The sequence below is a fragment of the Urocitellus parryii genome, chromosome 6 (assembly GCF_045843805.1).
Source record: "Urocitellus parryii isolate mUroPar1 chromosome 6, mUroPar1.hap1, whole genome shotgun sequence".
Classification (NCBI taxonomy): domain Eukaryota; kingdom Metazoa; phylum Chordata; class Mammalia; order Rodentia; family Sciuridae; genus Urocitellus; species Urocitellus parryii.
Window position 1 is genome coordinate 117,657,244 of NC_135536.1, and position 61,533 is coordinate 117,718,776.

The 61,533-nt window shown below is 42.8% G+C and overlaps 1 protein-coding gene and 1 pseudogene across 1 annotated transcript; both read left to right on the forward strand.

Moving 5' to 3' along the window:
• The first annotated feature begins 11,430 nt into the window (after positions 1-11,430).
• On the forward strand, positions 11,431-59,010 carry Arid3b (AT-rich interaction domain 3B). The gene is made up of 9 exons (XM_026387799.2): positions 11,431-11,519; positions 14,266-14,896; positions 35,249-35,320; positions 35,514-35,586; positions 50,741-50,924; positions 52,498-52,781; positions 52,909-53,163; positions 54,711-54,809; positions 56,540-59,010. Exons 2-9 carry the CDS (start codon positions 14,342-14,344, stop codon positions 56,698-56,700), a joined length of 1,683 nt encoding a protein of 560 aa, XP_026243584.1. The 5' UTR covers positions 11,431-11,519; positions 14,266-14,341; the 3' UTR covers positions 56,701-59,010.
• Positions 59,011-59,336: 326 nt separating this feature from the next.
• Positions 59,337-60,076, forward strand: LOC144255482 (small ribosomal subunit protein eS1 pseudogene; annotated as a pseudogene).
• The last annotated feature ends 1,457 nt before the right edge of the window (positions 60,077-61,533 follow it).

The following is a 61,533-nucleotide window of genomic DNA, read 5'->3' on the forward strand; positions in this document are numbered from 1 at the left end:
AATACCTGCCTAGTGTTGTCCCCTAACTTTTCTGAAGTTTCTTAAGCTGAAATTGATTTTGTGTGTGGGTGTGCCAGAAAAAAGGAATCCCAATCAACCTTAACAATAAAAAAATGTTTGTTACTGTCATTCAGTATCAAGAGTTTAGAAATAAAAGATTTTTGATGTATGTAAATTCCCCGGGCTTGGGTAGGGGTCTGTGGACACATTTGCAGCAACTGGTTGGCCGCACAATTCTCCCAGTCAGCCAACTACACTGCCAGGCTGACTTTGGCTTGGGCTCCCTCTCCTTCTCCAGCACTTTACAGAATCTGGCTTATCACAGCTCTGTCAGATCAGGGGCCAGATGGCTCCCAAAGAGCCCCGACCAGAGGCACAGGTCTGTGACCAGATGTCTTGTTTAAGGACAGATGGCTTGAATTGCCTCCTGCTCCCTTTTGCTCTGGCAATCTGCGGGACTGCTGAGTGCTGGGGCCACCAAAGAAATCTGGATGGAGCTTTGCAAAGACAGCTTTCAATTAAGTATCACTGAGAGCAATACAATACAATGTTTTCAAAGATTAATCACTTTGGGATCAGTCCTTTTGCTTGTCCTCCAGGTCTAACCTCTTCTATTCTCAAGTGAGAAAAACAATAATAAAGTCAAGTCAGCTCATCAGAATGTTGGCAAGTCATGGATATGGGTTTGGAAAGGACCTTTGCTGTGAGAGCAGGTTGAAAGGGAATGTGGTAAAAGAGCAGCTACCTCCAGGAGAATTTACTCCCAGGACTCATCACTTTAAAAAGTTCTTAAAGTTTATCTAGGGCCTCAGGAACTAGGTGCTGGCATTTCCTCAATGTTAAGTGGCTAGTGGAAGCTGCCTTATCAAACAACCAGGTCATCAGACCCAAATATCAATTGCTGACTTAAAGTACAAACAGTTCTATGAAGAGGAGACTTAGAAGGCCGACTGATGGGCATATGCCCTTCTCTACCCTTCCCATAGGACCACACTCAGAAGCCAATCAGGCTGCATGTGACTTACTGGTTCATCTACCCCCACAACTAGCTGGGTCCCCTCAGGAATGTGTCTATTCCATACACCTCCTTTCAGGGACCCCTCCCGTCACATTCTTTCAATATACACATTTACTATTTATACCATTTCCTCAGCAGAGGCTTCACATATGCTAATAGAGGTTCCTGAGAGTATCCCTTGATCTAAGGACAATAAGAACCTTTCCTCATCTGGTTACATCTTAATTTTCAGTGACAACAAAAGGTACAGCCACCTCAGGACAGTCCTTTCCTGCTTTACTAGGGCAATTAATCCCGAAAAACCTTTGTGGAGCAGATTCAAGCGGATTCAAGTAGAAAATGCAATCATAAATGATTTTAGAGGCAAAACATTTTGTATCTTCTTTTGAGTCTAAGTTTCATTAAGACAGATACAATTAACACTGGCTATCAGAAAAACAAACTAAAGGAATTTTTTCCTCATTAGGACTAACTACATTAGTACTTGCTAATATAGTTATTTATCTCTTGCTTCTCAGTTTCTATGCACTGTACATTTAAGACTAAAATTATAATGAAACATACATAAAAAAATAATGCCTGGGGCTGAGGGTGTAGTTCAGTGGTAGAGTGTTTGCTTACCATGGACAAGGCCCTGGGCCAGGACCTAGCACCAACAATCCAAAACAAAAAAACAGAAAGAGAGAAAATGAAAGAAAGGAAGGAAAGAAGGGAGAAAGGAAGGAGGGAGTGAGGAAGAAGGGAGAGAAAGTAGAAAGGGGGAAGGAGGGAAATTAATACACAATATTTTATACAATTCAACTTGCTGAAAATATTTGTTGCTGGGCATGGTGGTGCATGCCTGTAATCACAGCAGCTTGGAAGACTGAGGCAGGAGGATCACAAGTTCAAATCCAGCTGCAGCAACTTAGCAAGGCCCTAAGCAACTCAGTGAAACCCTGAAGCGGGGGTGGGGGTGGGGTGGCTGGCAATGTGGCTCAGTGGTTAAGTGGTTAAGTGCTCTTGATTTCAATCCCTGGTACAAAAAAAAAAAAAAGAAAAAAATTTGCTGATATATATTGAAAATGCAGCGACTCTCTCTCTCTCTCCCTCTCTCTCTCTCTCTCTCTCTCTCTCTCTCTATATATATATATATATATATATATATATATATATATGTATCGACATTGTTTCAAAATCAACAAAGACATTGAAACACCACCACAATTCATAGCTAACTCGTGTAATTTTCTGTAAATAGATTTTGAGGTTCTTGGTTTCAGTTAGTGTCCTTAGAAAATGATGTGCTTGCTTTTTTCCTTCATCACTTTGTCTTTTTTTTTTTAAGATTTTTTTTAGTTGTAGATAAACACAATACCTTTATTTTACTTGTTTATTTTATGTGGTGCTAAGGTTCAAACCCAGTGCCTCACACACACTAGGCAAGTGCTCTACCACTGAGCCAGAACCCAGGCCTCTCATAACTTTATCTTAAACAGAGAGCTATAGAGAAAGTAGTGGGTGAATCCTGGAAAACCAGGATATCCCCATTTTTCTCTATGCAAAGGTGTTAAGCCTTCCAAATTTGCCTAGTGACTGCAGACTGCAGTTGAGAAAGGCCTGTCTTTTAGCCCCAGAACTTGCTAGCCAAGGCATGTCAAGTGCTTGATTTTAAATTCTAACTGTGAATTGGTGCCTAGATTTGTCTTTATAATGATATAAAGCAAGCCAAATAATTTGAAGATATCCTGCCCATCTGTACTTTCTTTCTTTCACTCTTGGCAGAGGTTTTGAATACACAGGGCAAAAAGAAGTTTGGCTTTTTTTTTTTTTTGGAATGGTACAATAGCCCCCCCTTATCCACAGGAGATACATTCCAAGACCCCCAATGGATGCCTGGAACCTTGGGTACTATAAAACCTTGTGTGTGTGTGTGTGTGTGTGTGTGTGTAAAATTGTTTTTCTATACAAATGTATCTATGATAGGTTTAACTTACAAACAGTAAGAAATTAACCATAGCTAATAAAATCAAACAAATATAACAATGTATTATAATAAAAGTCATGTAAATGTGGTCTCATTTTCTGTCAAAATAACATTATACTTTTATTTTTCACTCAAGGAAGACCTATATGGATTCTTCTTGGGGTTTCCAAATTTCCAGCATCATTACTCTTGTGCTATGGAACCATTATTAAGTAAAATTATGTTAATTTGAACATAAGGACTGTGATATTGCAACAACCAAACTAAGAACTGATTGGCTACTAAGCAACTAACAGGCAGGTAGCATATGCAGTGTGGATATGCTAGATAAAGGGATGATTCACATCCTGGGGGGCAGGAAGGAGAGGGATGGTGTGAGATTTTATCATGCTACTCAGAACAGCAATTTAAAACTCATGCATTGTTTATTTCTGGAATTTCCCTTTAATCATTTTGGACCAAGATTGACCATGGGTAACTAAAACCACAAAAATGGAAACTGCAGATGAGAGGGGACAACTATAATAAAATCAATTAAAACATGCAAATGATATTATCTTTACTAAACAAGTTAAATTAAAAAATATATATATATATGATGTAAATTATCCCTTACATGTATTCCTTACACATTTTTTTTTGCTATAAATGGGCAAAATGATAAGAAACTTGATGAGAGAACTTAATTTAACATATAAAGATGAAGTATGGTGGGTCTCTTCACATGCTCAGCAGTTCCAAGCAGTTCCAAACCAAATCCATCCTGGTTGATATAAAGAAACATCTTAAGTATCAGTTATCATTTGTTGCAAATAATCTCAGAATTTATTGATTTAACTTTTAAAACAATAAATATTTCTTATTTTTCATTTGTCTATGGGTTGTTGGGGAGTTCTAATCTTGGTTAGTACAGAATGGCCTGGCTCACATGTTTGGTGGTTGGCAGGCAAGTTGGTCTAAAGTTTCACACTTATATGTCTGGCACTTGGTTAGATGTCAGATGGGGTAATAATCATGTATCCGCTATCATCCATCAGGTTAACCCAGTTATTCACATGATGGTGGAAGAATTCCCAGCAGAGAGAGAACTAGGCCCAATTGTAATCACTTTTATAGACTCTCTTGCATCATGTTTGCTAATGCCCATGGGCCACAGCATGACATATGACCAAGCCTACCTTTAGAAAATGGAATAATAGACTCTACCTTTTGATGGGAGGAGCTCAAACCATTGGCTATTCTGTTCAATCTACCACACCTTGAAAGCTAAAATAAAGATTCTATCACATTCTTTGTAAAATGAATAGGTATATATCTCAGGACTTAACCATATTTATATGATGGAGAGAGAAGCACTTTCTGGTTTCAGCTACTGGGACCTGAGGCAAAGAGATAAAACCAAAGAGGTAGGTAAGAAGCTAGATCTTCCTAATGCCTGTAGGCCCTGTGAAGGAATTTAGGCCTTGCCCTCGAGGGCAATGGGAAGCCATAAAGCTGTCTAAGAAGAAAAAAGATTGGAGCACTTGGGCTGCAGTGAGAACAATATCGCTGGATACCGACTGGAAGGGGAATAGTGAATAGAACAGTCATGGAATGTGGGATCAAGGGAAAGATTCTCTCTCTCTCTCTCTCTCTCTCTCTCTCTCTCTCTCTCTCTCTCTCTCTCTTTGTAAAAGATACCCAGTTTGAATGCATCCCCCAAAGTTCATATGCTGGAAACTTAATCCTCAATGCAACAGTGTTGGGTGGGGGGGGGCCTAATATGAGGTGATAAGGTCATGGGGACTCTACCTTCATGAAAGAAATAATATTTTTTTCTTTTTAAAAAATTTGTTCTAATTATCTATACATGGGAGTAGAATGCACTTATTTATATATCATACATAGAGTATAATTTCTCATTCTTCTGGTTGTACATGATGTAGAATCCAACCAGTCGAATAATTATATATGTACATAGGGTAATAATGTGTGATTCATTCTACTATCCTCCTTACTTCCCATACCCCCCTCCCTTTACTCCCCTCTACCTAATCTAAAGAAACTCTATTCTTCCCTAGCCATTCCCCTGCCTTATTGTGAATTAGCATCCGCATATCAGAGAAAACATTCTGCCTTTGGTTTTTTTGGGATTGGCTTATTTCTCTTAGCATGATATTATCCAACTCTACCCATTTACCGGAAAATGACATAATTGTATCTCTTTTTATGGCTGATTAATATTCCATTGTGTATATATACCACATTTTCTTTATTAATTCATCTGTTGAAGGGCATCTAGGTTGATTCTATAGTTTAGCTATTATGAGTTGAGCTGCTATAAACATTGATATGGCTGTGTCACTGTAATACACTGATTTTAAAGTCCTTTGGGTATAGACCGAGGAGTGGGATAACAGGGTCAACAAGTAGATCCATTCCAGTTTTTCTGGATCTCCATACCACTTTCCAGATTGGTTGCATCAATTTGCAGTCTCACCATCAATGTCTGAGTGTGCCTTTTTCCCCACATCCTCACCAACATTTATTGTTGCTTGTATTTTTGATAATTGCCATTCTGACTAGAGTGAGATGAAATCTTAAGAGTAGTTTTGATTTGCGTTTCTCTGATTGCTAGAGATGTTGAACACTTTTTCATATATTTGCTGATTGATTGTGTTCCTTCTGTGAAGTGTCTGTTCAGTTCCTTAACCTATTTATTGATTGGGTTAGTTGTTGTTGTGTTTTTTGTTTGTTTGTTTGTTTGTTTTTTGGTGTTAAGTTTTTTTGAGTTCTTTATGTATCCTAGAAATTAATTCTGTACCTGAGGTGCAGGTGACAAAGATTCTCTCCCATTCTGTAGGCTCTCTCTTCACATTATTGTTTCCTTTGCTGAGAAGAAGCTTTTCAGTTTGAATCCATCCTATTTATTGATTCTCGATTTTACTTCTCATGCTTTAGAAGTTTTGTTAAGGAAGTCAGATCCTAAACCAACATGGTGAAATTTGGGCCTTCTCTCTCTTTTATTAGGAACAGGGTCTCTGTTCTAGTGCCTAAGTGTTTGATCCACTTTGAGTTGAATTTCGCACAGGATGAGAGATAGGGGTTTAATTTCATTTTGTTATGTTTGGATTTCCAATTTTCCCAGCACTAAAGAATTAATATTATTGCAGGAGTGGAAGTTATCTCAAGAGAGACTTGTTATAAAAGTTAAGTTTGGTCCTCTCTTACCCTCCAGCTTTCCACTGAGATAACACAGCAATCAAGGTTCTCTTCAAATGGGGCACCTCAATATTGGACTTCCCAGCCTCCAGAACTAATTTTTTAAAAGAAATTATTCAGCCTCAGGCTTTGTTATAGCATTACAAAACAGATTAAGGCAATGAGTGAAACAAGTTTGCTTGAAATTTATGGGAGGATCCAAATTCAAGAGACCAAAGGGAGATCCCAGAAAATTGGAAAGGGAAACGATCGTGTGTGAAAGGTTGGCTTTTAAGAAAAAACACTTCATACAATAAAATTAACTTTATTTTTCTTATATATAATCCAATGGATTTTAAAACATGTATAGAGTCATGTAACTACCACCACAATCAGCATTCAGAAAAATTCCATGATTGCCAAACCCTCCTTTTTACTATCCCTTTAAAAGCACCCCTTCATCCCCTTCTAGCTGCTGAGAATCACTTGACTTATGCCCCATTAATGCTTTCAAGAATAACTGGACCGGGTGCAGTGGCCTAGCCCAGCATACTACAGTGATGCAGCCACATCAATGTTTATAGCAGCACAATTCACAATAGCTAAACTGTGGAACCAACCTAGATGCCTTCAATAGATGAATGCATAAAGAAACTGTGGTATATATATACACAATGGAATTTTACTTATCTCAGTGAGACCCTGTCACTAAATAAAATACAAAATGGGGCTGGGGATATGGCTCAGTGATTGAGTGCTCCTGGGTCCAATCCCCAGCACAGAAAAAGAAAATGTAGCTGAGTGTGGTGGTGCATGCCTATAAGCCCAGTGTCTTGGGAGGCTGAGGCAGGAAGATTGCAAGTTTCAGGTCAGCCTCAACAATTTAGCAAGGCACTTAGAGACTTATTATTATCTTGTCTCAAATTAAAAAGGGCTGGGAATACAGCTCAGTGGTAAAGTGCCCCCTGGGTTCAATTCCCAGTACCAAAAGAAAAAAAATTTCAAGAATGTCATTTTTTAGACTGACTTGTTTCATTCCGAAAAGTGTATGTTATGTATTTGTGTATTTATTTGCAGGGCTGGGGATTGAACCTTGTGCATGCTATGCAAGTGCTCTACCACTGACCTATATTCCCAGCCCTTTAGTTATTTAGAATCAGGGTCCAAATCACTGAGGCTGGTCTTGAACTTTCAATCCTCTTGTCTCAGCCTCCTAAGTCACTAGGATTGCAGGTATGTGCCACTGTGCCCAGCTCAAAATATCTTTACCATGATGCTATAATCAATTCTGCATTCCTCTTTATTGCCAAGAAATAGTCAACTGATTGGTTTCTAATAGTATCCCCCTGGTCAGTGACACCATTATTCTACCAGTTACTTGGGCCAAAAACCTTGATATCTTCCTTGATTCTTTCTTCTAACCTATACAACCAGTCCATCAGCAACTCTTGGTAGCTCCACTTTCAATCTGACCACCTTTCACCACCTCCACTGCCATCATCTAGTTCAGGCCACCACCATCTTCTGTCAGGATTAATGCTTCTACTTTGACCCCTCTATCCTCATAGTCTGTTATACCCTGAGCTAGAATGGTCCTTTTAGACACTTTAATTTGATCAAATCATTCTTCTGCTTGAAAATCTCCAGTGGTTTCCGTGGTGACAGGCAAAGTTGTTGCCATGTCCTACAAAGCCCTGCATGATTGGCTCTGGCTATCTCTCAGATCTTATTTCCTACCACTCTACCCCTCACTCATTCAGCACCAAACATAGGGGTCTATTTCTATAGCATATTAAGCATGTTTCTGCCTCAGAATATTCAAATTTGCTGTCTCCTATACTGGGATACTCTTTCTCTAGATGTACACATGTTTCACCTCTATCAAGTCAATTCCAGTTTCTGCTTAAGTCATTTTTATCAGTGTGTTCTTTTCTACCATTTAAAATAGACGCTACCTGACACTACTATCTAATACCTTCCCTGCTTTATTCTTTTTATCACATATTCTTGATAAAACATTTTTAATTAATTTTTTTGTTTTAATTAGTTATATACGACAGCAGAATGCATTTTGATTCCTTATACACAAATGGAGCACAATTCTTCATTTCTCTGGTTGTACACAAAGTAGACTCACACCATTCAAGTCATCATACATGTACCTAGGGTAATAACATCCATCTTATTCCACCATCTTTCCTACCCCATGCCCCCTCCCTTCCCCTCCCTACCCTTTGCCCTATCCAAAGTTCCTCCATTCCTCCCTTGCTCACCTTCATTATGCATCCACTTATCAGAGAAAACATTGGTCCTTTGGTTCTTTGGGATTGGCTTACTTTGCTTAGCATGATAGTCTCCAACTCCATTCACTTATCCACAAATGCCATGATTTTATTCTTTTTTAGTGCTGAGTAATATTCCATTGTGTATATGTGCTATAGTTTCTTTATCCATTTGAAGGGCATCTAGGTTGCTTCCACATTTTAGCTATTGTGAATTGTGCTGCTACAAACATTGATATGGCTGTATCACTGCAGTATGCTGATTTTAAGTCCTTTGGGTATAGACCCAAGAATGGGATAGCTGGATCAAATGGTGGTTCCATTTCAAGTTTTCTAAGGAATCTCCATACTACTTTCCAGATTGGTTGCACCAATTTGCAGTCCTACCAGCAATGTAAAGAGTGTGCTTTTTCCTCCACATCTTTGCCAACACTTATTATAGCCTGTATTCTTGATAATTGACATTCTGACTGGAATGAGATGAAATCTTAGTTTTGATTTGCATTTCTCTAATTACTAGAGAATTTGAACATTTTTTCATATATTTGTTGATTGAGTTTCTTCTTCTGTTAAGTGTTTGTTCAGTTCCTTAGCCCATTTATTGATTGGGTTATTTGGTTTTTTTCTTTGTTTCTTATTTTTTTGCGGGGGGGGGGGTACCAGGGATTGAACTAAGGGGCACTGGACCACTGAGCCACATCCCCACCCTATTTTGTATTTTATTTAGAGACAGGGTCTCCCGAGTTGCTTAACACCTCACCATTGCTGAGGCTGGCTTTGAACTTGCAATGCTCCTGCCTCAGTCTCCTGATCTGCTGGGATTACAGGCATGCATCACTGTACCATGTGGGTTATTTGTTTTTTTGGTGTTAAGTTTTTTTAGTTCTTTTAAAAAAAAAGAGAGAGAGAGAGGAGAGAGAGAGAGAATTTTTTTTTAATATTTACTTTTTAGTTTTCAGCAGACACAACATCTTTGTTTGTATGTGGTGCTGAGGATCGAACCCAGGCCGCACATATGCCAGGAGAGGCTATGCTTGAGCCACATCCCCAGCCTTTTTTTAGTTCTTTATATAACTTGGAGATTAATGCTCTATCTGATGTGCAAGTGGTAAAATTTGCTCCCATTCTGTAGGCTTTCTCTTTATGTTATTGTTTCTTTTGCTGAGAATAAGCTTTTTAGTTTGAATCCATCCCACTTATTGATTCTTGATTTTATTTCTTACACTTTAGAAGTCTTGTTAAGGAAGCTGGGGCTTAATATGACATGATGAAGAATTGGGCCTACTTTTTCTTCTATTAGGCACAGGGTCTCTGGTCTAATTCCTAGGTCCTTGATCCACTTTGAGTTTTGTGCATGGTAAGAGTGGCTTAATTTCATTTTGCTGCATATGGATTTCCAGTTTTCCCAGCACCATTTGTTGAAGAGGCTGTCTTTTCTCCTTTATATGTTTTTGGCACTTCTGTCTAGATAACTGTATTTATGTAAGTTTGTGAGACTATGTTTTTGTTTTTCTGTATCTCTGACTTAGTAAAGATCCTGGAGGACAAGAAATTTGCTTTGTCCAGTGCTCAATAAGCACTGAGATGATTCCGAGGTGGCATATACTAAGAGTTCAATTAATATTGCTAATTGTATAGGAGGGAAAGACAGAATCACAACAAAATTTCAGGGCATTCTACATTTTATTACTTTATGGTAAAGTAATCAGGGGAAGTGGTAGGGGAAGTGTAGCGTTAGAGATTTTTAGAGATAGTAGACAGCAAGTTGACTAGATGAATATAACGAAGTTTCCAGTCAGTTCAGAATGATGAAAGAGTATAATTAATTTAATTATGTCAATCTATGAAACAGGACAATTTTCCACGACAAAGTACAAGCATGGAGAAGTACGTAGACCCATTCAGGATGGAGGTCTTGGAATACTGGGAGTGTTAAACCAGGACTGAGAGTAGAGCAGTATTGTAATTACTTATCATTGAATCTATGGTTAAGGAGGAAAGTGAAGACTGGAGGGAGTTAATGGCTAAGAGATAAAGTAGAGGCTTTCATCAGATTAGAGGTTCTGATAAGCCGAAAGAACAGTTATCTAAAATTCTTGAGCAGTTGAGAGGGTAACAGGCTGTGGTTGGGTAAAGGTATGTTCAAATTACTGATTCATGACGACACCGTGTTTCTTGTGACAAGATTTAGGATTAGGAGCTGATGTGTTGCTAGAGATAAGGCTAGATGTTGAATGGGTTGTCCACCTAGACTCTGAAACGATCAAGGAAGATGATCATAGAGGAAAAAATAATATAGGGAGCTCCATGCGCAAAATGACAAATGTTCATTACAGAGGTGGGTAAAGGAACAGCAATTCTTAAGAAGCAGCATCGGAGAAGCAAGGGTATTCGGCACACAGCCTCCACTTTTTGAAATCTGGTGAGAATACTAATCCATGTGAGAGGGTTCCAGGGGATGTAGCATTTTCAGGAGACAGGTCTCAGACCAAGACAGAATCATTCGATCTAAGAACGGAAATGACTAAGAACCACCAATTTGAGGATAGGAGACTGGGAGGGGACCTAAGCAAAAGAAAACTCCGAAGCCTCTTTGTTTTTACTAGACTTTCTCTCAACCTATCGCTCGGACCATACCAACCTCCGCACCCAGAAAACACCCAAGAAACACTAGGTAAAGCCTGGCTCTTTTCAACTCCCCGCGGAAGTCTCCCACCGGAACTCTTCTATGTCAGTGCTTTCCTATTGGCTGAAGCTTCCGCCCGCTTCAACTTGCTTCCCCTCACAACACAGGCGGGCCGAGCTGTCCCTAGAGTCACTTCCGCTTCGCCCCATACCCCCTCCTCGTTCCCTTTTTAGCCGCTTCCGGCCTCAAGCCCCGCCCCAGCCCGTGGGCCCCACCCTTCCCCGCCCCTCCCCCGCCCCCCGGCCGGCTGCCCGGCCCCGCGGCGCCGCTTCCGGTGCGGGCCCCGCCCCGGCTGTGGCCCCCGGCTGCGGAGAGTAGGAGACGCAGCTGCCGCGCTGGGCATTGAGCGGCTCCTTTGCCGCGGCGGACTGGGAGCGCCCCGCACAGGTACGCTGAGCGGGTCCTAGTTCTTTTAGCCGCCGCGGGCATGGGGGCTGTGGCAGGTGGAGGTGACCGAGGTGGGAGGGGAGGCAGGTGTGTAGGGGAGACACGAAGGCGCGGGCCGTCGGAGCGCGGGGACCGCTGAGGAAAAGTGAGAGCCCTGGGGAGGAGCCCCGGGGCATCCTGTGCCCATAGGCGTGATTTAAGATAAAGGGAAAGAAAAGGGTAAGGGGGCCCCTGGGAACCGAGAGGGCGAAGATAGGTGGGGTCGGGGCGATCCGAGAAGAACCAATGAATTGGCTGAGAGAGCTTAGTAGAGGTAAAAGTGATAGGGCTGGGTGGGGTGGGGGGACAAAGAATGGGAGGGGGCCATTGGAGTGACCTGGGAGGGGAGATTGGAGGGGCCCGGGGCTAGTGGGTCTGGCAGCGAAGGTAAAGGAATGGTCAGCAAGGCCAGACTCAAAGGCGCAAGCTGTAGGTTTTGCCTGGCTTAGTGGTCCCTGAACTTTAGGGGAAATAGGGGAGGACCTGTGTGAGGGGATGGAGTGGTTTAGATTTCTGAGACTAAGTTCTCCAAATGTAGGCAGGTGGTATTGTTTGGATCACTGGCTACTTAGGGGCTGGGGGAAGATGGGCTCTTGGCGGGGAGAATGTGTATATTGAGTTGTAGAACTGAGTCATCTCAGACTTACTGAAGTAGCTGTGGGACACCTCCCCCTCTGCTGGGGACAGCGTAGAGAACATGGTGCCACAAGACAAGAAGCAGTTGTTCAGTGACTGACAGGACTTGGTTGAAAAATTATTTCGATTGTGACTGATTGTAATGATTACAGGACATGTTTTAATGACTACCAAATCATTTACTTTATTCTTTAATTTTCTTTGACCCAAGTTTTTTTTTTTTTTTAAACTTTAAATGAACATTTTTGGGCTAGGGATGTAGCTCAGTGTCTAGTGTGTGCAAGGTCCTAGGTTCAATGCCCAGTATAGGGAAAAATAAATAAATAAACATTTTGCTAATTGGATTTATTGTGGGTTTAAATTTTTTCATTCCTTTTGATACTCTAAGAAGAGCTAAAGTGGAATGAAAGTATTGTTTTGGACATATCTCAAACTCACACTTTCTAAAAGTGCCAGGAGAGGAAGTAGAGACAGTGAGGGGCAAATTGGAATTTGAATCTTACAGACTACACAAAGCACAACCTGTGCTTCTAAGATGCAGAGAAAATGAGAATTTTTAATCTCTGCTTTTTTGCCTAGGTTTAAAGTTTGTACTTTTTTTACTCAACCTATTTAAAAAACTTAATTCAAACCATTTTTTATTGCTAGAGATGCAGTTACTTCCCTGTGAATTTTTAAATATGCTAAAGACATTTACTTTTCTTTTTTTTTGTGTGTGTCTTTCAAACTCAATCCCAAAACACTGAAACAATGCAAGCATCAAGTCCCAACCTGTACAGTGCAGCTTCTTTCATGTGATGACAAAATTGTACACCATGCTGCAAGTCCTGTTCACCCTAAAATTTGCTCCTGCATAGTAATTCAGTTATAGAGACTTGCTGAGAAAACAACTCAAGTGAAGAGTCTGGAGAGGAGGGTGGGGGTAGAGGTGGAAAGGGTGTGAAAGGGGTATGTTTGGAGACTGGTAAGAATGCAGATAAACCTGCCCCCACAATGCTTTTGGCCTGAGAGCCTTTTCTTTTTGTATTCGTGGTAGAATAAATATCATAATAGAAATTAACCATAAAGAAAGGGGATGTGAGGAGATTTACTTGGCCATTTATAAAAAAGAAGCCGCATTACCTTGTTTAGATAATATTGATACCTGTTTCAAATTAATTAACTTTAAAATCTCCAGAGGAATTCTCCCTGTTTGTTTTTGAGCAAGGATTGCAATTTGAGACTCTTGCCTCCTTGCATGTTTCTTTCTTTCATGTTGTTGAAATTGGATTCTTTCTGAGGCTATAATGTCCAGTTTGCCTGCCTCAGTACACTCAGCAAGCAGGCTGGCAATTTGATCTGGGAAATTTGCAAAGTTTAAAACCCAAGAGCAGTTTGCTTGGTTTTGCTTCTTCTTTTAAGAGGATGCATTCTGTCTGCTTGTGTCAACTTGAATGGTAATATCTTTCTTCAGTGGGCCTGGGAATATAAGCAATAGTCTCTCTTTTGCTAGCAGGCCTTCTTTTTTCCCCTCTATTATTGTGGTTTTCATATTCCTGTTTAGTACAAACCCATTTACCTTTTCAGTAATAAACAGATTAATGTTTGAGAATGTAGAGGGAGAGAGATCAGAACACAGATGCTAGCAGCTTAAATATCATCTGAATTGCTTCTTTTAAACTCCCCAGTAAGGTCTGGGGCTGTAGTTCAATGGTAGAGCACTTGCCTAGCATGCGTGAGGCACTAGGTTCTATCCTCAGCACCACATAAAAATAAACAATAGAAATAAAGGCATTTTGTCCATCTACAACTACAAAACCATTTTTTTAAATAAAAATAAAACCCTCAATAGTATACCACTATTAAAATTCACTCCATTTCCCCTCTTAGATCCTGTTCCTCTTCACACCTTTCCCTACCCACCCCTCAAAACCCAAATACTCATTGAAAATCAGGTTTAGAAGCACTAAGTTTATGTTTAGTATTCAGAACTTATGGCTCTTTATTGGAGGAAAGAAAGCCTTTTATATCTGTTTTACATAGGTTTTTTTTTTTCCCCCCCTCCTCTGTGGTTTTGGTTAATCACATAAAGTATAAACCCAGTGTGCCTGCTGGGCTATGCTTGGGTTTAGAGCCATGCCAATCTGTGGTCGAAGCTTGAAGCAGTAATGGAGCCACTGCAGCAGCAGCAGCAGCAGCAGCAGCAGCAGCAGCAGAAGCAGCCACATCTAGCTCCTTTGCAAATGGATGCCAGAGAGAAACAGGGACAGCAGATGAGAGAAGCCCAGTTCCTGTATGCCCAAAAACTAGTTACACAGCCAACTCATCTTTCTGCCACACCTGGGAGACCTTCTGGCAGCCCTGCTCTGGGTCCCTTAGCCAGAGTTCCACCAGCCACACCAGTGGCCCGAGTTTTTGAACGGAGCAACGTGAACTCAGAGCCTGAGGAAGAAGAAGGTGGTTTAGAAGATGAGGATGAGGATGAGGATGTTGCAGAGGTGGCTGAAAAGGGGGCCCAGGCTGCTTCCAAATATTTTCATGTGCAGAAAGCAACTCGCCAAGACCCCAGAGTAGCATCCATGTCCAGTCTGCTTCCAGCACCAGGGCTCCCACCACACGGACAACAAGCTAAAGAAGACCATACCAAAGATGCTACCAAGGCCCCACCTTCTGTCTCCACAACTGGACAGCCAAGCTGGAATCTGGATGAGCAGCTTAAGCAGGTCAGTCTTTCCGCTATAGGAGGCCATTTATTCTTCCTAAAGGCTAGCTAGAAAGAGTATTGGATGGTCTGGTGCTACACCAATCTGGGTCTGCTCACCCCACTTCACTGAACCACACCATAAACAGACTTTGAACTTTTTTTTTTCACTTAATATTTGTTTTCTTGGGCTTGGGGTATAGCTTAGTGGTAATGTATTTAGTATGCCTGAGGCTCCAGGTTTAATCACCAACACCACCACCACCCACCCTACACACAGAAATTAACATTTGCTTTCTTGATTAAACCAATAGAATGTATCAGTAACTCGATGTAGATTGTTCCAAGTTTGACCCGAAAGAATATCAGTATAATCTTTTTTTTTTTTTTTTTAAAGGAAGAATGAGATTGCAACTGTGTTGATGTGTTGAGGATGCATCTAAAAATGTGAGATGCATGACACTGGAGTTTTTCCAATAATAACGTAAAAGAACAATCTTGCCCAAGAACTTCTTATTTCCAGGCTAACCCAGGATCATACTCTTTAAGGGAGATTTGAACAGAGCCGACAAGAAGCTCTTGTACTGTGTATGTTTCCTAGTAAAGAGGCTTATAGACATGATTTCATTTCACCCTTATAACATCTGCTTAGAAAGAGAGAAGGGTGGACCTCAAAATTCCCTTTATAGCCAAGGAAAACTTCTAAACATGGCTGAAATGACTTCTAAATGTCAGAATCGGTTGGGAAACTTTTTTAAAAGACAGACTGGAGTCCTAATAAATTATCTTGGAGAGTAGAGCCTACGGAATTTGTATTCTTATTCCAAGTCTTTTAATTTTAATTTTAATTTTTTTTCTTTATGGTGTACAATGTATATTCTCACTCAAACAATGAGATGGTTTAGGTTGGGAGTTCATGATAAAGCCATTAGTACCTGGATACTCAGAATATAGAATGTCCACATGCTTGTCATGTGTTCCAAATGGTGCTGTTTAGAAATTATTTGTGAAGAGCCATGGGTTAACACAGAACAACTGAGAAATGTAAGAAAGGTCCTTTGGAACCTGAAAAATCAAGCATCTTTGGATCAAGGAGCCCTGTGCAGTTGACCTAAGTTTTACAACAACAGTGTGCAGTAGATTATAGAATGAGAAATAGGCTCAAATCCTATTTTTTTCCTGTATCTTCCTCTGTGGTCTTTTGGTAGCCACACTTGAATTGCTCTAAGCCTGTGTCTTATCATCTGTGGAATAAAAGTAATGAAGGTGCCTCGCAAGGATACTTTGAGGATTAATGAGCTAGTCCATGTGAATATCTGTGCAGTGCCAAGCACATGGTGGCTAGTAATGCTCCAGAAGCTGTCTTATGCAAACAGTGCCATCTTCTTCCTGCATCTACACTGACAGGCCTCTGAACCAGAGAAAGTAAAGTACTAAGATGTACAAAGGGTTTCCCTCACATGACCCAGGGAGATAGCAGTAGAGCTAGGACTAGAATCAGAATCCCAACTTCCACGACAGCAGCACCCTGGCTGCCAGCCCAGACCCGCCTCCTGGCTGATTGCTTTGCTTTAGCAAAACATCTGTGAGTTGCCGGCAGCCCCGCACTGCTGTACGGTTGGCAGAGTTCCATGCTGGCCGCTGAGTCAGCTCATAGGATCCCGCCCTGACAGCGCTGGGAAAGTTCAGGCTCTAGGCGGCTGGGCTGCCCCCGCCTTGGCAGCTGGCCAGCCTCTGCTTGTGTGCGGTCGTTCCTAGAAAGTGCAGCCGCGTGCGAGGAACAAGTGGAGCTCCAGAGCCTGTCTGTCTTCAGGAAGTGCAGCAGGTGTTGAGGTCAAGCCATTAGAGCTTTGAAAAAAGCGACTCTTCAGAACTGGCTTGTGTGTGTGCACACGTGTGTGCCATGGCAAGGCAGCCTGCCTCAAGTCCTGGACAGCAGCCACTGCGCAGCTATAGAACTCAGCACTCTTGGGGGCTGGCTGTTGGCATTTGACACCCTTTGAGTTCATTTAGGTGTCTGAAGCACACTCACTAATTATAGACTGCCTGGCAGAGCACCTGCCAAAATGTTTTTATAAATGTTGGAGTAGCTGAGGCCTAATCCCTGCCCCCTGAACTTGAAAATCAGGAACTGGGTCAGGGGGGCATTGAGTGGACAGTGACTTAAAATCTTAGATGAGCATCTCCTATTCCTCTTATGGATTTTATTTTTTCAAAATGGGTTTGGTTTGTATTCTTTGTCTAAAACTTGTATATATGTGTGTGTGTGTGTGTGTGTGTGTGTGTGTGTGTGTGTGTTTAAGTGTTTTATTTATTTATTTACTTTTTAGAAGTAGTTGGGCACAATATTTGGTTTATTTATTTTTATGTGGTGTTGAGGATCGAACCCAGGGCCTTGTACATACTAGATGAGGCTCTACCACTGAGCCACAATCCCAGCCCTAAACTTGCTTTTAAAGAAGTAATGTGCTTGGGGATTAAGATTTTTTTGTTGTGTTTTATAAGGAAGACTAAAAATCTATCCTTGAGTAGGTCCTATAGAAATCGTGGAAACCATGAGACTAGCTGTTTATTGTTTAGTCTTTTTTTTTTTTTAATGTAATTAACTTCTAGAGAGCATAAATAGGGCTGCCCTTGCTCCAGCAATTGAAAGGCTTTATGTGTTACAGTGTCCATTTTGTTCTTTTAAACAACAAACTTGTACAGAAGGCTTCTTTGTGCCAGGGCTGTGCTCCCTGAGGTAAGTCATGTCTTTCCAGGGAGCTGGTGTGATGGTACTGGGAAACCTCAAGGTGGATTGGAGTAAATTACATTGTCCAGGATCAGCTAAAGCCAAATCTCCAGTCTGTGCTATGGTGTAGATATTTCTAATAGATAGATGTTTATTTGTTGCAGTACAGGGGATTGACCTCAGAAGCACTTTACCTCTAAGCTACATTCTCCAGCCCTTTTTATTTTGAGACAGGGTCTTGCTTAGTTGCCTAGGCTGGACTCTAACTTGAGGTCCTTCTGCCTCGGCCTTCAGAGTCATAGGGATTTCAGGCATGCATGACCACATCTGGCTATGATGTAGGTATTAGTTTTGTTTCACTCACTAAAGTAAAAAAGTTAAGTGTTGTTTCCCCCCACCCTTAAATTAACATCATAGCATAGCTTGGCAAATCAACAAGATTACTCTATTTTGGAAGCTTTGGTGAATGTGGGTGTGGGTGTGGGTATGGGTGTGGGTGTGGGAAGGGGGTGTTGAGAGTAGGAGAGGTAGCTGCCAAGCAAAGAGCAAAACTAAAAAACTTAAGGGTGCCATAGATTATCCATTGTTTCTGAAATCCCTTTCTTAGAATATGTAAAGTCAAAACTATTTTATGAATTCTCTTTGAATTGAATAAACTCTTAGAAAATGTTTGTTTCTGAAGATCTAGATCATTATGAATATAGTATTCTGACACAAGAGCGATGTGGAAAATGAATAATACCACCTAGCCCAACATCTTAAAACCCGTCAGATTTCTATGGGCAGAGTAAATAATTGTAAAACAAGACAACAAAGAACTGAGTGTTTCATCTCTCAGAGGAAATCACATAGCCAATGGAGAGAGGGCTGTTGTTGGCCTTTTAGGGGTGGTCTTCTGTTGTCCTGGATAGAGGTCGTTCAGGCAATACAGTCTTTGTCTGTCTTGAGCCTGTTAGTTTCCAGAAAAGTCTTTGTCTGTTAGCCTGTTAGTTTCCAGAAAAGCATAGACTTCTTTCCACAAAATAGGAAGATGAGCGATGACTTGATGGCCTGTGGGAGCCAGAGTATATATGTCTGGATTTCTGCATACTTTGGCAGTCACTTTGGTTATTGTGTGTGACTTTGCATAACTCAGTGCAAAACACTACAAGTCGTTACTCAATAATGTAGGCCCTCTCCTTCTCCTCTTCTTGGATATTTTACAAGGTTTTGCCTCAGTTGCCTTCTAGGATCAAGAGTCTAATTTCAGAAAACTTGCAATTAAAGAATTCCTAACACTTCCTAAAGCTTGCTAATCACATGCATTAATGAGGAGAAGGTATTGCCAATTCTGAACACGTGGAAGTTGTTTGGCACACTCTCCACTCATGACAGCTGTGTAGGCTTTCTTTGAATTCATTGGAGCAGCATCTCTGCAGGACTGAAGCAGAGGAAGCTTCATGGCAGACTCAAAGAACCATGTTAGATGGGCACTGGGAGACAGGGAAAATGACGAGGAAATTTTGTCTGTTTTCCCCCAAAATAATTGATTTTCTCTAAAAATAAAAATTTTATTAACTACTTCAAAATCAGTCTTGTTTTACTGTGAGAGATGACTTCCTGCTGAGCAGTTAGTGGACAAAGATGTGTCTGCCTTTTTCTCCTAAATGTTGTGACTGTCTGGTTTTCCAGAATCTATTCCTGTAAATAAAATGTGGGTCTTTGGGCTAGGCCTCCTTTTCTTGGTACATACTGCATGACTAGAATATCTGGGACTTTTTGTAAAAATTGTGTAAAATATTGCCTTTAAAAAAAATTGTAGACTTTCCTCATTCTTTGTAAGGCTGTCTTACATGCCCTTGGCTTCTATAATCACAGTAGAGTCTGTCTAGATCAGTAGTTCTCATTTGGAGGTGGCCCTCCCTTTCTTCCCCCAGGATACATTTGAAAATGTCAGGAGACATTTTTGGTTTCTGTGACAGGGGTGTTGGCAGATGTGCTACTAGCATCTAGTGGATAGAGGCCAGAGATACAGCACACAGGACAGTTCCCCACAACAAAGAAAAGAATTACCCAGTACAAAACATCTAGGTTGAGAAATTCTTGTCTGTATTGTGTCACTGGAAAGAAAATTGTATGCTATGCTTTTCATAGACAATGCTCTAGACTTAGCTCCTTTGTGCTTCAGTCTTAGTAACTGAGGGCTTTAGCATCCTTGATTTTTTTTTTCCTCTATTTTTCAATGTATGTGTTGAGTTAGGTGTCTCCTGAAGTCATCTGAGTGAACAGACTACCACCTGGGAGAGGCCTAGGACCTAGAACTTGAGATCTCTTACTTGGCTCTAAGCAGGGTTCTTCCAGCCCAGCATTCCATTATTGTGGTGATTTGTGAGAGAGCTTGGTTGTCCTTCTAGTCATTAACCCCAAAAGATTAAGGCACAGTTACTTGGCAAACTTGTTACTTAGTAACAGATTTAATAATTGACTCAAAATTGGTTTGAGAGAAACAGAAGGTAGATTTAGATATTAGCTCTACCACTTGATTGCTGGACAAGTACTTTGGACAAAGGTCCTAACCTTCTAACCTTCCTCTTTCAACCTGTGCATCCATTTATTCCAGAGGATGATAATTCTCTCCTACCATCCTCAGGAATCTATTTTAAGATATTACAAACATGGAAGAAAAATGGTTTGAAATATTTTTGTAAAATGTATACACTATACAATAAAGATCAGGTTGAATTGTCATTAATGTGTAAATACTTTTTAAAGCTATATTTTTTTAGTTTTTATAACCTTTGTAGATAAGATGCTCCACAAATCCTAGACGGTACTCTAAAACAACTCCTTCTGTAAGTTTTCTGGAGTTGTGGCCAAACTCAAGTGTTCTAGAGTTCTATGAAACCTTTCAGGATTGCACTTTTGAAGATGCTGCTTTCCATATTAGAATAGGGGGCCTGGGGTTTGTGGCTCAGCGCTAGAGCGCTCCCCTTGCACGTGCAAAACCCTGGGTTCAATCCTCAGCACCACATACAAAAAAAAAATAAACAAGTGAAATAAAGATGTTGTCCAACTACAAACTAAAAAATAAATTTAAAAAAAAAGTTAAAAAAAAGAATAGGGATACATGCATATTTTTTCTTTAGGTAGAAGTAAGCTTTATAGATATTAAATCCTTATAAGTACATGATCACTGACTAAAACTCAGTTCTTCTCCCTCTTTCCAGAGACTAATCCCTCCATGCATGTCCTAGAGCTCATCCTCTCGTAGATTTTCAGGGACTTGTTCATCAGTGAACCTCTCCATTTCCTGACCTTTGGACTCATGCTCTTCTGGCGCCTTCTCCACATTAACAATTATCTAGCTCCCAAACTAAAAAAAAAAAAAAAAATTAAATTCTTCTTTAGTCTTAAAATCTCCCTCATTCAGTTACTATAAAGGAAATGAGAGATCAGGTTTAAAGAATTTTTCTTCTACACCTCTCCCTCAGGTTTTTCTGTATTGCTACCTCCCCCTTCCCCGCATCAAAGCTTCTCCAAAGAATTGTTTGTATTCCACAGTTCTATTTTGTCACCTCCTGCTCACTCCTCGGCATACTCAATCTGGATCCTATCCCTTAAATTGTTCGGGTTTCTAATGACCATCATGTTGCTTGCCAAGACTGCCCATATTATTCTTTTTTTTTTTTTAAGAGAGAGTGAGAGAGGAGAGAGAGAGAGAGAGAATTTTTATTATTTATTTTTTAGTTCTCGGCGGACACAACATCTTTGTTGGTATGTGATGCTGAGGATCGAACCCGGGCCGCACGCATGCCAGGCGAGCACGCCACCGCTTGAGCCACATCCCCAGCCCCCATATTATTCTTTTGATTTCTCCACATGTTGAATAGAGTAGACCACTTCCTCTTTGAAACGTTGGCTTCTTTCTGCTTATTTTACTTATCTCTTATGCTTTCTCTTCTATCTGGCCTCTAAAACTTAAGTTCCCCAGAGCTCAAGACTAAGTACTCTTCTCTGTATGCCCTGCATCTTTTACTTATGTGGCTTTAAATACCGTCTACAAGTCAGTGACTCCAATATATAATTTTTGGCTCACATTTCTAGTTTGAGCTCAGTGCATATATTCCCAGCTACCCGCTTGGCATTTCCATTTAGATATTTTACTTACATCTTAAGTTTAATGCTTGTAAAACTAAACTCTTGATTTCTAACCTCCTCCACATTATTTCCTTTTTTATTTTCCTTCTCAGTAAATGGCATTTTTATTCATTTAGTCAAGTATACCAAAAACCTTGGAGTTGACTCTTATCTCCTACTTTGTCACTCCTTGTGTTTGGTCATCACCATCAATTATCTGGATATCTAGAATCTTGCTACTTCTTTTCTTCTCCAGCATAACCTACCCAATCCAAGCCACTTTCCTACTGTTGCAGCTCTCAGCAGGTTTCTGTGTCCCCTGATTCTAATCCATTCTGTACACAATAACTAGAGTGATCTAAAAAACAAATCAAAAAATGTTACTCCTTTAATGGCCTCCAAGTATGATGTCCCACACTGTAATTTTAAAATCCCAAATCTTTATGATCTGGCCCTCCCTACTTCTCTAGCCTTATCTTTGACAATCTCTTGACCTATCACTGTGTTTCAATCACCCTCATTTTTGTATATGCTAGAATACCTTTATTGGTCACTTCCTCAGAGGCATTGTCATCACTTTCAGTGTAGATCAGGTTCTCCCTTTATATGCTGTCATTGAATGTTATTGTTTTACATTGGTGTGGTTGATTGGTTAGTTCCTAAACTAGATAGTAAGCTCCAAGAGAACAATGACACCATTTGATTTGCTTATTATTGTATAGTAATGTTACATTGTAAGCATTCAATAAATATTTATTTCTTCCATTTTCATTTACTGTCCTTTTTCATGTGAATTGCTTCATTTTTTTTTTAAAAAGACTATTTTTTTAGGTTCATAGCAAAATTGAGCAGAAGGTACAGTGGTTTCCCATATACCGACTTCCTCCACACATGCACACCTTCAAATGCTGTGCCAGAGGGTATATTTGTTACAATTGATAAGCCTATATTGATCCATTATTATCATTCAGAGTCCATAGTTTACAGTAAGGTGCACTCTTATTGTACAATCTGTGGATTTTGACAAGTGTGTGATGATTTGTATCCACCATTATGGTGTCATACCGAGTAGCTTTACTTCTCTAAAAATCTTCTGTGCTCTACCTATTTATCCTTCTCTTCCCACTAATCCCTGACAACCACTGATCCTTCTACCGTCTTCATGGTTTTGTTCTTTCCAGAATTTTGTATGGTTGGAATTATTTAGTATGTAGCCTTTTCAGATTTGTTTTTTTCATTTAGTAATATGCATTTAACATTCTTCCATGTTTTTTTATGGCTTGATAGCTGATTTCAGCTGAATAATATTCCTTTGTCTGGATGTACCATAGTTTATTTATCCACTCACCTATTGAAGGATGTCTTGCTTGCTTCCAAATTTTGGCAATTTATAAATAAAGCTGATATTAATGTTCATATGCATATTTCTCTGTGGACATAGGTTTCAGTTTGAGTAAATTCTAAAAAATGCAATTGCTGGATAGTATGGTAAGGATATTTTCAGCTTTGTAAGAAACAGCCACATTCTCAAAGTGGCTGTATAATTTTGCATTCCCATCAGCAGTAAATATACCAGTACCCACTTTTCCCATTTCCTCACCAGCCTTAAATGGTGTTATTTTTTTTTTGGATTTTGACCACATTCTTTTTTTCTTTAGTTGAAATTTTATTGAAGCCAGGCATGGTGGTACATGCCTGTAATCCCAGCGACTTGGGAGGCTGAGACAAGAGAATCAAGAGTTCAAAGCTAGCCTCAGCAATGGTGAGGTGCTAAGCAACTCAGTGAGACCCTGTCTCTAAATAAAATACAAAATAGGATTGGGGATGTGGCTCAGTGGTTGAGTGCCCCTGAGTTCAATCCCTGGTATCAAAAAAATAAATAAATAAATGAAATTTTATTGAAATAATTGTAGATTCACATGGAGTAAGAAATAATACAAAAATGATCATTTTTATACATTTTGTCTTTTTTTTCCCCATGGTAACGTTGTATAAAACTGTATAGTGTGCCAGTATAACCTGGATGTTGATTTTTATATGATCCTTTGATATTGAGATTTCTTTCTATTTTTAAGCCATTTGAGTTGGATGATTAGTACATTTTCTGAAATTCTTGTAAATGGGTTTTACAAGGCTTTGGGTTTTTCCTCTGCATCTCACTTGCTTGGTATCTCACAAGTTTTCATATGTAATGCTTTCATTGTTGCTTATTATTAAATGCCTTATAATTTCAGTTGTGATTGCATCTTTAAGCCTTGGGTTGGTTGTTTAGAAGTGGTTTTGGTTTCCAATACTTTTTTTTTCTTTTTTCTAATATTAATTTATAGCACACTTACATTGTTAAAGAACTGGCATGCTTCTCTGATTCTCTGGAATTTAAGATAATCTTTTGTGTTGGTCTTGTGTATGATTAGTTCAATAAATGATCCATATGTACTTGGAAAGAATGCATATTTGCTATTTGTTAAAGGCAGTGTTTTGTATGTCTAATGGATCAAGTGTATTGATTTCTGTTTGAAATCTTCTTTAAGTTGCCTTTGTGTGATCATTTTCAAAAAAAGGTCAGTTAAAATATTCCAGTGTAAGACTTGCTTTCTTTTGACTAGTATTTATTAGGTTAATTTAATTTATTTGGTTATTAGGATTGATGATACATTTGGATGATCTATTTCTGTCCTCTTATTTTGGATTTTGATTTATTCATACTTTTTCTTTTCTTCTTTTCTGCCTTATATTGATTTGACTAAGAGGTTTATTTAGTATCTCTTCTACTGTTTTGGATGTTATACTTTCTGATTTTGTTCTTTTACTGAGGGGGGGGTGTTTATTTTGTTTTTGTTTGGGGACCGGGGATTAAACACTAGAGGTGCTTAACGACTGGGCCAAATCCCCAACCCTTTTTATTTTTTATTTTGAGACAAGAGTCTCACTAAGTTGCTTAGGGGCTTCCTAGTTGCTGAGATTGGCTTGGAACTTGCAATCCTCCTGCTTCATATTCCCGAATTGTTGGGATTACAGGTATGCACCACCACACCTCTGTGTTTTGTTTTGTGATAGGGTCTTACTATGTTGCCTAACTGGTCTCCCACTCCTGGTCTTAAGCAATAACGGTCTTCCTACCTCAGCCTCCCAATTAGCTCAGGCTACATGTGTTGACTACTCTTTTTTGCCCAGGGAAGTAGGGTGCTGGATATTAAACCCAGAGACATTTTGCCATTGAGCTACATCTGCAGCTTTATTTACTTACGTTTTTGAGATAGGGTCTCACTAAATTGCTTAGGGCCCCACTAAGTTGCTGATGCTGGCCTCAAACATGCCATCTTGGGGCTGGGGATATAGCTCAATTAATAGAGTATTTGCCTAGCATGCACAAGGCCCTGGGTTGAATCCCCAGCACCACCAAAAAAAAAAGTCACCTGTGCAGTAAACATGCCATCTTCCTGCCTCGCCCTCTGAGTCTCTGGGATTACAGTCATGTCACCATGCCCTTCTTGACTGCTGTTTTGTACCTTCATAAATATATTCTAGATTTGTACTTTATTTATTCCACTTGGGGCTTTTTTTTCTTTTTCTACCAACATTTTCTTTTACTTGTGTCTTTGTGTGCTCTTTCAACCTTATTTGTGTGTTGTCATAGTGTTCCCTCTCTATCCCCCACTTGGCCATTATTTTTTTAATTATTTGGACCAATGTTCTAATAGGAGTAGTGGAAACTTCTCATGAAGTCTTCTAGATATCTTTTTTTTTTTTTTAACTAACTTTGTCTTTTATGGCATTCTGCATTCACATTCAGTTTTCCAATTTCTAATTCCCTCTTCAGTTCTATCTGCTCTATTTTACTAGTCTTTAAATTTTTATCTCAATTATTGTGTTTATTTATAAAAAAATTTTGTATTTAAAATTTTATCTGTTCTTGTGATTTCTATTCTTTAGCTCTTTGGGCATTTTTAACTTTTTAAACTTTATGTTGTGAAATTTGCTAAATTTTTTATTGTGAAAATTTTAAATACACAAAAGGCAACAAAGTATGCGTCCTTAATCCTGCCTTCTTTCATCAAGGATCAATGTTTGACCATTCTTGTAAATATGACTGTTTGAAAGATGCTTTTAGATTAGTCTATTATTTTTTCTTAATTCTTTTTTTTTTTTAAAGAGAGAGGAGAGAGAGAGAGAGAGAGAGAATTTTCAATATTTATTTTTTAGTTCTCAGCAGCCACATCCCCAGCCCTATTTTTTCTTAATTCTTGGGATGCATTCTCCCTTTACCATATTAGTCTCCTGTATAATGGATTATTTTATCTTGTGGTAGTTTGTTTTTCTCATTTTGAGAGGGGATTTGTTTCTGTGGAAGTACTTGTAAGGGGAATTTTTCCTTTCTTCTGGGGCTCAGATATAGCTTAGCTAGTTGCATTGGTTTGGCTGATGTGAATTTGAAGACCACATCTATGCCTAATGAAAGCATGAGTTTCTATGGACACTTTTTTCCCATAAATCCCCTAGTAGATGGCAAAGTTCCTTAATGCTTCTCTGGGCTAGTGGGCAGTTTTTCTGAGGTGATAATGATAAGTCTTTCAAGTCCTCTGACTTTAGTATAGTTATTTCAGTTCTGGTTCCTGACATGCAGGAGACTTGCAACCTGGACTCCTCTTCTGAGATGGGAGTATTTATGTGATACCAAGTCCACTCCTCAGCCCTGAGCTGAGGAGTGCAATTCTTCCTTGAGCCCTTCAGCTTTGGTGCTTGCTCATTGATTTCTTCCTTTTTGTTTCTGACACTATGGAATGCTTACACCATAATAACCTGGGAGGGAAGTGTAGGCTGAGTACGTACCCTAGAGGAAGTTCTGAAAGTTTGTATTTGGTCCAGGCATGGTGGCACACACCTATAGTACCAGTGACTTGGGAACCTGAGGCAGGCATATTGCAGGTTTGAGGCCAGCCTCAGTAACTTTGTAAGGCCCTAAGCAACTAACAAGACCCTGTCTCAAAATAAAAAATGGCTGGAATGTAGCTCAGTGGTAATGCACCTCTGGGTTCAGTTCTCCAATAAAAATTTAAAAAATTCCTATACATTTAAATTGTATAACTTGAAAAATAGTTTTGTATTTGTGGAGCAGTGATTGGGGCCAGTTTCTTTTTTTTTTTTTTTTATTCTCTCTCTCTTTTTTTTTTTTTTTTTTTTTTTTTTTTAAAGAGAGAGTGAGAGAGGAGAGAGAGAGAGAGAGAGAGAGAGAGAATTTTTAATATTTATTTTTTAGTTCTCGGCGGACACAACATCTTTGTTGGTATGTGGTGCTGAGAATCGAACCCGGGTCGCACGCATGCCAGGCGAGCGCGCTACCGCTTGAGCCACATCCCCAGCCCTCTTTTTTTTTTTTAATATTTTTTTTTTTAGTTCTCGGCGGACACAACATCTTTGTTGGTATGTGGTGCTGAGGATCGAACCCGGGCCGCAGGCATGCCAGGCGAGCGCGCTACCGCTTGAGCCACATTCCCAGCCCCAAGGGGCCAGTTTCTCTAACCTCTTCAGATCTGTTTTCCTGCTATGACACCTAGATGAGGGGCTCTCTTACTTGGCACAGAGAAAAGGAGGTAGAACTCTGTGGTTCTCAGATTTGAACTTGGTCTGGCCATTTCACCCCTTGGTATCAGGGTATCCTCTTCATCAGTGTTGCATTTTAATTTTTCTCCCTCCTTTTGTAAAAACACCTCATTTCAGCAGTCTGATTGCCTAGTAGAGTGATTCTGTGCCTAAATGGAAGGTAACTCCCCATTCCCCAACCCTACCCCCTTTCTCATACTTCATCAGTAAAGTGTCCCTTAGCTCTTTTTCCAAGCCACCGAATTTGAATTGATCTCTGTTGCTAGTAGGAGGTAGGCAGGCTCTTTCTGGTTCCTCCTAAAGTTACCTGACAGCGGAAGGTGTGCATCTGATAATTATAACTCCAGTGCTTCCAAGGCCTGAGTGATTTAGTTAAGAGCAGTAATCCTGATCTTATCAGGAAGGTTTTGTAGTCCAACAGTGTTGCTTATAACAGTATCTGTTTTGCTTCCTGGGGCTCTCCTCTCCTTTAGGATTCTTCTGTAATCCTGCCATTACCCTCATGTCTCATTACCTCCTGGAATCAGTTGAAACTAGTGAGAGGGCAAAGAATGTTTTTTTCTTTTCTTCATACCAAATCTAGAAATTGGACTATTAATATTACAATGTCACCAACCAGGTCACAACCAAAGTAGTCACAAATGTAGCACATATATTGTGTTTACAGAGCTACAGATCTATCAAAAGATAAGGTAGTTTATTTATTTATTTATTTATTTTTAATCCCTAACAATCATCTCCACATTCAGCCCAAACACTTTATTACAGTCTGTATTTCAGAGCAATAAATTCATATCTGGGAGCCTGTGATCAGCCACTTGGAAGTCTAGTGATTTTGCTAATGAATACTTTGACGTTCATTTCCTAGAAATTTACCTAAATCCTTGGCTTTGGGCTTCATATCTATCAGATTATAGAGAGTACAAAGAAAGGAAACACATTATCACTCTGTCTTCAGAGAGCACTCAAGAATCTCCATTTTAGGGCTGGGAATGTGGCTCAAGCGGTAGCGCACTCGCCTGGCATGCATGCGGCCCGGGTTCGATCCTCAACTCCACATACAAACAAAGATGTTATGTCTGCCGATAACTAAAAAAATAAATATTTTAAAAAAATTTTAAAAAAAAGAATCTCCATTTTAAGTTATCAGTGTGCTCAGTGGTGTTTAAGGATAGGATTATTTCTTAGAGGTTTCAGAGTGTGGGGAACCCAAGTGAAGAATTGGTAGCTTAGCCCTGTACATAACCCTAAGGAAAGGGTTAACTTTTGCCTTGGGGAGGAGTGAGGAATGGGAACTAAAATTGCTTTGGACATCTGAGCTGTGCCTTTAATAAGATATTCCAGGTGGTCAAGGAGTAATCCTAAAATAGCCTAGATACTTAATTGCTTTTAAAGTCAGGCTCCTGTCTCTGGGGAGGTACAGCTCTAAGGAATGCAGTGCTGGCTCCTGAGATCTTAAGGCCTGGTCTGGTTGGATCTCTTCCTCCCCTGGGTCCCCTCCACCCCTGAGTCTCAGTAAAAAGAAAGGCCCAAGGTAGCCGCCTTGGACCAGGAGAATTTGCATTCTCTACAACAGAAGGTTGGCAATAAGTCCTTTGCTTCTGCTGCTACTAGCTACTTTAACCTGTTTTTCTCCTGGCTTGGATTTTGTTACCCCGTCCCCTAGGCAGTGGTCTGTTTTCATTAGTGCTCTGAGGCTTCCTGCTTGATCCCTTGCCCAGCTTCTGTTTGCATAGGAATATGTTTTGTTCACTGTAGGAATTCAGAGTCACCCTTCTCTCTCTTTTTCATCCCTTTAACCCAAATCCAATTGATTCCCTGACTTGGCTGCCTCTTATGACAGTCATTTGTTCTTGGTTCTCTCTCAAAACCCAAATTCTCAGTGTGGGCACAGCCACCCAGTTCAGCGCTGGCTTTTTCTCAAGTCTTCAGTGCTGTTTATAAAAGCAATACATTGACATTGTAAATCACTGCAGAGGGATTAAAACACATTTTATTAAATGAAGAAACAGACTAGTCTCTTATCTGAGACTAAGTATTGTGAAGGAGTTATTTCTATAAATTATTCCATCCTTTCTTTCAGTGACATTCAAATGCAAATCTTTGTTGAAGACTGGGGAGAAAAATTGGTAGGTTTTAACAGAGGAGTCAAAGTCAAATCTAGAAAAATATAACAAATTTTTAAAAAATAGCACAAACATAATTTTTGTTTTGTTGGGTTTTGTGATACACACACACTGTGTGTGTATGTGTGTGTGAGTGTGTGTGTGTTTGTGTGTTTTGTTTTGTGATGCTGGGAGTAAACCCAGGACCTTGTGCAAGTTCTAAGCAGCTGTCCTACTGCTGAGTTTTATACCCCCAACTGCCATAATTTATTTATTTTGGGGGGGGGGTCCTGGGGATTGAACTCAGGGGCACTGGACCACTGAGTCACATCCCCAGCCCTACTTTGTATTTTATTTAGAGATAGGATCTCACTGAGTGAGTTGCTTAGTGCCTTGCTTTTGCTGAGGTTGGCTTTGAACTTGTGATCAAAGCCAACTAGGTATCTGTGTGCATTTGTGTGTGTTTTATATTTATTTCAACATTAAGGAGTTGTTAAAAACATCCAGAACATTAATTTTAATAATTTGCTTTTGTGTTCAGAAAACATCCTCTGCCTTCCCACTGGTTCACAGTTCAGAGTTTAAATTTCCTCCTGGTATTCAAGGCATTTCACAGACTATTTCCACCTTAACTATTCAGACTTGCTGTCCTTACATCCTCCCTGCCAAAACATGCCTCAATTATCTCCTACTCCATACTCATTTAAACTATAAACCTCCCCTCAGCCCATTCTTCAAGGCCAGCTTAACCTCCACCTCTGAGCATCCAGCATTTTCTTCCACCACTCAGGCACTTTCTGTTTTGATACTTGTTGCTTTGCATTATTAAATGCTATAGGTGTGCTTGTTTTTCTAACTCATGGTAAAACTTCCAGTGGTGGGACCTATATTTTTGAGGATGGGGTACTCTCCTCGGCAGCTTGCACAGTGCTATTCCTAGGTGGGTTCTCAGGAAATCTGTGTTGAATAAATTTGTCATCAGATCTTTGCTTCTCAGGGCAGAGAGGGCCCCTAGAGATCATCTTGCCCAACCCCGTTTTGTGTTGGATTCCACACTGTGACATCCCAGACAGATGATCATCTAGAGACAGGAAGCTGCTCACCTCCTGAGAAGGCTCACTCCATTACTAGGCAGTTCTAATTGTTAAGAAGAGGCTTCACCTGTAGGCTTGGAACCTTCCCCCTGGCAACTTCTGCCCAGTAGCCCTCGGTTTGCTTTAGGGGATAGGAGGTGGGGGAGCAGATTCTCTTCCACAGGCAACTTTTAGATTTTTCAAATGTAGTGAATCTTCATTTTCTTCTAAGATTGAGATGTTAGACTAGAAGCACTGTTTTATTTTGAGTAGCAGTTAGATTAGTTAGATTTAGGGTTTGTTGTTTTTAAAACCTTATATGTACTTGACAGGATGCTGGGTGCCATTTTTCTCTGGTTCCCTCAGAAGTATAATCTCCTTGTCTGCCTGTCAGTTTCTTTGTCTCCATCCCTTTCCCTCTCTCACCCCTTCTCTGCCCTCCCCTCTGTCTCTTATCCCCTGAGGGAATATAGGAGCTCATCCTACACTGGATAGATGGATTGTTTTGGAGGTAGGGGTAAATTCTTATTTCACTTCCCCCAGATAATTCTCAGAGCACATGTTGTGTTATTTCGTTTGGTTGAAATACCCAAAAGACACTAATGAGATGAATCAAGGATTAAAAGAACCTCTCATTGATGAGAGCCACCCAAGGCTGTGACTTGGGCATTCTGTGGACAGAGGATTTTATTTCCACATTTTTCCTCTTTTTTTCTCCCTTCTTGATCTCTCCAACCAGACTGTGTTCTAATACTCTTTCAACCCATGAGGCTGCAGTATGTTATGAAGTGAGACCTAGGTGTGAATCCTGTTGCTGCTACTTGGAAGTTCTGAGGCTTTGGGCTAGTTGCTTGAACGCATTGAGCCAATTTTTCCCCACCTCTTAAATAATCCCCTATACATTGTAGAATTAAGTAAGAAAAAGCTTCTCAGGTTCCTGGTCCAACCCTTAAAACACAAAAAGCACACAAATACTATATTCCTTTTCCTTCCTCCCCCTTCTTTCACTACCATTTTGGAGGGATTTACAGGCAAAACACTCTGACTTCCTTGGGGAAAATAGGCCAATGTGAGTGTAGAAGCCAAATCTGGTGTTGGATGGGTATTTGGGAGCAAACTGTCAGTTTCCTGTGAGCTCCTGGTGAGATCAAAGATGTTTAAAGAGTTCTAAAGTAGAAGAGGCTGTAAATGGCAATAAGTGACCACTCTGGCTACTGCTGACTTCCCACACACATTTCTGGGCTATTTAATACTGTGGTCTGCTGCTGATGGGGTACCCTGTTCCTCAGCAAGGTATACTTCCATGCAGCAGCCCTTCATCTGAAATGCTCTTTCTGTGGATCCCTTGTGAACCCGAAACGGTTGAGCTCTTTTTGCATGTGTGTCTCCACACTTCTCCTGCTTCCACCATTTCCTGTTTTCTTCCACCTCTGTAGCCTCTGTCAGCCAATACTCATCATCTTAGAAAAATTATTTTGGTGTTGGTAACTTTCTAGTTTGTTACACCCATAGCTCATTGATAGTCTAAGAAATTTCTTGTACATAAACTTGAATTGTGTAAGTAAGCCATGTTTTTATGGCAGTTGATCGGAGAACCAAGAGAATTACTGGTTAAGCTTATAATCTTGCCATTGGGAAGGGAGGGAGAGTGGAGACAGGAGTTATGAGGTTGATGGTCCTAGGAGAGCCCATGTCTGTCTTTTAGCATTTATGTCAGTGCTTTTTGTGTGCTGGAGACAGGAGATACCCATAGATGCTTTAAGAGTGAAGACATAGGGGTACAAATAACCAGAACTTGAGCTGAAAAGCGTTGAATCTGCCTGGTGGACAGGGTTCAGGAATTACTCTCACCTCAGCCAGAAAATCCTGTGAAGCAGGATCAAAGTTTAACTACCTCAAGACAGAGGCATTACTGCACATTAGACATTTTTCCATCAGCCCCAACTGAATATTTTAAATTAACGGGCCATCATTGACTTGGAATTAGACTAAAGAAAACATGCCCACACTGAGTCATCTGTTTTCCTTGCATTTTCTTTCAGTAGTAACTGACAATTCCTTTCTATGGAAAGCTTAAATAGTGGCATTACTCAAAGAGTTTGGTGTCTCATTTTTGTCCTCTTCTGGTCAGTGTTTCTGTCCTCTAGTCACTGAGTTGAAAGCCTTTTAGGCTAAAATTCTTTTACAAAGCAGATTTCTCAGCTATATCCGATGCACAGATTCCTTTCCAGTTTGGGAAGAGCTGGAATGGAGGCCTGGCGGGGCCCCAGCCCCCACTGTACCAAAACATTCTTCTCTGTCTCTGGAGCTGAGCTCACACTTGGGTGTTTATTTTCACACATAGTTCCATGGTGCTCACACTGGCATGCTTGTTCTCACACTCCTGTCCTGCTGAGAGAGCCCTGTCTGAGATTTCTAGCTTGTGGATTCTGTCCTCACCATCCAACTGAGTGTTAAATAGTTTCTGAATGAGCCTTCAGCATGTCTGCAAGTTACAGTAATTAGCAAAAAAACTGGAGTTTTCATCTCTTAGTGACCTATAGAGAAAGAATTATCTTATGAACAACGTAGGCCTCAGATCTCTGGCTATAGAGGGTTGGGAATTGAGCTGCCACCGTAAACAGCTGACATAACAGAAGCAGCAATGATCCCCCCATTAAATGTCTTTCAGCCAATGGGGGCTCCTGGGATAATTGACTTTCCAGCAGGAATTACTGGCTCAAACAAAATCACTGGGCATTAGAGCGACCTACTGCATCCTTTGAAAGCGGGAATGTAACAGTCTGGTTTTGCTGACCTGACAGGCATAATTCATCTTGATTATTCATTGTACTAGTTACCACCAGATGACACTATATTTCTGGTGGCTGTAATTACAATGTGGAGTTGAGGTTTAAAAAAAAAAAAAAATCAAGCTAGTGTTTCTCCAGCTTGGTTATTGGGTTCTCTGAGCTGAAGTTGTTGTAGGAACAGTTCTAACAATGTCTACTTCAGGATCTGATGAGCGCCTGGTATGATAGCATTTACCAAGCACTTCCTTACACACATCTTTTAATAGATAAGCAGGGAAACAATTTGGTGTAGCCTGTTTCATTTCAACTGACAGGGTGTCGCTTCTTTGTTAGATTTACTTTACCCTGTGCTGAATTGTTGCTATTGGGAAATGGCTTTGCATCTCAGAGCCCCCTTTGAGTAGAAAAAAAACAAGTATGGCCTCCAGATATAACTGATTGATGCCTCCTGCTTTCAGGCTAGCTTGATTAAAGGGAGAGCGGGGTAAACTGAAATCTAGTCAGGCTCTCATTTTTTGACAGAACTAGATCCCCATGCAGTCCAAAGAATGTGCTCCCAAGAAACCTCTGTTCTAAGCCCCTCCTCTACCACAAACATACCCCAGCTAGGTGGGTGATGTTTTTGCATGTGTCTGTGGAACTAGGAGACAAAGGAGAGCATGTAACAGGGTCAGGGCATCCAGTCGCACCCATTGGACCCTCCATTGTCCCATGGGTCAAGAGTAAGTAGCACAAAATTATACAGATTTCATACTTGCCACCAGCACAGAGACATTGTGACTGTACCATATGGAATGTGCATTTATATATTTTTTGAAGAGGCATTTAGTTGGTTCAAATAACCAGTTAATTATGTGCCAGACAATGTGATGTGTGCTGGGGTACGAAGATAAGTAAGATGCCTTTGCTCTCAAGGAGCTTTCCTTCTGGTGGGGATGACGGATAATTCCAAAGTACTGTTAAATTCTAAACTAGCGGGGCTGGGGATGTGGCTCAAGCGGTAGCGCACTCGCCTGGCATGCGTGCGGCCCGGGTTCGATCCTCAGCACCACATACCAACAAAGATGTTGTGTCCGCTGAGAACTAAAAAAAAAAATAAATATTAAAAATTCTCTCTCTCTCTCTCTCCTCTCTCACTCTCTCTTAAAAAAAAAAATTTTTTTTTAAAAATTCTAAACTAGCAATAGAGACTGCTCCTAGGGTCCTTAGTACAGCTGGGGATAAAGGGAGGCACTCTTGCAAAAGAGGTGCCTGATTTGAAGAGAAAGAGTTACCCGGCTGATTTAAAGGTAAGAAGCAAATTTAAAGAGCATAAACAAAGGCGTGTTTACTCTCTCTTCTGTTCAGTTGAATGGTGTTGATTTAATCTAATCAAGTAATTAAGCTTAGGTTGTTCATTATTTTCCTAATGAAAATGAACTGTGCCCAAGAGTCACCAGTCTGTATGTACTTTGGGAACAGCCTCAGCCTACGATGACCCTCATATCACTAAGGCATTTTTATCACTAGGCTTAGGGCTTCCAATGTGAGGCTTGATGGAGAGACCACAACTTCTAGGTCTTTACCCTGCTCCCTTTAGCCCTTTATCTCCACTGGGAGCATTGTGTAGGAAACTAGTATGAGTATCTTCACACCTGTAGCTCAGCAGATTTTAAGGTGATGGCTTCTGGAAGATCAACTGGGGAATGAAAGTTTTTTAGAACAGTGGGCCTTTGGGTCCCCTTTTTACAGCTTTATCAACTATAAGTGATACCCACTCTTCTCCAACAGTGGAGAAGGGGAAAAAAAAGATATTTTTGTAAGAGTATTAGAGGTGGTGGTCACTTAGCAGTCATTTCTAGTCAGAGCCAAGCATCATCTGAAGGGCATCATCTTCCCCCAAAATGATTACCTTGCCCTCATACTCTTTCTCTTCCTATTCCCTTCTCAACATTGTTATGTTTTGTTCCCCTCTAGAATGGTGGTTTGGCCTGGAGTGATGATGCCGATGGAGGTCGGGGAAGAGAGATCTCTCGAGATTTTGCCAAGGTCTGTAATATGTCCTGTGTGATAAAGATGAGGGCAGTTCTGCAGTGGGTTGTGTCTGTTCCCTAAGAATGAGGATGTGAGTGGTTAGTCAGTCGCACTGTAGTTGTTTGGGTGATTGTAGTGTCTCTACTATGAGATTTCTTACAGTGAAGTGGAATGTTTCATTGTTTTTCTCTTGGGGTTGGGATTGCAGCTGTATGAACTGGACAGTGATCCTGAAAGGAAAGAATTCCTGGATGACCTCTTCATCTTTATGCAGAAGAGGGGTGAGTGTGCAGTCTCTTTGGTATTCCAATTCAGTGCTTATTTATTAAGAGCTTTCTGTATGCTAGTCACTGTTACACATCCTTCCTTACCCATCCTTTTCCAGAAAGATGAGCAGCATTTACTGCTCAGGTAAATGGTTTAGGATTTGTCTGAAAATTGACAACCACATTGAAGAAGATAGAGATGACTGGCAGAAAATGGATGGAGTGATCATCCTTGGCACTGCCTTATTTCTGTCTCTCTTCTAATTAACTGGTCTCTGGAGTCATTTCAAATTCAAATATGCTTTATTCTTAGCCTTATAGCTGCCCTGGGCTTCACTTAGACTAGCATGTGGGGCTTCTTGATGATGTATCTAATATCATAGAGACTGAAAATGGTAAGTAGAACAATTTTTTAGAGAAACTGAAATGATCCACAGAGAAAAAGTCAACATTTTCTTCTTATCTATTGGCTCTTTGATATTTGCATCCAGTGGTTTGGTCAGAATATTTCTGCAGTTTAACTATAGGGTATGTGTACATCTGCATTGAAATGCACCCACTCAATTCTCTCCTCCTTTCCTTTCCTTTCCTGCCTTTCTCACCAACCCCAATAGCCATCGCACTGTAGACCATGATGTGACTGAGTCTTGAGCCCAGTGACTCAACTTCCTAGTTTAATATCATATCATAGCAATGGGTTCACCAGCTGGGTCAGTCCTCAGGAAGCATGGCCAGAAACCAGATTCTCTAGGAGAATGCCCTCAGCAAACTGTGTAACTCCAGTTTTATCACCCTGAGGATACAGCTATAGAAGAGCGCTGCTTCTAGGACCCTGCTGATATCTGATCATGCATCCTTGGGGGTCTGTGTCAGCAACTTTATTGAGACTTGGGAATGAAATTCTCCTTATTATTCTAGGCTGAGCTTCTGTATCTCTCCCTCCCTCCCTCCCTCCCTCTCTCTCTCTCTCTCTCTCTCTCTCTCTCTCCCTCTCTCTCTCTCTCTCTCTCTCTCTCTCTCTGTCTCTCTCGCATTTTCTCTCCCTCCCTCTCTCCTCCTTTTTTCCCTCCTTTCCTCCTCCCCTCCCTCTCTTTCTCCTCCCTTTTTCACCTTCCAAAGCCTTATTGCCTTCTTGGTAGCAGGGCTATTACTGCTGGTTTACTTAAAAGGGCAATCGAAAGTTTTAAATCTCGTTCCCTGCAATCTCCAAACCTATAAAAGCAGTTTAAGCGGCCCTAATTAGTTTACTTCTCCAACGGTTATCTGGAGCTGCATGTGTTAGTAAAAAACAAGAATATAATCCCGAAAGATAATGTGACTGGCAGCAATGAAACTCCCTGGTTGCCCTGAGAGAAATCCACTTAATACTTTGGTCTCCCTTTCCAATTACCTTTTAATTATTTACAAGCTTCACAAGCCCAGCTGGTGCAAACCCAGGAGCTGATCCTGTCTCGGAGGGGCTGCCATAGCAATATAGATTTTAATCAGCAATGTAGCTCCACTGCTTTATTTTCTACTTTATTGTTTTTCCCCTTCCCAGAAGTATTTTTAAGGGGAAATGGAAGTTAGATCAGCCTAGCCAAGAGCGAATGTCAGTAATTGTTTACTGCTACATGTCTCCACTAGAGTAGGAGCTCCTCAAGGACAGCTACTTTGTCATACATCTGTGCCCACAATGTTAGCACAGGTCCAGGCAGAGAGGTACTGGCATGTTTGCTGTCTGAATAGTCTTCTGGTTGTCATAACTCAGTTTGCCATGCAGGGCAGCTGAGCTCCCTTGAGATTTTGGGTGCCTCTTCTTCCTTTCTACAGCTGCCCTGATTGGAGGTCAGTAGAGAGCACTCTTTGCTATCTACCTGCTATTCTGGGGCTGCCAGATAGTCATTTAGTGTATTTCTGAGTGAACCCAAAGTAGAAGTCTTTGCCTTTGGTCAATTTATGGTTATTTGGGTCCTGAGTAAATCTTTGTCCTCTACTCAGCACTTATGTCAGATATTTCACTATTTGCTATCATCACCAATAAGAGGGAAACAGTTCAGCTGGCTGCTTGTTAGTTACTCTAATACAGGATTTCTTGGCCACAGCACTATTTACTTTGGGAACTGGATTATCCTGTGCACTGGAGGACATCAGCAGTATCTGGACCTCATCTCCCTAGGTATTAATATTAACCACCACCACCCACAAGTCATGACAACCAGAAATGCCTCTGGGTATTTTAAGTGACACCTAGGAGGTCAAAATTGCCTCCTAGTAAGAACCACTGCCATAGAAGGATGGGGAAGAGTGTAAAGATAAGAATTCTTTTCTGCAGAATCCAGGCACAGTGTCACACATTTGTAATCCCAGCTACATGGGAGGTTGAGGCAGGAGGATCTCAAGTTTGAGATCAGTCTCAGCAAATTAGCCCTGTCTCAAAAAAAAAAAATAAAATAAAAAGGGCTGTGGATATAGCTCAGTGATAGAGTATTCCTGGGTTCAATTCCCATTTACCACCCCACCTCCCCAAAAAAATGATCTGTAAGAAAAAAAATCTCATTATGGAAATCACCTTAACCTCTTTTCAGTACCTGAGGGTGGGCCTGAGTCAGGTGGTATCTTGAGCTCCCCCCATCACACACACACACACACTGATTGCCAGAGGGTACTGGGAGCCCACACCCTGGGCTGGAGTGCAGAGAAAGCCTCTCAGAGGGGCTATGGCTCCAGTGTATGAAAGACCTAGAGTCTCCTTCCTGTAATGCTCTTATCTGATAAATTAGAGTGATAGTTCAAAAGAGCTAGGAGCAGATTGTACTCTGAATCATGTGAAACTTGCTGTCTTTGCTCTTCCCAGAATGGGCAGGCCAAGAGCCCCTAGACATGTATGACTTATTTGTCATTCCCAAAGTGGAGTGTCTAGGACACTTGAGCCAGATCTTGTTAACTGAGACCAAGGAAAAAAATCTCAGACCTTGGCAGAAGATCAGCAACTCAGCTTCTGGAGCTAATGTAAGGATAAGTAGTAGATTGTGCAGGAGTGATGAGCACAGCCTGAATTTGAAAGGCCTGTGATGAACACCTGCACTGTGAGCAAGATCGGGCAGCTTTGACACAGCAGGCTACCACCGAGGAAGTAGACTGGGCTGCAAAGGAGGCAGCCCTCAGCAGGCTGCTCCGAATGACTGCAGCTGCAGGTGATAAAACGACAGTCCAGTGGGAGAAGGGCACACACTTTAACTGCTGCTTTGTGCTGTCTCTCGGCTATTAACATATTTGGGTGAATTGACCGCAACAGATGGTCCTTTCAGCTGTCAGCCGTTGGTGTCTAGGCCTGTCTAGGGACTTGCACCCTGGTAAGCACCCAGTTGAACAGCAGAGGAGCCTGAGAATAGTAGAGTGAGCTGAGACAGTGCCCCACTCATGCTGTCTCCTGCTGGCCTTGGAATGGCACTGCTGCAATCATGTCAGGAGACCCAAGGAGAGGGAAAGAGCTCTGGACTAATGAGTGCAAATCCAGGGCTAACAACCACCCCTCTTCATGATCTTGAGCAAACCCTTCCCTTCTGGTGGCCATCTGTAAAATGAGAAGGTTATCTTAGAGTCAACTTGTAAGTTTCTGTGCTCTGTATTATGGTATCCATGGTTGTTCTATTGAACTCCCCACAGACAATGAACTACCCTTGATGAACAAAAAAAAAAAAAAAAGAAAGAAGAAAATAATTATGTGAAAACTATACCAACAATCTCTCAGACCAAATGTTTCTTTGTTTCTTTGCTAAATAATGTATTTCCTCTTTTGCTGACTGAAGCAAAATTAAATAAAACAAGTTGCTCTGTATCCCCAGGCCCTGCCAAGAATATTGCTCTAAGAAAGATGAGTTAGATTTCAGAACTCTAATGTCCCTTTTTGCTTACTTTTGCTGTTGGCACACATATATACTTGCAGGTACACATGCAGGTGCATCAGGCATGTGTATGTGTATGTTTCTTTGCAAAAAAGTCAAAAACTTCTATAAAGGGGCGAAGGGTTGTGGTTCAATGGCAGAGCGCTTGCCCCTCACGTGTGAGGCACTGGGTTCAATCTTCAGCACCACATAAAAATAAAAAAAAAAGATTGGGAATTGGTAAATAAAGTTTCTAAAAAAAAAAACTTCTAAAAAAATTGACCAGTTTAACTCACTGTGGGTGGTTTCTGAGCTACTATTCCCTGAGAGATTTTTCCATTTAGTTTTCCAGTGCCCAAGGGGAGGGACTGATTTATAAGTCTGATAAGCAAAGGCTGTGTATAAACAATTCTATTTTTCATCAGTGAGGAAGAAAAACTTGTTTCCTGGCAGGTGAAACAAAAGTATAGTCTCATTAAAGAGCTATGATGATGATGATGATGATACAGGTGAAACAAAAGTATAGTCTCATTAAAGAGCCATGATGATGATGATGATGGTGGTGGTGGTGGTAGTGGTGGTGGTGGTGGTGATGGTGATGATGATGAAAATTATGTTGGCAATCTTGTAGTTATTTTTTTATTATTAACCCATACACTTTACAGAACTCTTTTGGCCCATTATCTGCTGCCCACAGCTATAGCTCAATGGGATAGAGAAAGCAAAGATTATCACCTGCAGCCATGATGAATCAGCCCCAAGATTCAGGGAATTACCTATGGCCAGAGAGCAGACCTTAGCCTTTAATATTCTAACTTTCAGAACAATGTTCTTTCCTCCTCCTCCTCCTCCTTCTTCTTCTTTTTTTAGTTATAAATGGACATGAATAACTTTATTTCTTTCATTCATTTGTTTATTTATTTATTTTTATGTGGTGCTGAGGATCAAATCCAATGCCTCACACATGTGAGGCAAGAGCTCTGCCATTGAGCTACAACCCCAGCCCCTGCTCTTCTTGCTTTTGGGAAATGTGTTCCCTAACACTGGCAACCCCATTACTTCCCTTTGGAGTACCCAATAAGCCTGTCTCTCCTTCAGCATTCTGAGGCCCACAGAGTGCTGGCTACCTCCATGCTGTGGCCCAGCAGAAGGTCCCATAGCATTTAGCTGATTAGCTCAGGGTAAAAAACGCTGTGTGCAAGAGGAATCTGCATCCCAGGGTTATCACTCCTGTCTCTTGAAAAAGCAGGTATGACAATTCATAGGGGTAAGGAAACTGCCATCTCTCAAGGCAGGATGGGATAGAATCAGAGGAAACACACCCATAATGCCCTCAAACAGGGCTGTCCCTTCCTGCTCTCCCCACCCCCTAACTCCCACCCCCAGCTAAGGAACTGCCTGCCTGTTCACATGGAAGACAAGTTTTGTCAAGACCTCACTAGTAGAGAAGCCCTACCACCCCCACTAGTTCTGTTCAAGGCTGCCTACTGACCTTGGTTTTCCCCAATGGATTGTTGGATCTGTTTTTGATGTGTATATACAAAGAATTTACTGTGGGAAAAGGGCTTGGTCTGCCTCAAAGTGCAATTTGAGTGTTTTTCCTTCTGTTGTGTTCTTATCTGTCCATCTCAGGCAAGGAAATGTTCATGACATATATTGCTTTTGCCATTTGGTAAAGACTATTTCTTCTGTATTCTTTGTATCTTGTAGTAAATATTCTGTGCCCTGGATACCCTTCCTGATAGAATAAAATATGTTGTCTTTGTCAGATTAAATAAGTTGGTGGTCTTCACTTTCTAACTTTATCTCCAAATGAAAGTCTAAAATGCATATTTTTGACTCTCAGGATAAGCCTTTTGTCAGAGGCCAGGTCCTTTTCTTGCTCCAGGTGATCCAGCTGCTATGATAAACATGGTGTTTCTCCTTCACCTCTTATAATAATCATTTAATATTCAGTTATCCACAGTGAATGGGAAGAGAGCATGGATTTTTTTTTTTTAATACCAGGGATTGAAAACTCAGGGGCTATTAACCACTGTGCCATATGCCCAGCTCTTTTTGTTTTATTTATTTGTTTGTTTGTTTGTTTGTTTTTGGATGCATGATCTCACTAAGTTGCTTAGGGCCTTGGTAAGTTGCTGAGGTTGGCTTTGAACTTGCAATCATCCTGTCTCACCCTCCTGAGCCCTTGAGATTACAGGCATGCAATTAATGGCGCAGTTTGTCATTAAATTCAACATCTTTCCTTTCAAAGTCTTATCGGTGGGCTGGAGATGTGGCTTAGATGTAGAGTGCTTGCCTAGCATGCCTAAGGCCCCAATTTCAATCCCCAGCACTACAAAAATAAAAATAAAAATCTTTTGTTGGTTTTTCTAGCACGTGGATGGTAAAATTGAGTTGTTTCATAGGGTTTGCCTATTGTGTTCCAATTGAGCCAATATTCATTAATTGTCCAAGGGCTGATCTAAGGAAAGGTTGAAGTGAGAGTTTGACCCACTTATGCCTTGAGGATATTGCAAGGCCTAAGAGTCTAGTGGCAAGATTGGCAGTAGAAGATCAGATAATGGTGCACATCCAGGCACTTGAGGTGTACCCCTCCCAGCCAGCCAAGGTGTGGTAATCCAGCATCAGGCAGAGCAGAGAGGGTCTGACAGTCCACTCTTGCCAACTTCTCTTCTGTTCACTTGGAAGACAAGTTTTGTCAAGACCTCACTAGTAGAGCAGCCTTGCAGTTTTTAAGGAAAGAGATGGCATGACCATAATCATCATTTATTATTAACCATAGCAGAATACAACATTATGTCACTATTGAATTTCACCCAAGCAATTAGTAGTGCAAGTTGGAGTATCAAAAACAGTGATTTAGCTGGGCATGGTGGTGCCTGCCTGTAATTCTAGCTTTTGGGGAGGCTGAAGCTGGGGGATTGCAAATTTAAGGCCAGCTCCAGCAACTTAGCCAGGCTTGACTCAAATAAAAATTATAAAGGGCTGGAGATGTAGCTCAGTGGCAGAGTACCCTTGAGTTCAATTACCAGTAGGGAATATGGGGCGGGGGGGGGGCAGTAAAATTAGCCTCCCAGATTGTAGAGCAGCTAGAATTCCCATACATTGCTGATGGGAGTATAAATGGGTATAACCACTTTGGAATCTGTTTTGTGGCTAACATGCTGAGCCTGTTACCCAGCAGTTCTACTTCTGGGTGTATACCCAACAGAAACAAGTGCTGTTCTTCATAAAAGACACATGCAAAGATATTGATAGCATCACTATTCATGATAGTTGGAAACGAAAAATAACTCAAATGCCCATCAGTAGTAGAATGGACTAATAAGTTGTGGCACAGATATAATGCAGTACAGTAAAAAAATGAACTGCTGCTGTATACCTGAAATGACTCTCATAGTCCTAATGTTGAGCAAAAGCCAAACACAAAAGATTATATTTTATTTATTTTTTAATATTTTTAGTTGTATATATATTATTTATTTTTTAATATTTTAGTTGTATATATATATTATTTATTTTTTAATATTTTTAGTTGTATATATAATACCTTTATTTTATTTATTTGTTTTTATGTGGCACTGAGGATCAAACCCAGTGACTCACACATGCTGAGGCAAGCGCTCTACCTCTGAGCCACAAGCCCAGCCCAAAAGATTACATTTTAAAAGAAGGTTATGGGGCTGGGGTTGTGGCTCAGTGACAGAGCACTTGCCTAGCATGTGTGAGGCACTGGGTTCGATCCTCAGTGCCACATAAAAAAATAAATAAAAGCCACAGTGGTGGCGCTTGCCTATAATCCCAGGGCTTGGGAGGCTAAGGCAGGAGGATCAGGAGTTTAAAGCCAGCCTCAGCAACAGCGAGGCAATAAACAACTCAGTGAAACCCTGTCTCTAAATAAAATTCAAAATAGGGCTAGGGATGTGGCTTAATGATCAAGTGCCCCTGAGTTCAATCCCTGTACCTAAATAAATAAATTAAAGTTTTGGTGGTGGTGGTGGTGGTTGTTTTTAAGTGACTTTAAAAAAAAAAAAAAAGTATGAGATTTTTTTTAAAAAAGCTTATATACTGTATTCTTCCATTTATATAAAGTTCAGGAAAATGCATTTCAGGATAGTGGTTAATTACCTCCAGGCTGGTGGGATCAGAGGATGGATATTGATTGAGAATGGCTGTGGTGGAGTTTTCTGGGACCCTGGAAACATTCTGTATTTTGTCTTGAAGGATGGTTACATAGGTGCATATGGAAGTATAGATCCATTGTATACTTAGGTTAGTGCACCATACCATATGTAAGTCAGACCCACTCAGTATGCAATTGGAGGCAGCAGATTTAAGTATACCTGTCAGCCCAGTAAAAGGATACTAGCGGGCTGGGGATGTGGCTCAAGCGGTAGCGCGCTTGCCTGGCATATGTGCAGCCCGGGTTTGATCCTCAGCACCACATACAAACAAAGATGTTGTGTCCGCCGAAAACTAGAAAATAAATATTAAAAAATTTATTCTCTCTCTCTCTCTCTCTCTCTCTCTCTTTAAAAAAAAAAAAAAAAAAAAAAAAGTGGGATCTGGGGCTGGGCTCGCTGTGTCACAAGGACGATCCAGAGCTCTGAACTCAGCCACCAGGCTTCCCTTTAAAAAAAAATAAAAAAATAGGATACTAGCATGTCCTTGCCTCTGCCCTGCCCTCTGGAACAGTCAGGCTACAGACTGCTGGACACTGCCACCCAGTCTCCCCATGGGGAGGTATTTTCTACATAAACAAGTTGGGGAAAAATCACCAGTCATTTCCCTGAGCAGCACAAGAATGCTATAGAGGAGTGGTTCGGAAGCTGGCCTGCCTGCCTGTGCACATTCCCTGCTTAACATGAGTTTTTCTAAACTCATCTAGGCTCCCTGGTCAGCTCTCTTGACAGGCTATGGAAATGATTAATGATCTCTTTCAAAGCCAGGAAAAAGCAGCAAGGGTCCCTAGTAGGGCCACGCCCTGGGTCCTGGGCCCTCACCCCTGACCAGTAGGCAGGAAAGCAGCCATATGAGTCTGTCTGGGGACCCTGCTCCTTATTGCTTCTGGTCTTCACTTGAACATGCCCATATTCTGTTATGAAGAGGAAGTGGCTTTCCTTTCAGCACTCTGCCATCTTCCATCTTTGTCTCTAGAGCCAGAGGTGGCCATTTCCTTTCTTGCCCTCACCTCTACCCTAGCTACTTCTGTATTGTCTGATAGAAAGAAAGGTAAAGTGCCAGGGAACATTTTTTGTTGGCCATATCTGTACTGGAAGAGCCTGATGACAACTCTGGCCTGCTAGTGCCAGTGCCCAGCAGCATTCCCACCAACAAGGGTTAAAACCCCAGGAGTCCCACAGGGAGGCTTCACTGGGTCCCTGGCCCTTATAAAAGCCTTTTACATCCGTCCCTGGTGCTGCCTCAGGCTCCCTGGCTGAAATCTGATAAGGAGCCTCTTTGTTGCAACTGTCAGTCTCCTTTATTGAGGAGGGAACTGGAGACCAGCGGTATTTCTTGGGGTACAGATAAGGCCCTGGATTCCTGTCAGAGGGAGCATGATTAATTACCCTCAATCCTAGCTCCTGCTTTGATAGCAGTGACTGACAGTCTGCAGGCTTCTCCATCAGGTGCTCTGCACCCCACCCCCCTCTGCCTCCATCACCCTGCATGTTGGAAGCTGAGATTTGGTTTTCTGCAGGACCAACACCAGTGACCCTCAGAGAGCTCAATTCAGATGTGTGATTGCCTCCTTGATGGTACACAACAAGCTGCTTTTGTGCTTATTGTGGTCACAGGTTTACCTCTCTCAGGTGAACAGCTTCCTTAGAGGAGGATATTAAAGAGAGTCAGAGACCCTGTCCCCTTCTCCTGAAGAAAGGGGTAAGAACCATTACTTGTGGACTTGAACTTCATGGACCTAGTCTTAAACCCCATAGAAGGTCCTTCACAGGAAAAGATCCCAAATCATGCATTTCAAAGTCACTTGGCAACATTATTCCCTAAAAGTGAGTTATCCTCTCTCTGGTAGTCACAATTATCAATTTATGTTTTGATTTTTTATTCTGAAAGTCATAAGACTTTAGAACTGAAAGTCAGTTCTAAAACTCCTCATTTCATAGATGGGGAAACTGAATCTGTGGAATCTGTTGAGTCCCCGAGTCCCACTCCCCAGGAGTATGTATTAGCTAAAAGACTCTACCTCTTTCTTTCTTTTTTTAAAAATTATTTATTTATTTAGTTAGTTAGTTAGTTTTCGGCGAACACAACATCTTTGTATGTGGTGCTGAGGATCGAACCTGGGCCGCACGCATGCCAGGTGAGTGCGCTACCGCTTGAGCCACATCCCCAGCCCCGTACTGCTTTCTTCATAGAAGAATCTTCTTTGACAAGGGAAATGACTACCAGGTCCATTCAGCATAAGGTGAACTGTTGAGATAGACCAACCTGAGGATTCCAGTTGAATCTTGGTCATCAGAAGAATTAAAGCCAGGGCAGATTTTTTGTATCTGGATTGTCTAGATAATGTGCAAAAATCATATTGTCATCTAGAGTTACCAAGTGGGTGGCCTCAGCTGTGTTTCTGACAGTGCTCAGGGGCCAACCTGCCCCGGGAGCTGCTTTAACCCTTTAACAGAGGAGACAGACTGATTCCCTTATTGACTTGATCTCTGGAACCAGAGTGCCTGACCAGAGGGGTCCATGTGCAGTGAGGTGGAATGAGGGAAAGCAGGATCCCAGTATACCCAGGGTGGGACTGGCTGCAGGGGCCACTACCAGGGTGTCCCTGCATTAGCTGCAGCGCTCTGGTATGAGGAGATGATTCCCAGGAATGGCTGCTCTCCCTTTGCAGGTTCTGGGAGAAGCCATTTTATAGCCTGGACTTCAAACACCACTTGGACCCTTCTTGTCTTCTCAGATTCTGCATTTACCATTTCCCTTCCCTAAGCAGTTCTCATTCTAATACAGTCACACTCTGGGTGGTTATAGAGAGACTAATTTTTAACAAAATTTCTACATCTGTAACAGTGTTACTCTTCAAAGAAGCTGTCTCAAATGGCTGAACATTTAGTCCATTGACTATTCAGAATGAACATGTCATTCCTCTCTGGGGAGTTGCCCTTACAGACAGTTTGAGCTACACTGGAAAGTCTGTCTTAGATGTCCACATCTCCTCTTCAGTCAAAAAACAGTATAGCTGGGGTTGTGGCTCAGCGGTAGAGTGCTCGCCTAGCACGTACAAGGCCTTGGGTTCGATCCTCAGTACCACATAAAAATAAATAAATAAATAAAGGTAAAAAATAGTATAAATATCCTTTCAGGATGAAGGGATCCTGATCCCTTCATCCTGTTCACTTGGCTTGCTTCCAAATGAATGATGACCATTTCTAAAAGTATAATGTATTCTCTACATTTGACAATTTACCACTGCAAAGAGATCCCGAAGAAAATAATGCAAAGTCTGAAAGCTGTTAATACATGGAGTTCTAAAATTGTATGGTATGTCTCTCCAAGGTGGTCTAATAAATGGTACTCCCTCAGCTGGGCAAACCCTGCTGTGCTGTAAACCCTCAGCCATGAGCTGGGGTTGTGGCGCGGTGGTAGAGCGCTCGCCTAGCATGCATGAGGCACTGGGTTCGATCCTCAGCACCACATAAAAATAAAATAAAGATATTGTGTCCACCTACAACTAAAAAATATATATATTTTTTTAAAAAATCCTCAACCACAACTGCTCTGTGTACTCACAAATCCAGCCACATATACTCTTAATATCTTTCCATTTTTTTTTTTACCCCATTGTATTGGAATCTCAAACTGGGATCTCAAAATCCCCTACTCTCCATCCATTCTTTACCTGTGATTAGTCTTGTACTGTGGGACCTGGCAGCACAGCACTTAAGCCCTCTGAGCCCTCAATCCTAGCTCCTGCTTTGATAGCAGTGACTGACAGTCTACAGGCTTCCCCATCTGGTGTTCTGCACCCACCTTTCCACTCCCCTCACCTTCCATGTTGGGGGTGGAGATTTGGTTTACTGCAGGACCAACACCAGTGACCCTCAGAGAGCTCTCTTCAGTTGGGTGATTGCCTCCAGTTCCCCCAGCTGTTTAATAATGATTTAATGATGGTTTAACCCATGTTGCTGGGTGTGGTTGCACATGCCAGTAACCACAACCAGTCAAGAGGCTGAGGCAGGAGAATCACAAGTTCAAGGCCAGCCTCAGCCACTTAATGAAGCCATAGGCAACTTAGCAAGACCCTGTGTCAAAATAAAAAGAGGGGCTGGAGTTGCAGCTCAGGGGTAGAACGTTACCTGGCACGTGTGAGGCACTGGGTTTGATCTTCAGCACCACATAAAAATAAAGTGAAGGCATTGTGTCCATATACAGTTAAAAATAAATAAATAAAATAAAAAGGGCTGAGGATGTGGCTCAGTGCCTCTGGGTCCAATCCCCAGTACCAAAAAATGAATGAATGAGACCTTTTTAAGACTGAAAGGGGAAGGTGACCTCTGTTGGGGCTATCAGCATTTGACACTCAAAACTGAATCTCAGCTGTCCTCCCACAAGCACGAGCATGTGTTTTAAGGTTCCTAGTTGAGTTACCACAGAGCTGAATACCTTGAGAAGCATTTTCCCTTAATCTGAATAATAGGCTTATTTATTAGCCACAATAATATTCAAGGTGTGGCAAAGGAAAGACTGTCCCTGCTTCACACAGCCAACAGTCCTCCTGAGATACTACATGGCATACGTGAACCTTATTTATAGAATAATTGCCAAATTTGGAAGGGTATCACAGAAATTCCTGAGGGAAGGAATCCATGTGAACTAGGGTAGTTGGACAGTTCTTTCTAGAGGGAGTGGACAGTGTTGAGGGTTGAGTGGAGGCAGGTCATTTCAGGGCTGAGGAGGGACAGTGCTGGAGAAGCAGAAGTCACTGTGGCCCAAGGAGCATGGTGAGAAATCCCAGCTGACTGGAATGAAAGGAGTTGTCAGTATGTGCTCAAATACCATATTTCACCCCATAATTGTGGTAGATTTTATGTCTTTTTTTTTACCATTATGTGAAGCTTTTTTTTATAGTAAAATTGTGCCAGTATTACTTAAAATCAATATTACTAAACTGTTTTGGTGCAAGATTTGGATCCACAGAAGACTCATGTCGGCAGCAGTGAAATGTGGTACTTTATAGATGATCTGTAACTGGGTATTGGGAACATGGGTGGTATGCTACTAGCCAGAAAGGAATATGCCTACGAAAGGAACTTCAAAGGGTGAATCAGTGGAGCCTCCTAACAACCTAAAAGTGGGTAATAAGGAGAAAAGAGGAGTTAGTGCTGACTTTGAGGTTCCTGCCTAACCTATAAGAACAGTGGTATTGGGCTGGAGTTGAGCACTCGCCTGGCATGTGCGAGACCCTGGGTTCAATCCTCAGCACCACATAAAAATAAATTAGTGAAATAAAGGTATTATGTCCAACTACAACTAAAAAATAAATTTAAAAAAAAAAGAACAGTGGGGGTTAGGGGTGGGACAGAAGAAGTGATGGGGAAAGGAATTAGTTTAGAGAGATAAAAGTGAGGTCATACCCACATTCTGACTTGGAAGTGAATAGGTCACATGTGAGGATGCCCTGGAAGCTTCTGGAAATGTGAGCTTAGGAGGCCTATGTGAAGGAACCTTGGGAGTGGTCCTCCCAGACTTTCAGGAAATGCCATGGAAGCTGTGTATTTATCAAAGCCATAAGTATATTTGGGCATACAGGCCTCCAGAAGGAAGTAGTGTTAGCCCTGTCCTGCTAGGAGATCAATTCTGCCACATCAGGCTTTTGTCTTTGTGGTAGGAGTGAGGTTCACTGTCCACAACAGCATGGGGAGATGTTAACCACTTTGTGAACTGTTGTGTCTGAGTATATCAGTAATCCGCTGATACTTTACCTATGAATATTTTCAGTCTAACTCCATGATCCCTTTGTCCTTGACTCTTGAAAGACCACTGGTCAAGACAAAGGTCTTCAAGATTGGTCACTCCTTCCCACTCTTAGGAAAGAGGTGTGATCCTGCCATAGCATTACCACATTCTCCCTCTTCAGAAATGTGGGACCCTTGACTCCATTCTCTGGCTTTTGATGCTTAGGACTGAAAAGAAAACTGGCCTGCCTTTAGGGGAGAGAGCGGGAGAAGCAGAGCAGCAAATAGCCGGCCCCCCCCCCCCCCCCCCCCCCCCCCGTGCTCAAGCTGTTGTGACACCACCAGAGAGCTCAGTGTGTCCTCAGTGAGATGGGGGCAGGCAGGGGAGGTACACGAAAAGCAGCAGCAGCCTGTGTACAGTAAAAGGAGTTTGCCATCAAAAGGCAACAAGTCTTATACTCTGCCCTGGACGGTGACCCTTCCCTGTGGAATTCTCCCCTCTGACCTATAGATCATTAATCCCGGGGCTGCCAAATGACAGTCATCCATCACGCCTCCTGACGAGCATCCCAGCCGGCTGTGAAGGGACCCCAGTACCGCCCTCCCTTCCATCCCCTGGTGCTCATTAGTAGCCCTTCCTGCCCGGTGCCAGGTTTCCTAATCAAGTCCCTGGCTCCTCTCACTTCCCCTCGGGGCTATTGGGCGGAAGCTGTTCTGACCCTCCCTCTTTCAGAGGCCACAGAGGGGGTGGGGTGATTAGTGGAAAGAGAATTGTTGAGTGGCTTTTCATTCCCCTGGAGATCTGTTTGTCCAGCAGCTCCTTTGACATGGTGAGGCACACAGGAAAGAAAGAAACCATGTCTCCATCCTGTAGCAGGAGGGGAGAAGTAGGCAGGCAGTATGCAAAGGAATATACTATTAACAAACTGCTACCAGGGAGTAACAAGGTTCTAGCCAGGTGTATGATCAGGAAGGGCCTCTCCTTCCAGGGAGTCAGGATAAGGCCTGCCAGAGGAAGCAGCCCCTGAGTAGAGTCCAGATGCTCCAGAGGAGTATAAATTGCCAAATCATTAGGAAATAATCTGGAATTGTATTGCAAACAGTCAACCCCACTGAATTCATCTAGTCCTGCCCTCTTATTTACAAATGGGAAAACAGATCCAGAGAAGCTAAGTGTCTTGCCTAAGGCCACTTACCCTGGGAGTTGGACCTGTCCTTCTCATCCTAAAGAGAATCAACAGCTAGTCTGACAGCTTTCAGGTTTGGGGAATTTGAGTTAAATCACACTTCTAAGCAGATTCATGAACAGTGTTTCCAACTCAGCTAAGTGTGAGCATACGCAGGCATCTTTCTCAGCCCTGTCTTTCTCTTATTATATGATCACAGGGACCCCCATCAACCGGATCCCCATCATGGCCAAGCAGATCCTGGATCTATACATGCTGTATAAGCTGGTGACAGAGAAGGGGGGCCTGGTGGAGATCATTAACAAGAAGATCTGGAGGGAAATCACCAAAGGCCTGAACCTGCCCACATCTATCACCAGCGCCGCCTTTACCCTCAGGACCCAGTGAGTGACCAGGGCTGGGGAAGGAGGTGGAAGCTAGAGAAAGGGGATGTTTTAGTCCAGAGCTGGAGGAGGGAGGAATGGAATTCCTGAAACAGTGAGGAGCTTTAGAGATGAATCTCACACTAGACCAGGTAACAGTGAGAGTCGCCCTAACCCAGGGTCTTCTGTGTACTGGTACTTTACCATTCTCTTTTATTTAAACCTCTGTCTTGTGAAGTATACATTTCCCTAATTTCTATATTATAAAAACTAAGTCTTTGAGGTTGAATGATTTGGTCAAGGCTATACCAGCCAATAAGTGGTAGAGCTGAGATTCAGGCCTGGGTGTCTGTCTATCTCTAAAATCCACACTCTTTCCAGAGTATTGCCTCCCAAACAGCACTTGCGCCACAAGTGGCCCTTCTTACCTGACACTCAGCTTGCAGTCAGGCTCCATGGTATCACGACCTATTTTTGTCACTATTTGAGTTAGTTTCAAAAGTCACAGAAGCAGTAGAACCACAAGTAGCACTAGAGAATGAAGGCCAGAGGGGAATCTGTTCTTTGGGAACACTCTGGAAGTTGCTATGTGAAGAATAGGGAATGAACAGCTGACACATCAGTTTGGTAGTATGTCATGCTCTTGTTGAAAGATAGAAGCATCTTATCTGTTGGAACTATTCCAGTAGAAGTTGGGAACAGAGCAATGACCAGAATAGCAAGGTTTGTAGGGAGAGAATTACTTCTTGGGGCACTTGACACAAAGAAGGACATTACTTCTAGGTCCCAAGCACAGCGGAAGAAGTGTTTCTATCTATCAAAATGTTAAGATCAAGGAGTTAGGCCTGGGTGTCTATCTCTAAAATCCACACTCTTTCCAGAATATTGCCTCCCAAACAGCACTTGCTCCACAAGGGACCTCATTTCTCTCAGGGCCCTGAAAAGGCACCAAAACAAATGTGAAAATGTTAGTTAAGATGTTGCTGATTTCCCTTAATGACCAGTGCTTCAGATTTGAGCAATGTTTAGAATTAAGTAGCAGTTAAAGGGGCCTTAAATCAGCATGTCCAGTGATCCCAAACTTTTCTCTTCCACTAAGTACACCAACGTGCCCTAGAGCTTGCCTAACAGAGGCTGCTTCCAGAAACCCATCAGCTTTGCCTGGGCAGTCTCTGATGCTGTGTTCTGGGTTTTGTTTGGGTTTTGTTTGTTTGTTTTGTTTTGTTTTGTTTTGTTTTGGTACTGGGGTTGAACCCAGGAGCTCTTAACTACTGAGCCACACCCCCAGCCCTTTTTATTTATTTATTTGTATGTTTAATTGTTTACTTATTTTTTGTGCTGCTGGAAATGGAACCCAGGGCCTTGTGCATGTGAGGCAAGCATTCTACCAACTGAGCTATATCCCCAGACCCCTTTTTTATATTTTATTAGAGACAGGGTTCCACTGAATTGCTTAGTACATCACTAAGTTGCTCAGGCTGGCTTTGAACTCATGATCCTCCTGCCTCAGCCTGCTAAGCCACTGGGATTACAGGCAGGCCCCACATGTCGGGCTGTTCTGTGTTATTCTTCTTGCTTGCTTCCTTCCCCACAGGTATATGAAGTATCTCTATGCCTATGAGTGTGAGAAGAAAGCCTTGAGCTCTCCAGCTGAGCTCCAGGCAGCCATTGATGGCAACCGGAGAGAGGGCCGTCGGCCCAGCTACAGCTCCTCTCTCTTTGGCTACTCACCTGCTGCTGCTGCTACTGCTGCCGCTACTGGGGCTCCAGCCCTTCTCTCACCACCCAAGATTCGCTTCCCCATCCTTGGGCTTGGCTCCAGCAGTGGCACCAATACCAGTAGCCCTCGGATATCCCCAGCATCCACTCTCAGGAAAGGTCAGCAGGGCCCTTGGGAGAAGAGGGAAGGGAAGAAAGAAGGGAGCCCAGTTTCTCTGTGTCCCAAGATGGGGTTGTTGGGTGGGAAGGGTGATCGTGGATTGGTCTAGTTCCGCTTCCTTCACAGGTGATGGAGTCCCAATGACTACAGTGCCCGTGCCAAATCGCCTGGCTGTGCCCTTGACTTTGGCAAGCCAGCAGGCCAGTACCCGGACTGCCACACTAGAGCAGCTGCGAGAGCGACTGGAGTCAGGAGAGCCTCCTGAGAAGAAGGCTTCAAGGCTATCAGAGGAGGAGCAGCGCCTGGTACAGCAGGCCTTCCAGCGCAACTTCTTCAGCATGGCACGGCAGCTCCCCATGAAGATTAAGATCAATGGCAGGGGTGAGTGCCAGGCTCAGGGCTCAGTCTTCCCTTCCTGATACGTGCCAAACCCAACTCCATTAGAGTTTCATTCACATCTCCTGGGACCAGGCAGGCAGTGAGGTAAAGTACATAATCCTGACCTAGAAGGGGCCCCTTCAGATCTGCCTTCCAGGTCCCAAAAGAGAACCACATGGAGTTTCTTTGGCAACTAATATCTCTGTTCATCAAGCTGAGGTTTTCTAGAGAACCAGAAGTTGCTTCAGGCAGTGCCCTGGGAAGTCAAAGACAGCTGCTGTACTTCTCTTCCCCACCCACCTTTTGATCTGTCTAAATTAAAGGGCTTGGCCTACCCCCCTGTACCTCACAGGATATAGGCCAGAGCAGGGTACTGTGGTCTGGCCTTCTGGTCTGGGAGGAAAATACACTTGTTGTTCCTAAGGCTCAACAAAAGGTCAGCAGGGAAACATCAGAGTGCTGGAGGCCATCAGGAATAAAAAGTAGGAAATACAAGTTTGGCGACATAAGTGACATCTTTCCCCTTCCCCTCTACATCTTTCTAGTGGCCCACCTTCTCTTTTTCCAAAAAACTATCTCCATTTTCCTTATTCCTCTTTCTCCCCTTTCCCCTCACACACCTGTTCTTTGCCATTCTTGCTGTGACTCTGTCTCACAGCAGACATGCATAAGCATGTCCTGGAAGGAGGCAGGTGTAAAGAGAGCTAGTGCAGATTCCAGGGCAGCCAATCCCTACCCACTGTTCCTGGGTGAGGAGCAGAAGGAAGCTAGATGGTAACAGCCATTTCAGGGGCCTGCCGCCCTGTTCCTGTACAAAGCCAGAGACTAACAGAAAGGCAGCTCACTTGGAAGAATTCTTGGTGCTCTGTGTGTTGCAGAGACAGAGTCCCTATGTGCTAGCTGACCAAGTATTGAGAGCATACACATCTAACCCTGATGATTTACAATCAAGGGGCAAGGGACAGGGTAAATCCTCAAGAGTCAAGGCTGAGTTTTGTTGGTCTCTGATTTCCTATACCCAGTGTCTAATGGGTACTCATAGTTTGCCAAATCACCCCAAGAGTATTAGTGCACAACTGTAGAACTGGCCAGCCTGCCTGCTGACTGTGATCCCTTCTCTCCAAGAGCAGAGGGGAAAAGAACTGGTTCACTGAGTAACTGGGTGCAGTGGCACATGCCTGTTCTCCTAGTGACCTGGGAGGCTGAGGGAGAAGGATCACAAGTTTAAAGCCAGCCTCAGTAACCTATCAAGACCCTGTCTGAATAAAATGACTATGAGTGTGGCTTAGTGGTTTAGTGCCCCTGGGTTCAACTCTGGTACCAAAAAAAAAAAAAAGAAAGAAAGAACTGGTTCACTGGAGAAAGTCAGTAGTGGGAAGCTGACTGAGCCTGGTTCCCTCTCACACTGTGTGTTCAGGAGGTGGTTATGTTATGTAGGTGCTTTCTAATGGTGTGAGGGCTTGAGTCAGGGGTTGCCAGGAAGCACCAGAGAGAACAGTAGGAGCATAATAGGAGGCTTGACCAGACTTGCTTCTCCCTTTCACCACCAGAAGACAGAGCAGATGCCTCGACTGCAGCCCTGAACCTGACCACAAGCAGCATTGGGAGCATTAACATGTCTGTGGACATCGATGGCACCACCTATGCAGGTAGGCCCTAGAGTCCCGGAAGATGCCCACACAGTGGCAGCCAGTAGCAGTTCAGTTCCCTGACTGGCCCTGCTTCCTTTCACATTGTCTCAGTTCCAAAGGTAAAGGGGTTCTTCTGGACTACAGAAGAATAAAGGATGCTGAAGGATGCCACCCCCAACATTGACAGATACCCTTCATCTAACTCTTTTTTGGTTGATGGTTGGTAGATTAATTGAAGAAATCATTTATGTGAGGATTCATAATCAATACTACATTAGTGCCTTTAAACATTGTAGTAACTTACAAGTTAAGTTAGTGCCCACCAAGAATGGGTCTTGCAATACATGCATCTCCTTTCTCTGACCATAACACACACTCATATTACATTATGTGTCATTCCCTTTCTTTAAAATGGACCATGGGTTGAGACCCTGGCAAAGGAGTCTAACTGCAGCACAATCAATCTACATTTTTATGGTTTCTTCCCCAGTCTTTTTCAGTTGTTCCTAAACCAAATTTACCAACAGTTTTTTGTTTGTTGGTTGGTTTTGTACCTTTACTGAGCCTCTTTAAAGTGTTCAGCTTCATATTCATAGAAACAGCAGTTCTTTTCCACTGCCATTCCAGTGGTTTAGGGACCACCTTGGGAACAAGTCCAGCTGAGTGTTGGTAAGTACAACTATCATTAGGGGCCACAAGGCCTGGGCTAGGTGTCACTTGCCTGTTTTACCCAGGATGTAAAAGAGTGTCAGCCAGCCTGGAGAGGCATCCAGTACAGAGGCTTTAAAACCCTACAGCTGCACCTTCTATCAAAACTGGGGGTGTAGCTGGTTGTGATGGTGCATACCTGTAATCTTAGTGACACCCTGTCTGAGAAAATAAAAAGGGCTGGGGATGAAGCTCTGTGCTAAAGCACCCCTGGATTAAATCTCCACTTCCAAAAACAACAACAAACAACTGGAGGTGCTTTCCCAGGGCTTTGCCTGTTTGAATGCTTCTGTTCTGCTGCACCACCATACAGGCCCCATGCTGTAGGTCTCTGGTGGGCTACCTACCACCAGCATAGGGCCTTTCCCCACCCTCCTAGTGCTTTTCTCTTCTCCAGCTCCTCCCCTGTCCTTGCTGGCACCACTAAAGTAGAGTCCCTGGAGGCCTCCCCTCCTCTCTCACCCAGGTTCCTCTCACTCCCCAAAGAATACTCTGATATCCCTCTCCTGCCCAAAATTTTCAGGGCCTCCATGGCCCTTGCAAACCACACCACCTTGCCTGAGCATCTTTCCAACCCCATCTGCTATAGCCCTGGCCATCACTACCCCTTGGTTGTCCCACACACTTCAACCAGCCCTTGTCAGTTTGCACCTCTCCCTGGTGTGTCTGTGTCTCAGATTCTCTGGCCATGCTTTTCTTCAGTTGGCCACTTTTCCCGCTTCCAGTAGTCCAGGCTCACTCTCCTGCTGGATCCTTTACATCCTACCCTCCCTTGCTCTCCAAACCCTCTCCAGTGTTCCCACAACACTGGCTACACTGGTCTCAGAGCATTTGTAATGTTCTAGCGAAGTTACTGTTTCTTCTCTGTCCCCTTAGCAGTGTGTGAGCACAGGAAGGCAGGACAGTGTCTGGGCTTCTGTTGGCACCCTGCATTGTATGGAGAACAGAGCATACTTAGGGTTAGACCTGCAGTCAGTCAGTCCTTGTTGAACTGAGTCCGCTGTCTCTTCAGCCCACACTGTTTCTCCTCCCCACCCTAGGTGTGCTGTTTGCCCAGAAACCAGTGGTCCACCTCATTGCAGGCTCTGCTCCCCAGAGCATTGGCAGCAGTGCCAGCAGCAGCAGCTCTCACTGCTCACCAAGTCCTACCTCATCACGGGGCACCCCCAGTGCAGAGCCCTCCACCAGCTGGTCCCTCTGACGGGCAGCACCCAGCTCCCCACTCCCTACTCCTGCCGAGAGTGAAGGAAGTTGATGCACAGAAGTTACCTCATCTCATGGAGCCCACATCAAACACCATTTGGCCAGACGTTGAGAGTTTGGACATGACCGTCTGTCCAGGCTCCTTTCAGGTCCTGCTGTTCTCTGGGGACAGGGAGAGGCTAGAGGGTGGGACAGGTCAGCGTTGTCCAATCAGGGATTGACCTGGAGAACTGGGCAGAGGTCTGGGTGTCCAGCTTTCTCTAGGGTTCCCCGGCCACCTCCCATCCCGGGTCACAGTGTATCGACAATCTGAAAGCCGACACAGGGCTGGAGGCCCTCCATATCCCTTCCCCTTTAATTTATTTCCTTTTCCCTGCCTTCTACCATCACCCCAACTCCACTGCTCTCTTCCTTGACCCAGTCCCCCAGTTTTAAAATCCCTTGTGGTGCTGCTAGGAGCCAAGAGCGTGCCTTCCTGGCTCTTGTCTGCAGAGCATGGGATGGGGCCCTCCCAGCCCACCTAGCCTACTGTTTGGTTCCTAGAGGGTGGGTCCCTCAAATCCAAGTCATGAATCAGTACTCAGGATCCTATATCCCCTTTTAAAGGGCCTGAGAAAGAGCACGTGAGAACAGACTTCAGTCCCAGGGCCTCCAGGCAGCTGCTGAAGAGAAGCAGAGCTTAGGCTGCCTAGGCCCTGGCACCCACTTCATACGGATCCTATTCTGACCCTCCCAAACCTCAGGCTCCCCACTTGCCCTTGTTGGCCAGCACTCCCAAGACAACCCATTTGTCCCTGGCTCCTGTCATCGTCTCTTGGGGCCATCTGAGCCCCATTAGCCCCAGATGTGCTGATGTCAGGTTCACTGAAATACCTCAGATTTGTAATTGTTGATGTTTGATTCTTCAGGAAGTATTTGCATCTCTGAAATCTTTTTTATATGTGTTTTGCTGACTTTTTGTTTTTTATTTTTAAATTGTTATTGTTGTTGCTGTTGTTGTAGCACCAAAGAAATGAGAGCGGATCACCCCAGCCAGATGAGGCTCAGTAGCCAGCCCTGGCTCAGTAGCCAGCCCCTCCAGCCCTGCCCGGGCCCCAGCCCACAGGCCAGGCGGGAGCAGGTGGGATGACTCAGGGATCACTGTGGTGGGAGGGAGGGGCAGATGGAGAGGCCCACTCTTGCTGGCTGCTTCTGAAGAGGGCCTTGACTCCTGTGTTCTGCCGCCCTCTGCTCCAGCTGACAGGGTAGGGCAGGACATCTCTCCTCACTCAGCATTCCCACCTCAGGACATGAGGTAGGTGGCTGTGGGCCCTGCTGGTGGCCAAGCTACCCAGGGAACGAGGAAATGCTGAGAGAGCTCCTTCTCTTCTCTTGGCTCCCGCTGCTCCTGTGTGGTAAAGAAGGCGTGATGCTTGCACAAGGCTCGCCTCTCGGCCAAAAGAGTTCACTGGAACACCACCCACAAGAACTCCCTGGGTGGTGGCAGTGGAGATCACAGCATGGCCTATACTTGGTCCTATCTAGGGAAAGAAAGGGAAATCAAAAGCTTGCACGCAAGACATACCTCAACCTGGTAAGCAGCCGCTCTGCTGACCTGCATCTCCTCCTCCCTCCCCCGGCCTTCCACACATCTGTGCATGTGTGCACACACGTGTTCACACATGTACACACATGCATTCTCACATTTACACACATTCGCATATTTTCGCACACATTTACTCATACACATGGGCACAGCCCATCCCCTGGGGGCAGCCCCTCTGGCCTCAGAAGCCTCTCCCGCCAGGCACATGCCAGGTGTGGGCAGAGAAGGGCATCTGGAATCTGGTGCCAGTGAGAAGCCCAGGTGGCTGATTCTGGGCCCACTTGAGAGAGTCTCAGACATTTGGCCAACGTATCTTTCTCAGGGTTTGGTCACAAAAGAATGGACTCTTCCCACCCAGAAGATGCAGGGTCAGTGCACTGGGTTTTTCTGGCATTGAACCCTTTCCCTTTCCTCAGGCATCATGCTGATCTGTCCCTCCGAGTGCCCTCACTCTTTCCTAAGGCCAGCAGCAGGGGCTCAGCCAGAAAGTGTGAGAGTAGAGGCACTAGCTGGTGCCCCAGCATCCACGCTCTGGCCCAAGCAGAGCTTTCCCTGGAGGTTCAGTCCTTGAAGGCCACATGGGAGGCAGTTGGCCAGAGCAACTCTGTCCCCTCCCCTTTCCCATCTTATATGTATTTTAACCAGGAAAAATGTGATAGCACATGGGTAGCCTAGGCAGTGAATAAATACCTCAGACATCCTCTTGCAGCAAGTGTCTATATGTTGTGGTTATTTTCTATCTTACATGTTCTTGAATGTTTATATTTCAATAAAACTCTACCTCTTCACAAGCAGGTCTCTCTGTTGCTTTGAGTGACTCTTGCACGGTGTGAGGTCCTTCAGAGTGAAAAGGGAGCAAGGGAGCTGCTTCTCTGGTCCCCTGGCTTCTCTGAACCTTCTCCCCTGCACTGCTCACCTTTCATCCCCAGAGCATCTACTCTCAGGTTATCGGCTGTTTTAGCAGTGTACTCTATCATTGGGTAGTCATCAAAGCTGATTCCATTAGGGTTACCTCATTGTCCTGACAGGCATAGGGCCAGGGGATCACCTCTTTAGCTTAGCATGCTCCTGCTGAACTGCTAGATGAGATGCCAAGGGAAAAGACACAGCATCTAGACAAAGACTTGTTCTTTGGGATGTGGTATAACACGGACTCTATATGAACAGTCGACAGTGGACAGGTCCTTTTGGCTCTCTGAGCAGCACCATGACAGTAGGCAAGAACAAGCGCCTTACAAAAGGCGGCAAGAAGGGAGCCAAGAAGTGGTTGATCCATTTTCTAAGAAAGATTGGTATGATGTGAAAGCACCGGCAATGTTCAATATAAGAAATATTGGAAAAACATTAGTCACCAGGACCCAGGGAACCAAAATTGCTTCTGATGGCCTCAAGGGTCGGGTATTTGAAGTGAGTCTTGTTGATCTGCAGAATGATGAAGTTGCGTTTAGGAAGTTCAAGCTAATTACTGAGGATGTTCAGGGAAAAAACTGCCTGACCAACTTCCATTGCAATTGGATCTTACCCATCATTGACTACCGGTCCAGCATACAGTCACACCTGTGGATAGGTCTTTGTACTACCAGCAGGGGGGGGGGTGAGGTTCTTTGCCTCACCTCTGTTGGCCCTCAAATTTTAGCTGAACGACCATGACAAGCAGAAGGGAGGAAGATACACCAAGTCAATTGATGGCTCCTTTTGGAAAAATTGTACCACCGATGACACCATCAGCAAAAATACCCCAACACTACCACAAGTCGCTGCACCAACAGATATTCACAATGCATACAAGTGAGTTCACAATGCATACAAGTGATACATAGTCCAGGCAAGTTCTGCAAGCAGTTCAGTGATGGCTATTGCAGAAGCTGTAGATTGGTTTTATCTTTGTCTTCACCGGCACTGGGATGAAGATAGGAATTCTGGCAATAATGGCTAAAGAAAAAATTATGTAACATTCCAGAAGGCACTAAAAGAAAACAATTTTCTTAACAATGTACCTTATCTTGAACAGAACTATTAAATATAATGAAAAGGAAAGGTGAAAGTAAACAAACAGATCTGTTAACCTCCTTTTTTGTTCACATATTAAAACAATCCTCAACAGCTGTTTACCCAATTTAAATTAAACCATTTAAATCACGTGAATAAAAAAAATTTTTGGATCCATTTTTTATGAGCGTTCATCATATATGATATATAGACATACGTACATACAAACATACAACATAAAAGGTGGAAGCTGGAGCAACTCACCTGGGAATCTCTGGAGGTCTTCCCAGGAAGTGCCATTATATGTGGAAGAGCCAGCTAGAGATGTTTAGGAAGAGCCCTTCCAGCAGGGAACTGATGGGTGTGGAAATGCAGTGGCATCAGAGAATCTGGTGTTAGACTAGCCAGTGCCAAGGGTCAGAGGGGTGGGAGTGGTGGGGGATTGGGAAAAGATAAGACTCCAGACTAAAAGATTTGGGTACCATCTTCTGAGAATCAGAGGCTGTGTTTTAACCAGAGTTCAGGTTTAGAAAGGCTCTTCCAAGCCAGGTGAAGTAAGATATCTATAATCCTAGCAACTCGGGTGCTGTGGCAGGAGAATCCCAAGCTTGAGGCTAGCCTGGGCAACTTAGCGAAGACCTCATCTCAAAAGGGCTGGGGGTATAGTTCCGTGGTAGAGCACTTGCCTAGCACATTCAAGGCCCTGGGTTTGATCACCAGCGCCACATACAAAAAAAAAGTGCTTGAAGCAGCTCCCCTTAAACTCTGCCTGATGTGCTTCCTTTCCGGGAGAAGAAGGGGCCAGCCAGCATGCTAACCAGACAGAGGAAGAGCACCCAAGACTTTTTGTCCCCTGGTCTCCACTGTGCCATGCTGCCCCCAGCCAGAGGTCACTGGGTGGCAGCTCCAAAAAAAGCTTTCCCAACTACCCTCATCAGGCCACACTATCACCTGTCTACCAGGATTAGACCACACTCCCTGGGAGCTGAGGGCTGAGGGCACAGTGGTGAAGCCTAGAATGACTTTAGCCTAATTGCCATGACAGAAAAGGGGAAACCCCCTAAGGCTACCCCTCTGCCTGCAGGAAAAGAAGGCTACCCCTCTGCCTGCAGGAAAAGAAGGCTACCAGGTCTCTGAAATGGGAGTGGAGGTCATTGCCATGAAGGAAAGGGGAAATGGTGTCTGAGGGGCTTATGAAAGGAGGTTTGGGATTACTGCTGGGAAGAGGAAACAAAGGAGTAGCCAGAATAGGAAGAG

Excerpts from the sequence above, each read along its gene's own strand:
- Arid3b (XM_026387799.2), top strand. The coding sequence starts at position 14,342 with ATGGAGCCACTGCAGCAGCAGCAGCAGCAGCAGCAGCAGCAGCAGCAG. Across the intron at positions 14,897-35,248 it reads TGGATGAGCAGCTTAAGCAG|AATGGTGGTTTGGCCTGGAG; the intron begins GTCAGTCTTTCC and ends GTTCCCCTCTAG. Across the intron at positions 50,925-52,497 it reads GCCTTTACCCTCAGGACCCA|GTATATGAAGTATCTCTATG; the intron begins GTGAGTGACCAG and ends CCTTCCCCACAG.